Raw genomic sequence first — 72,089 nt, forward strand, 5'->3', positions numbered from 1 at the left:
TGTCTAAAATTCAAAACTCTCCAAATATTTGAAAAGTTGATGAGGGAATGATAGAGAATAACATCTTCTTGTGATTCCCCTTAATTTTTTAGATTAATAGAAGGGATTTGAATCTCCTTTCAAATGTAGTTATATCATAGATGTTGTTGTCATTGACTTTGGATAAGATCCAAAATACAAAAACCTTTTTGAGTCTTGTTGGGCCTTGAAAGGCCAGGGTGTGAAGCCTAGTGGAACTTCCTGAGCCTAGCTAAAGTTTGGTAATCTGCCTGGGACTCAGCAGACGCCTAATGGTTCTGGCCTGCTGCTTTCGCACAGGAGATGGAATTATCATTTCAATAGTCACAGTTTATTATTGGCCCTTACCTTTCCGCCATCCTAGAATCCCTGCCTTCGTTCCCAACACTATATAGGCAATTGCTTGTAGCAATAAAGCGAGGTCCTGCTTTGACAAGACTCCCAACAATATAGGCTATTGTTGTTGCTCTTGGTTGCCCACCAGAAGCAGCTGGTAAGTCCCTATTACTAAAAACACACCACACTTTGGTTGTAGGACATAGAGAGCAAACCAAGACTGAGCTAGAAGCTTCTTCTCTGCTGGTTAGCATTCATAGTGCCAGACACCTCTGTGCAGGACACTGTCAGGGAAAATTCATCAATGATCTTACACTGCTCTGGATGCTCCATACCAAAATAACCTACTGCTCATTGAAGATGTGTTCACTGGGGTGATAGTTATGAATGTTATAGGCATAAGCAATGACTTTATCAGATTTGAGATCTGCTCTGTAAACCTGGCCAAAAGTCCACTTGCTGGGGAGGTCATAGACCCTTGCACAGAACCTGCTACTGTTGTTTTGCTAAGTGGACATGGTGCTGGTTTGATTCAGGTGTTCCCCACAAACTTAGATGTTCTGAACGATAGATTCCAGCTGATGGAGATTTGAGAATTAACGCTGTGGTGGTTTGATTCAGGTGTCCCCCATAAACCTAGGTGTTCTGAATGCTAGGTTCCCAGCTGATGGATATTTGGGAATTAATGCCTCCTGGAGGGAGTGTATTGTTGGGGGCGGGCTTATGGGCTTTATAGCCAGTTTCCCCATGCCAGTGTTTGGCACACCCTCCTGTTGCTGTAGTCCACCTTATGTTGGCCAGGGGGTGATGTCCACCCTCTGCTCATGCCATCATTTTCCCCTGCCATCATGAAGCTTCCCCTCAAGCCCGTAAGCCAAAATAAATCTCTTTTTCCCAGAAGCTGCTCTTGGTTGGGGGATTTCTAACAGCAATGCGAACCGGACTGCAACAGTAAAGTGGTACCAAGGAGTGGGATTGCTGCTAGACACCTGACTATGTGGCTTCAGCCTTTTGTAGCTGATTTTCAAGAGGAAAGTGGAAGGAGTTGAAACCTTGGCCTAAGAGATGCCTTGCAGTGCTGTAAGTACAGCTTAATGGACTATTCTGGTCTGAGCTCTAAGACCTGAATGTAGTAAGAACTATGGACTGTGAGGTTTGGCTTATGAGGGTGAGAAAGAGCTGTGCCTGAACTGGGCTAGCAGTTTGTGTGAGAAGCTTGCTCTTGTGCCCATGTCCTGAGAAGTTGTTCAGGGTTGCTTAGCGTAGAAATGAACTGGTGTGAGCAGAGGGATATGGCACAGAAAGGAAAATCTTTGGGTGAACTGTTACCCGTTCAGCTGCAACTGAGAGATTACAACCTTTGAGACTGGGCTAGCTGACCTGCGCTGGGGCAACAAGAAAAATGTAGACTCTTTTGAAAGGGCCTGAGTGCTCAAGGAGTGTCCTGTTCTTCAAAGTCTGCTTTGTTCCCCCCTGGATTAACAAATTGGCACCCTACCTGGTATCGTGGAGTATAAGCAATGCTGGAAAGAGGGTCATTGAGTTTGCAACACGGTCTTTTGTTTTGGAAATGGCCATGGGCAGTGTGAAGCAGGTTTGTTGGTTGCCTGCATAGAGACCCCATGGGGCCATGAGGATGAACCGTGGCTTGCAGTGGAGACCCAGTGGAGATGCCGGGACCATGAGATGGCTGCCGAGGAGCTGCCGGCCCCGATGAAGTTTCCCAGGACTGTGAGTAGCCTAGCTGGAGGGGCGGAATTGGAATGCCAGAGACTTGTTGATCGAACTTGAAAATTTGTCACTGGCTAGAGTTGCTGGACTTGAAGCTACAGAGTTTGATATTTGCCCTGGTTGTTTTAAATCTTGTATTGGTTCAGTGTTTCTTTGCTATGCCCAATGCCATCTATTGCAGTGTGAGTATTTATTCTGTGCCATTCTGGGTTTTTTGAGGTTATATTTTGGTATTATGGCTCAGTTAAAAGATCTTGAACTATGGGGATGTATGAACATCATTGAAATTGATAAAAACTATGGGGACTTTTAAAGTCAGACTGAATGCATTGTATTTTACATCATGTATGGATATCAGTTTATGGGGGCCAGGGGCGGAATGTGGTGGTTTGATTCAGGTGTCCCCCATAAACCTAGGTGTTCTGAATGCTAGGTTCCCAGCTGATGGATATTTGGGAATTAATGCCTCCTGGAGGGAGTGTATTGTTGGGGGCGGGCTTATGGGCTTTATAGCCAGTTTCCCCATGCCAGTGTTTGGCATACCCTCCTGTTGCTGTAGTCCACCTTATGTTGGCCAGGGGGTGATGTCCACCCTCTGCTCATGCCATCGTTTTCCCCTGCCATCATGAAGCTTCCCCTCAAGCCCGTAAGCCAAAATAAATCTCTTTTTCCCAGAAGCTGCTCTTGGTTGGGGGATTTCTAACAGCAATGCGAACCGGACTGCAACAAACGCCTCTGGGGCAGTGTATTGTTGGGGGTGGGCTTATAGGTGTTATAGCCAGTTTCCCCTTGCCAGTGTTAGCACACTCTCCTGGTACTATAGTCCACCTTATGTTAGCCAGGGGATGATGTCCACCCTCTGCTCATGTTGTCATTTTCCCTGACATCATGGAGCTTCCTTCGTGAGCCTATAAACCAAAATAAACCTCTTTTTCCCCACAAGCTTCTTTTTATCAGGTGATTTCTACCAGCACTGTGAACCTGACTGCAATAGAAAAGTGTTAACGAGCAATGAATTGCTGCTAGACACCTGACTGTGTGGCTCTGGCCTGTTGGAGCTGATTTTCAAGAGGAATGTGGAAGGATTTGAAACATTGGCCTAAGAGATGACTTGCAGTGCTGTAAGTACAGTTTGATGGAATATTCTGGTCAGAATTGAAAGACCTGAATGTAGTAAGAACTGTGGACTGTGAGGTTTGGTTTATGAGGGTGAAAAAGAGCTTTGCTTGGACTGGGCTATAAGCTTGTGTGAGGCTTTTTGTTATGCCTGAGAAGTTGTGCACAGTTGCTTTGCATCAAAATCAACTGATGTGGGCTGGAGAAATGGCTTAGCAGTTAAGCGCTTGCCTGTGAAGCCTAAGGACCCCGGTTCGAGGCTCAGTTCCCCAGGTCCCATGTTAGCCAGATGCACAAGGGGGCGCACGCACCTGGAGTTCGTTTGCAGAGGCTGGAAGCCCTGGCACGCCCATTCTCGCTCTCTCCCTCTATCTGTCTTTCTCTCTGTGTCTGTTGCTCTCAAATAAATAAATAAAAAATTTTAAATTAAAAAAAAATCAACTGATGTGAGCAGATGGATATGGCACAGAAAAAAAAAGTCTTTGGGTGAACTGCTGCCCATTCAGCTGCAATTGAGAGATTACAACCTTTGAGACTGGGCCAGCTGAACTGCACTTGGGCAACAAAAGAATGTAGACTCTTCTGAAGGGTCCTGAATGCTCAGGGATTGTCCTGTTCTTCAAAGTCTACTTTATTCCCCCCTGGATTAATGAATTGTCACCATATCTGGTATTGTGGAGTATAAGCAATGCTGGAAAGAGGGTCTTTGATTTTGCAATATGGTCTTGTGTTTTGGAAATGGCCATGGGCAGTGTGAAGCACTGGATGCCTTTGCTGGATACCTGCATGGAGATCCAATGGAGCCATGAGAATGAACCGTGGGTTGCAATGGAGACCCAGTAGAGATGCTGGGATCACGAGATGGCTGCTAAGGAAAGCTGCTACCCTGATGAAGTTTTCCAGAACTGTGAGTAGCCTAGGTGGAGGGGTGGAATTGGAATGCCAGAGACTTCTTGCTGGTTAGAATTATCAGAGTTGCATATTTGTCACTGGCTAGAGTTGTTGGACTTAGAGTTACAGAGTTTGATGTTCACTCTGATTGTTTTAAATCTTGTACTTGCTAAATGTTTCTTTTCTAGACCCAATGCCATCTTCTGCAGGGTGAATGTTTATTCTGTACCGTTATGGGTGTTTTGAAGTTATGTTTTGGTATTTTATGGTTCAGTTAGTTAAAAGATCTTGGACTATGAGGATGTATGAACATCATTGGAATTGATAAAAACTATGGGCATTTTAAAAGTGAGATGAATGCATTGCATTTTACATTATGTATGGTTATCTGTTTATGGGGCCACGGGTGGAATGTGGTGGTTTGATTCAGGTGTCCTCCATAAACTTAAGTGTTCTGAATGCTGGGCTCCCAGCTGATGGAGGTTTGAGAATTAACTCTTTCTGGGGCAGTATTTTTTGGGGGGGGTGGGTGGGTGAGCTCTTATGGGTGTTATAGCCAGTTTCCCCAGTGTTTGGCACACTCTCCTGTTGCTATGTTCCACCTTATGTTGGCCAGGGTGTGATATCTACCCTCTGCTCATGCCATTGTTTTCCCCTGCCATCATGGGGTTTCCCCATCGAGCCTGTAAGCCAAAATGAACCTCTTTTTCTCAGAAGCTGCTCTTGGTTGCGTGATTTCTACCAGCAATGCTGAACCTGACTGCAACAGACATGTTTCCAAACTGCTTTCTAAATGTTTATATTAATACCCATTTATTAGTGCTGCTCCCAGCCTTGTTCAGAGATGCTTTTTCCTGTAGCCACCATATTCATGACAGGTCCAGATGTTGAGAATAAGTGACTTTTGAGTCCTCACCCTGAATGGAATATCGATATCACACCATCACAGGCTCAGAAAACATGGTAATAAAAGGGTCATAATATAAAAGCAAAAGGTTTGGGAGAAGTGTTGTCTTCTGGACATAACATATCTTCTGGCCACTATACTCATGGACTCACAGCAGCTCTGGTGTGTACAAGATTGGACCTGTCAACATTCTGTCATGAGCCTCCACTCTGTGAGAGGAACTCTTTGCTGTAAATATTTGTGGTATAAGAAGAGTCATGGCAGTAATACAGCCACTGGTACATTGTCTATGGTCTGGTAAATAACCACACTCATGCTAGGAACAATAGGAAAAGTCAGTTATGCTCTCTCTCTCTCTCTCTCTCTCTCACTCACACGCACAAACACACACACACACACACACACACACACAAAATGAAATTAAAAGGGGCACTAATTGATTGGGAAGTAAAAGGAAAAAAAGACAGGGTAATAGAGTATGGATATAAAAAAGCTAAATTTATATACATATACATGAATTTGTCAAAGAATAAATAAAATATTCTAAAAATTTTATACAGTGATATATGTTGTATTAGTGACAGTTTTTCAAAAGATTTGAATTAAAGAAAGAATTTTGTTAAGGTTTTAATTTGTCTAAATGTACACATATATGTGCACAGATATGTTTGTTTTTCATGCAAGACAAACAGAAAATTTCCTGCACAGGGCCATGACTATTGCTGTTTACTTTCCTGAAACTTACATGCTGATTTCTTTTCTCAAGGAAGATAAATTCAATCTTTTCCCATTGTTTGACATGTTATTCTTACATGAAAGGAGGCAACCTTTTCAATTACCTAGTCTAGCTTATGACATATATTTTTCAAGGAAGATAGGAATATTTCATCAAAACTGTTTCTTTGGAAATATCATAGCAAACCTAGTCATCTGTCTGAATAATTCACTTTTAGTGAAAGGAATGAATTTCATGGCATGAAGTTGATATAACGTCTAACTTTTATTCCTTCGAATTCCTTAGTATAATGTTTTGAGACCCCTCTGCTTTGATTTTCATTAGTGGTACATCTTCTCACAAATATCATCCACATGTTATTTGTTGAAAAGGAAGTATGTAGAACGAGAACTCATGACTTAATGGAATATTAGTAAAGGGTTTCAGTTATCCACAAATATTTAACATGTCCATATGGGCTTGTCAGTACAGCTTTTGAAATGTAACAAATTAATATATTTACTTCATCTTAATTTGTGGACAGATGGCATGAGGAGGACTGAGGGATGTGCTGAGCTATCCCTCAGCTTGTCAAAGCTTATTTACAGCACAGAAGTCATTCTCCCATAGCTGATTATCTGCTTCATTTAGTAAGAAGGAAATTAACCTCTGGTTCTATGCTGATGACTCAGCAGGTAGTGTACCAATAATGAAAAAGAAAAAAAAAAAACTGCAAAAAGTCCCCCAAACTGCCCTGGTCTTAAATCGAACAAGACCTATTAAGGGCTAAATTGCCTTATTGGACCCCTGAGATAAAACCAATTACCTTAGCCTACGAGTTGGAATAATAAAATATAGAAAAGGAATGGAAGGATTTATCTCTTACCATAACCAATTAAGAGATGTCACTTTAAATGTTATTTTTTCACATAATTGTATAAATATTAATACCTTATAATCTATGTGGTTTCAGACACACACACACACACACACACACACACACACGCACACACATACACACAAAAGGATTCAGTATAAGAAAGTACATATTTCAACTCCATAGATTAAATGTTCCTTCACTTAAACTTTTAAAAAATATTTTATTTGTTTATTTATTTATTCATTTATGAGAGAGAGAGAGAGAGAGAGAATGGACATATCAGGGCCTCAAAGCCACTGCAAAGGAATTCTGAACTTTGTTTGTGCATCTGGTTTACATGGGAACTGGGGAATTGAACCTGGGTCCTTCTGTTTTGCAGGCAAGTGCCTTAACTACTAGGCAATCTCTCCAGTCTCCTTCACTAAATCTTTAATTAAAAGTAACCCTCCCCAAAATACTGCCAGGTCCATGCATTACATGGAGTGAGGGAGACACAAGATAATTCTGGTGACACAAAATTCACTCGTAGTCACATATTAAGCTATTTCATAGTTCAAGTTAACTTAGCGAGTCTGTTTCTTGATTTGCCAACATGCCTTATGGCTGTCAAAGAGAAAATATTTCTATAAGTATGTCTAAGGGATTTTTCTTTTCCTTTTAAGACAGGCGGCTCTCCTGGCCTCCAACTCATGATCTTCTTGTCTTAGCTTCTTAAATTCTGCTATGAAAAATGTGTTGAAGAAATACTTTCATATTTGTGGACAAATAATGGGAACATTAGGATAATAACTAATGTGTGTGCAAGTACATGCGTGCACATGCACTTAAAGGTAAACAGTACAGGGCTGGATAAATGGCTTAGCAATTAATATGTTTTCCTGTAAAGTCAACGAACCTCGGTTTGATTTCCCAGAACTCATGTAAGCCAGATTCTTATGTGTCCCATGTGGAAGACAGAACCTCTGACATGGAAGATGAGTGAGAAGAAATTGATTGGGATGCCAAAAATTTTGCTTAGTTCAAAAAATCAAGTGAACAGTATGTGAGGGAACTGTGGGATACCCTAAAGTAACCAAACATCCATATCATGGGAATACAGGAAGGAGAGGCAATCCATGCCAGAGGCATGGAGAGCATATTCAACATGAGGGGTACATCTACATACAAGAAGACCACAGAACACAAGACAGACAGGACCAAAGAAGAAACATGCTAAGATGCATCATACTCAAAACTCTTAATTAAAACAAAGAGAAAGTGTTAAAAGCAGAAAGACAGATACAATTTATAACATACAATGGCAATCCTATCAGAATTACATCAGTTTTATCAATGAAAACCCTGAAAAATAGAAAGGCCTAGAATGGAACACTTCAAGGTCTGAAAAATTATGCCTTCAAACTCAAGCTACTCTACTTAGCAAAAGTATCCCTCATAATAGATGGTGAAAGAAACACTTTCCATGTAAAATTTCAACTGTGTGATTATATGAACACAAAGACAAGCCTACAGAAAATACTAGAGGGAATACTCCACACAGAACAGTCAAACAACCCATATCACGAACCAACAAAAAGAAGATAACAATAACAAAAATAGATGATGCTCTGAATAGTACAAAACACAAGAAAGTCATAAAACACCTCATCATGGCAGGGATTAATTCTAACCTTACAGCAGTAACCTTAAATGTTAATGGTATTAACTCACCCATCAAAACACACAGGTTATGAGAAAGGCTAAAAAAAAACTGTACCCTCCTTTCTGCTGTCTTCAAGAAACCCACCTCACCACAAAAGAGAGATAACTCCTCAGGGTGAAAGGTTGAAAGATGACATTCCAGGCAAATGGAAATAAAAAAAAAAAGGTGTTTCTCTATTTATATCTGATAAAATAGACTCTAAACCAAAAGTAATCACAAAGGACAAAGTAGGCCACTTCCTACTCATCAAGTGTATGATCCAACATGAACACATCACAATCATAAATATATAAGCACCAAACACAGGTGCACAACAGTACCATAGTTTATAAAACAAAATCTACTCAACAATAAAACAGAAATAAACACCAACATCATCACAGTCAGAGGCTTTAATACTCCACTATCATCAATAGACAGATCATCTAAGTAGAAAATCAACAAGGAAATAATAGAGCTCAACAATATCTTTGATAAACTAGACCTAATGGAAATCTAAAGAACATTCCATACCAACTCTATAGAATACACATTATTCTCAGCAACCCATAGAACCTTTTCCAAAATTGATGACATATTAGGCCATAAAGTGTTCCTTCATAAAGCCAGGAAAATTTAAGTAACTTCCTGTATCATGTCAGATTACAATGTTTTAAAACTAAAAATTAACAAGATAAACATCAAGAACTCCTTCAACTCCTGGAGACTAAACAACACACTTTTAAACAATGAATGGGTTGTGGAAGAAATTTAAAAAGACATTGTAAAATTCCTATAATTGGATGATAATGAAAACACAACATACCAATAATTATGGGACTCAATGAAGGCAGTCATAAGGGAAAAATTCATAGCAATGAGAGAAACCAATTTAATAACCTAACTGTCGACCCTAAGGCACTGGAAAAACAAGAAGAATCCAACCCAAAGAGCCCCAGGCAGAAAAAAGAAAATCAAGATTAGAGCAGAAATTAACAAATTTGTAACTAAGAAAATAATTTTTAAAAATCTATGAAACAAAAAGTTGGTTATTTGAAAAAATAAGCAAGATTGAAAAATCTCTGTCCAATTTGACCAAACAACAACAAAAAAAAAAACAAGAGAAGTCTCAAATTTACAAAATCAGAAATGAAAAAGGAGAGATCACAACAATCAATGAAATTAGGAGAATCATCAGGACACACTTCCAAAACCTCTACTCCAACAATTTGAATAATCGGGAAGAAATGGATGAATTCCTAGATACATACCACCTACCTAAACAAAACTCAGAGCATATTAGCCTCCTAAGCAAACCTACCACACCCATGGCTATTGCAAAGGTAATCAAATACCTCCCCAAAAAGAAAGCCCAGGACCACATGGCATCTCAGCTGAATTATATCAAACCTTCATTGAAAAAGTAATACCTATTTTTCTCAAACTGTCCTGCATAATAAGAGAACAGGGAATCCTCCCTGACTCCTTTTATGAAGCTAGCATCACCCTAATACCAAAACCAGACAGAGATGCAACAAGGGAACAAAACTATATGCCTATATCCCTAATGACCTTAAACAGAAAGATACTGGACAAAATCCTTCAAAAGTATTATCAACCTTGATTAAGTAGGCTTTTATCTCAGAGATGCAGGGATAGTTTAACATATGTCAATCAGTCAAAATAATATACTGCATAAATAAACTGAACCACAAGAACGACATGATCATCTCAATTGATGCAGAGAAGGTCTTTGGCAAAATACAATACCATTTCATGATGAAAACTCTGGAAAGAATAAGCATGAAGGTTTTATATTTCAATATAATAAAGGCTATATATAAAGTTCCTAAAGCCCAAGAAATTTTTTCTTTTTTTTTCTATTTTATTTATTTATTTATTTATTTGAGAGCAACAGACACAGAGATAAAGACAGATAGAAGGGGAGAGAAAATGGGCGCGCCAGGGCTTCCAGCCTCTGCAAACGAACTCCAGACGCGTGTGCCCCCTTGTGCATCTGGCTAACGTGGGACCTGGGGAACCGAGCCTCGAACCAGGGTCCTTAGGCTTCACAGGCAAGCACTTAACCGCTAAGCCATCTCTCCAACCCGCCAAGAAATTTTTGATGGGGGAAAAGTCAAAGGATTTCCCACTGAGATCAGGAACAAGACAGGGGTGCCCACTCTCACCACTGCTCTTCAACATAGTATGAGAAGTACTAGCCCAAGCAACAAGACAGGAGAGAGAAATAAATGGGATTCAAATTAGAACAGAAAAAATCAAGTTAGCTCTATTTGCAGATAACATGATGCTATATACTAGCAACCTGAAAGTCTCCATCTCAAAACTTCTAAAGGTGAGAAATTTCTTCAGCCAAGTGGAAGGAGACAAAATCAATGTACAAAAATCAGTAGCTTTTCTATATTCAAAGGACAAATGTACAGAGAAAGATATCAGTGAGGTTGTCCCATTCTCAATACCAACAAAAGTAAATAAATAAATACCTTGGAATAATACTAACCAAGGATGTGAAAGACCTATATATAAAGAAAACATTAAAATACTCAAGAAAAAAAATAGAGGAGGACTTGAGAAGATGGCACTTTCTCCCATGTTCCTAGGTAGAATTAATATTGTGAAACTGGCAAATCTACCAAAAGCAATAGACATATTTAAGGCAATACCAATAAAAATGCCAGGTTTATTCTTAACAGAGATTTACAAAATGGTCTCAGAATTCACACAGAGTGGCAGAAGACCTCAGATATTAAAGCATATCCTCAAAAGAAAAATCACCTCTGGTGGTATCACCATACCCAATCTAAAGCTATATTATAAAGCCGTAGTGACCAAAGTAGCATAGTACTGTAATAAAAACAGAAATATAGACTAATGGAATAGAATTGAACACTCAGGCCTTAGGTCAAGTCACTAGAGCTGCTTGTTTTTTGACAAAGTTGCCAAGAATGTAGACTGGAGAAAAGGCAGCATCTTCAACAAATGGTGTGGGAACAATTGGATGACCATCTGTAGAAGAAATGAAATTAAACCTACTCATACACATAATCATATGAAAAATTAAGTCCAAATGGATTAAAAACATAAAAATAAGACCTGAAACTCTTCAACTACTGGAAGAAAGAAAGGGATGCACTCTCCACAATATTGGACTAGCTAAAGACTTTGTGAATAAAACCCCAGTAGCCCAGGAAATTAAACAAACACTAAACCAATGGGATCTTATAAAACTACAAAGCTTTTGCACAGACAAATGTGACATAAGCAGAGCAAATAGATTGCCTAATGAATGGGAGAAAAATCTTTGACAGTTATACCACTGACAGAAGCCTAATATCTTCATTCTATAAAGAACTCCAAATGCTAAACAAGAAAAAATTGAACAACCCACTCCAAAAGTGGGGCAGAGAACTAAGTACTGAGTTCTCAGAGGAATAATTTCAAATGACTAACACACACTTAAGAAAATGTTCCATATCCCTAACCATTAGGGAAATGCAGATTCAAACAACTATGAGATTCCACCTTACCCCAGTAAGGATAGTAAACATTAAAAAAAAAAATCAAATGTAAACAAATGTTGGCGAGGCTGTGGAGAAATAGGAATTCTCATTCACTGATGGTTGTAATATAAGCTGGTACAACTACTATGGAAATCAATATGGAGAATCCTGGAAAGGATGAATACAGAGTTACCAACAAACCCTGTTATTCTGTTACTGGTTATTTTCCCTAAAAGCTCCATATCTCAGTTCAGAGATATTTGCTCAACCATATTTATAGCTGCTCAAATCATAATAGCTAAGAACTGGAGTCAATCCAGATGTCCATACTGGATGATTGGATAAGCCAGATGTGCTATTTCTATATGATTCAATTCTACTCAACAGTAAGAAAAAAATTACACAATGAAACTTTTAGAAAATTTGCCAAACTTGGAACAGATCATTCTAAGTGAACTTACACAATCACAGAAAGACATCCATCACATTGTCTCACTCATCTGCTGTTCCTGACCTGGATTAGCCCGCATTGCTGACATACCTGAATCTCAAGGCTTGTATAATAGGGAGAGGAAGGCATGGGTGAAGGGGAAGAGTTGGGGGGCACAACACTGAACCTAAATTGGACTAGTACCATAGAATCCTATATCCTGGAAGTTATATGAAAAGGTAGAACCTTCAAGAGGACCTTAGAGGGAGCACCTGAAGTGAAAGGCCCTGCAAAGGGTGGGATGAAGCCTAGCCTTAAATTTCTTCTGCTTCTCTTTCTTCTCTATCTTTTTATTTATTTTTTTCTTTTCCCTTGGCACTGGCCTGTAATTCCCTGTGCCAAGATGTAATTTACATCCACAATGAATTGTTGATCAGAGAGACCTAGTAGATAACCCCACCACACACACACACACACACAAAAGACAGACTTCTGTCAGAGCATTTAACCAGAGGTTAATGATAAGACACACTGCTGAAGACACCATATGCTGTCAGCTATGGAGAGACCTGATAGGAATCTAGCAGAGAAAGTCCCCAGACAATTACCCTGTCTAGGGCTGGATGGTGCTACATGAGCTACTGGAGGAAAGACCAACATCTGTCTAAACAACTCAAAGTCTTGGATTGGCTAACAGATTTTTCTCAGTGGAAAGGAAACCATATCTGGAACTGGGAAACAAATCATAATCATATCCAGATAATGATTCTGCTTTCCATTATCGTGCTCCCACTAACCTTGGGCTATAAGAGGGTCTACACCCTTTAAACTCTCTCTAAATTAACAATGGCTATTCCCATTTAACCAGTGCTGACTCCACTTTCTGTTGGAGAATCTGCTTCTCTTTTCTGGATGGGAGCTGGACCTGAGGAGATAAAAGACCCAGTGCACTCCATCCAGGCCCAGCTGAAACCACAGAGGAAATGGGGAAATGAGCAAGAGTCCTGCTCTCTTAGTGAATCTGATATCAGCACAGGGTGAAGGATTAGACACTGAGGACACTCAACACCTACCAAACCAGAGATCCAGAGGCTCCTAAGTGCCCATCACTGAAAGTAGACTTACAATGCTCCCAGTATGACTCAGAGAATTTTGCAGAAGAGGGAGTGGAAAGATTGTTAGAGCCACAAGTTGGGACATTTTGCTCAGAGACACTGCCTCCCCCAATAACTCACTGCTGCCCCCATAATGTATGGCCTACAATCCCCATGAAGTTGACCTGCACCCCAAAGAATAAGGCCTCTTCAAGAAAGGGGCAGCGAGGATGGTAGGATGGTACCCACATGTGTTGTTTACATACTAACTATGTCCATACCTAATGTTTTAAAAGCTGCGTGACAGCAGGGGAGATGGATGGCTGAGGGGTTAAGTGCACTTGGTTACAAAGCAGCAGGTCCGGGCTTGATTCCCCAGGACTCAAAGTGACATGTACATCTGTATGGAGTTCGTTTGCATTGTCCAGTAGCAGATTATCTGCTTCATTTCATAGGAAGGAAATTAACCTCTCATTTCTATGCTGATGACTCAGCAGGTAGTATACCAATAATTTAAAAAAAAAAAAAAGTTCCCTAAACTGCTTTGGTCTTAAATCTAACAAGACCTATTAAGAGCTAAATTGCTTTATTGGACCCCTGAGATAAAACCAATTATTTTATCCTACTAATTGGAATAATAAAATGTGGAAAAGTAATGAAAAGATTTATCTCTTACCTTAACCAGTTAAAAGGGACCAGAACAAGAGGTCCTGGCCAAGGCAAAGGGCACTGGAATGCATTCTCTCATCCCTCTCAAGTAAATAAGCAAATGGATAAAATATTTTTTTAAAAAAAAGCTGCATGATTAGTGCCATATTGAAGGTTTCAAAGTATATTCGTTCTTGCAAAAGTAAAACTATAGAGGTAGTGATTTGTTTGCAGGTTTCCAGAGCCATAGATATTCAAGACAGTACAGAGTTATTGAGTTATGCGTCTTCAGTAATGCAAGTTGTTATTAATTTGAGACACATTGGGAGAAGAGTAGAAAGTACGGGAGCTCTCTGCTCATTTTTTTTCCTGTAAATGTAAAGTGATGTAAATAAAAACATAATTTTAAGTGGAAAAATTAGATCTAATGGTTTTTGGTCCAGAAGGATGTATGATTAATATTAAAACTGTTTTAAGTCATGATTAATAAGAATTCTCTCACAATTTCAACTAAAAAAAAAAAACAACAACAAGGTAGGGAAACCATGTTCAACAAAATCTACTAAATCCCACATAATACTTCAGTTAAGAGTCAGCAGACATATATTTTTCAGTTACATATGCTTATTTAGGGACACTAAACATTGTAACATACTGTATGAATTTTTCCAATTCTTCAGACAAATAAATAAAGGAAATGAAATGCAGTCTTCCCTTGCTACAGGACACAAGACAGACTTATGAGCCATATATTAGTGATGGGTGGGACAAAAAATAGCCACATATTCTGTTCTTGTCCTATAGAAACTCAGTGATGATGAAGATGTTCAGTACATCCATTTCAGCACATCAGATTCAATCCACTCACAGTCCTTGAGCCCTTCAAATGTGCCCAATAGGACTGAGGAACTGATGACACTGATTCACTAGGTAGTTTCAGGGTGGCCTTGAACTCATGGCGATCCTCCTACCTTTGCCTCCTGATTTCTGGGATTAAAGGTGTGCACGACCACGCCTGGCTAAAATTGTATCTTAATGACACAAATATACTCCTACCTGTATCCATGCTCACATATACCTGTGTTCACCGTGCTTATTCAAAAAATATGTAATTCTTAATACCAGTTAAAATGGTATATTTTCTTAGAATTTGTATGCAATTAACTTAAGAATGCCCTTGTGGGCTGGAGAGATGGCGTAGCGGTTAAGCGCTTGCCTGTGAAGCCTAAGGACCCCGGTTCGAGGCTCGGTTCCCCAGGTCCCACGTTAGCCAGATGCACAAGGGGGTGCACGCGTCTGGAGTTCGTTTGCAGAGGCTGGAAGCCCTGGCGCGCCCATTCTCTCTCTTTCCCTCTATCTGTCTTTCTCTCTGTGTCTGTCACTCTCAAATAAATAAATAAAAAATTAATAAAAAAAAAGAATGCCCTTGTATCTAAATTGTTTAAATAAGGTCATGCTATTCATTTGTAAATTTATATTATTTGGATCATATGCATCAGTCTAGAGCACTGTTACATTATTTTCTGCACCAAATTACCTGTCTTTTTGTGAATTTAATCAGAGTTATCGCTCACATTTTTAATTGTCAAGTAAACAAAGAAGGAGGAAGAATAAAGAAAAACTTGAAGACATTTAAGGCAGGAATAAAAGAGGAAATATTCAAGTCCTTAGAGTTCAAGATGGATTTTAGAATTCCTACGGGTTGAAACGCTTGAAAGAGTAATGGGAAAGACCTAAACCTAAATGAATATATAATTATGTATGTATTTTAAGGATTTTATCTAACCCGAAGCTAGTGGGACGCTGGTTGACTCTGTGGAAGAGTCTGAACGCTGCACAGCCTGAGTGAAGGAGGAGCCCACAGGGGAGCTTTCGCACAGGCTCCAAGCAGCTAGCTAAGAATCGGGAAGCATCACACAAGAGCAAGGACAGTGTTTGTGGGGGACTCCTAGAGAAGTTCCAGAAGTGACCCCAGCACCTGAGATTCCACCCTCGGAGCATCACTTGTGGAAAGGACTACATCCACATTCAGTCTCTCAGCAGAAGAATTTGCTGCAGGAACCAAACTTGCCTATGAAGCCTAAGGACCCAGGTTGATGCTCCAGTACCCATAAAAGCCAGTTGCACAAGGTGGTACATGTATCTGGATTTTGTTGGCAATGGCTGAAAGCCCTAGTGTGCCCATTATATCTGCCTCTTTCTGCCTCTATCAGATAAATGACTAAAATATTTAAAAAGAAGACATTATAATTCTAGGTGTACCAAATCATATAAAACAACTACTTCTAGGTAAAGCCACAGATTAACTATAGTACAGTCATAATGGGTAACTTCTATACCCCACTCTCACAAATACACAGGGGTTTTTTCAGCCAAATATGAATAGAAAAGTCTGAGGTTAATGGCATCATAAACTAAACAGACGAAACAGATATGTACAGAACAGTCCATCAAAGCACTGCAGAGTACACATTCTTCTTAGTAACCAATGGCATTTGTCTAAAATAGATCAAATACAGGACACAAAGAAAGTCAACAAATATAGGAAAATTGGAAGAACTTTTTGTTGTCTATCTGATCATAATAGAATACAGCTAACACTCAGTATCAAGAGAAAAGATAGAAAATATACAAACTCATGGAGTTTAAAACAACACACTATTAAATGATGGATGTCACAGAAGAAATCAAAAAGGAAAAAAGTCATATCAGTAAATGAAAATGAAAGCACAACAAATTAAAACCAATGAGACACAAGGAAAACAGTCTAAAGAGGGAAGTTTGTAACTGTAATGCCTATGTAAAAAAAATATAAATATATAAAATCAGACAGAAGCTGGAAAGATGGCTTAGTGGGTAAGTGTTCTTCCTATGGAATCATGAATGTCTCAGGAGGTACTGAACCCCGATCTCCAGAAAACACATAAACAGCTAACATGACCATGAACACCTGTAATCCCAGTACTGAGGTAGCAGAGATTTGGCATGCTCCAGAATCACTAAAAGATTTTGTCACAGGAAAAGCTCATAGGTGAGTTGTTGAGAACAGCCGCCCTTCTTCTCTGGCCATGTATGCAAGCCCATGGGGCACCACAAGTTAGCACACAGGGTGTCACATGAGTATATGCATCACACCATGAAGTCAAGGACAGAAATTAAATGATTGTCCCAACACATACAGAAAAAGCTTTTGACAAGATCCACGAGGGCTGCATGAGCTAAATCTTGAAGAGACTTTGGATAGAAAGAACATACACAAAATACTAATCAAGCCACTATGGAAGGAAGTATAGAGTTTTGCCAGAAACCTAAAAATAGATCTTCCATTTGAATAGGAATACATAGTATGAAAGTAGACCTTATACTGTCTATGGTTTCAAAGAGGACAAAAGGGAGGTAGGTGGTATAAAAGTAGGTATGTTCAACATAACAATTTTTATATTATTTTATGTATCTATATAAAATTTAAGAAGCACAAATTAGAGAAAAGATATTTGTCTAAGATGGGCTAATATACTTAGTATCAATATCACCAATATGATCTGCAAAATGGAAAAAATGTTTGATGTTGCCCAAAATTAATTTGAACTTTTCCAACCCTAAAAATTATTGTTTGTTCTTGCAAAAACACATATGTTTGTTTAACTTATATCTTACATGAGATGGGAACCCAAAGGAGAGATATAATGTATATAGACCTTGCTATATTTCAATAAAATAGAACCTTGAAGGTTTTATTTTAGGATAAATGGTTAAAGCATATGATCCCTTGGGTTGGAGAAATGGCTAGGCATTTATGATGCTTGTCTGCAAAGCCTAACAACCAGAGTTCAACTTCTCAGTACCCATATAAAGCCAGATGCACAAAGCAGTACACCCAGAAGCATTTGGAGGCCAAGTACTTATTAATTAAACAGTAGGAAAGGAGCCTGGATGAGCCAAATACAAACATTCTACTATGAAATGGGAAGGGAATGCAGAAAACAGCTCTCACCCACCAGTGTGGATCTAGAAACAAACAGGTAAGGCTTCACTAAAATTAGGGAGGAGCAGACAGATAAGGTTTGAATTCAAGCAGCTAGAAAATCAGAATATCAACATTTGAAGCATGAGGAGAAATAATGACATCAGTTACACTTACTGTATAATTCTAATACTGTTGAGTGGGAAGAGCCAAAGAAAAGTATTATATTCATCTTAGAGTATTAGATCAAAAACACTGAGAAATGGAGACTTTGGGTCAGAAAAAAAAATGTCATTAGGTCAAAAACAAAAATCTATCACCCAACAGAGGCAAGAAGTATCAGAAAACAGTAGACAATTTGTCAATTTCAGATATTTATTCATAGGCACCTTACCTATTTTTTATTAATTTATATTTTATTAACTTATTTTCTTAATAACACCTTCCATGATTGTAAACAATATCCCATGGTACTGCCCTCCCTCCTCCCACTTCCCCCTTTAAAAAAATTTTTTTTGGTTTATTTTTATTTATTTATTTGAGAGTGACAGAGAAAGAGGCACAGAGAGAGAGAGAGAGAGAATGGGTGCGCCAGGGCTTCTAGCCACTGCAGAGGATTTCCAGATGCATGTGCCCCCTTGTGCATCTGGCTAACATGGGTCCTGGGGAATCAAGCCTCGAACCGGGGTCCTTAGGCTTCACAGGCAAGCGCTTAACCACTAAGCCATCTCTCCAGCCCCACTTTCTCCTTTTAAACTCGAATCTCTATCATATCCCCTCCGTCTCAATCAATCTCTCTTTTATTTTGATGTCTGATGTTTATTCATAGGAAACTTACCTATATTTTTAAAAAATAATCCATAGGGAACTTATATCCAAAACTTTGAAATCACCTCCAGAGATAGTCTCAGTACGTATAGAAAGAGCCTAGAGTGTCTCCATGCAGTACACACACTCTAAGCTAAACCAAACATACATGCAGCGAATTCAGCAGTTTTAGCTTACTCCTTCACTGAAATACAAGCACACAGAGTAGACTGTAATGAATTAAGTCTTGACAGTGTTATCCTCTCACTCATTTCTACATGTGTAAAGCAAAGTAGATTTTCTCGTACCAAGAAAAATAAATAAATAATGCTATTTTCTACTTTTGTTTTGAATGTGTGTGCGTGTGTATGTGTAATGTGGGAGAGGTGGTGTGTACACTTGTATGTGTGGTTATTCAGACCTTAAGGCATATGCATGTGGGTGTCCTTTTTCTTCTTATCCATGTGTTTTCTTGAGATGAAGTCTCTCACTGAACCTCGAGTTGCTGTCTTTGGTAAGATAGGTTGATCAGTGAATGTCAAAAACTCTACAGTTTCTGTCCTTGGTAGGACTGAGATTACAAGAGTGTGTTGCTACCCATGCCCACCTATTTACATGGATGTTGAAGAATACATCTCAGGATTAATCAGGTCCTTTCAAGCCCCATGCTTGAGTGGCAAGTGTTCTTACTTGCTGAGATATTCTTTAGCCCATATTTTCTAATTTTGTTATAAGCTAAATCTCATCATTTTACATTCTGTAGATGTATTTCCATATTAAAACCAATTTATAAGTAAAATCAAAGAATTACACTTATACTCTTATGGTAGAAGAAATACTTTAAAAGTCCTATTTACAACCTATATATAATGTTTTATCTGAGAAATGGATATAATTCAGTACATCAAGTTAATCAATGGCATCTCAAGAGACTTATTAGATATATACAATTTTGCCTATTACAATTATAGATCTGTTATAGGCATCATTCATTTTAGGAAATGTATCATAATATGCAGTGAGAAAATACCTTTCATGAGGAAAATAATCTATTATTACCTGATGGGTTTCAGAGAGACTGTTCTCTCACCTACAATAATATATCATAGATAAGGTAACAGCATCCTAGCTCAAAAGCTTCAAAGAAAACATTGTTATGGACCTGCCTTTGAGATCATAGGCCCTTATTTCAGTGGGTGTGCACACAAGAGCTGTCCTTCATTTGTATAGCAATAACATTCCTATTTTTTTCTATTAATATTAACTCATTTTGTGATTCATCTAAAGTGTATTTTAAAATCTTTTTATTGATCTATTTTGTTTTCATTCTAAGAATAAAATGTATAGAATATTTTGTGTCAAAAGAAATTTACACAAGAAGAAAATGGAAAAAAAAATGTTGCATAGCAGCAGCATGTGTGAAAATAAAAGAAGAAAAAATAACCTTTGGGATTTTAAACAACAAAAAATCTCAGGTATTAGGCATGGCAATGTATTACCTGAACCAGCTAATATGCTTTGTGGTCTACTAAGAGCATTATCATGTTTAAATACAGAGGTGATAGATCCAGGCATTCTATTTGCTTTATGCTCATATGTGAACAATTTAAATGCATGCCCATTTACCTTAGCAAAGCAGGAGATAAATGCACTCTTTATTCTGATAGCATGGCCTTTTGATCACATTCTAGAAATAGCCTCCTGAAATAGCTGAATTTGCTGCTCAATTTCATCCAGGAAAACAATTAAATTGTTAATTGATGGGCACAAAAGTATGCATTTATATTTGTGGGCTTGAATAACCTAATACAGACTAATGCATAATATATAATAAGTAAATATTTATTGAAAAATATTTAATTCATTGAAAATATGAAAGAATGAATTTTAATTAAAGTCCAAAATATCATACTCACATCCATGCTTTGAATCTTATTTAACAAGTTCCCTCATTGAAGGCATTTGCATTTCACCTTAAAGATGTGTTTCACTGGATTCACTATTAGGAAGTGATTCTCAGAATTAAATATTATGAGTGAAAATTGAGTAACTATAGAAAGGTGGGGACATCCTATAAGCAATCCCATGTCCAGGATTAGATAGAGTAAAAGGACAAGATACTTGAGTTCATCTTAACATATTGTATGAACAATGTCAGTTAATAACTTGTATCATTTCTTGAGAGATAAACATAGTCTTGACAATTTTAATAGATAAATAAATTTAAAGGCAACAGATCACACATACACTTATACACCTAGTATGAGGGAGGGGGAAAACTATAGAATACTGTGTAACTGACATGCTTTTCCAGAGTCTTCTAGATATTCCATGAGAAAGGATAAACACCAAATATGTATTTTTCACCTTACTTATAGGGTAAAGCAAAGAGATAGACAAGATTTCTCCTAGCCCCTCTCCTCTCTAAGGATTTTTGCCATTATTATCACTGATAGGAGAGAAAATTCTTGATATCCAATGACTTCCTATCACACTTCTTCATTAAATCCAAAGCATTAATCTTTTCATTATCTTTATCTTAATTCATGTAAGATAAATTTCAAAGTTAGGAGGCAAATTTTCATGTATCTTGTCATTAACATTTTAATTACTAAGACTCTATCCTGTAACTACCCTCATCTTTTACTTCTGTCCAACTGATGCCCTAATTTACTGCTCATCATCTACAAGATCCCCTACATCTACAGCCTCATCATGAAATTAGGTTTTATCTTCCTGACCTCATACTGGTTGTCTATGAAGACATAACTCCACAAAAGTCCTTTCAGATTCAGATGATGACTGTCAATTTTCGCACATCCTGTTACAGAAGATGGAGAGTGCTCTTGTACTTTACAGCTTAGTCCCCATTTTTCTCCCTAAACACTTTTTTGGAGGGTGGTACTGTATATGTATATCTGCATACATGTGTTGCACACATGTGCGGAGGCCATAGGAAGATATCAAGTGTCCTCTTCCATCATTCTTCTGAAGTATCTCCCTGAAACAAACTATCTCACTAACCTGTGGCTCGCCAATATTTGGGTAACTGGCTAATGATTCTTCTATTTTCAAACCCCTTAAAGTTATGCCTGGCGTGATAGGTATACTGGGTGCTGGAGCTCAAACAGGGTTCTTTATACTTGTGTAGCATGTGCTTTTTACCACTGAGTCAGTGCCCCAGTCCCTTTTTTGAAGCACTCTAAAATGTCTACTATTGAAACAATAGGTTTAATATGAATTCTGAATCATTTATACTGGCTTTAAATCTCCAAAAGAAATAATTCTTGAAAATTCAATGAACACTAAAGATATTTTCATTGTTTTTACTTCTGATTAATATGTTCTTTTCAAAATAATTTTTCCATCAGTTTATCTCTTCCATTCAGCCAATGAGCAGACTTAGATAGTGTAATTAAAAAGAAACTCTTTACAATTTTCCTTTGATTCAAAAATACACTGATAACATTGATAACTTCCATCGTGATTTATCAAGTACACTTGTTCTCATCCCTCTTTCGATTGCAATTGTAGAACTGCACACTTTGCCAACTCACATGTGCCTTCTCCACTTCATATCCCCTTTGTAATAGTTTTTGTCACAGCGGTACAGTCTTTATATTTGCTGATTGATTCTTATATATTTGAGAATCTCAATATTCCTTAAAATGATACATTTATTTAATTCTTGTACCTTTTAATTGAATGTGGCTGAGGAAATATATATGCTTACTGACTAGACTCACTTTAAACTTATGACACAAAGCTTCCAGACACAAATATTTTGTCATGTGGTTTACCTGTCTTCATTTTCAGAATACTATTTCATTGTTTATTTTAATTTGAACACCATGGCTTTCAACTGAATATGTCATGTCTCATAATGCACTTCTAATTAAAACCCAAAATGTGGCAATCTGTTTTAACTACAAGCTCTCTCACTTAACAGTATGTCTTTATACATAATCTACCTTTATACTAAATACTATATGTGGTATTTAGTATACCACTTCATTTGCAATGCCATAATTTCTCCATTTTTGGATTGAGAATATTTACTCTGCCACTATATGGTTGAAGTATTTAGCTTATTTTGACATTATAGGAACTTATAGTTAAGAGACTCTGCTCATTACATTTTTGAACAAAGTTGCAAATGTTGTCTTTCAGATCATTGGCTTATGGGGACAAGTGTTAGGAGGGGTTATAACTAAAACATGTTATGTATGGCTGGGCATGGTACTACATAGCTTTAATCCCAGCACTTGGCAGGATCACTGTGAGTTCAAGGCCAGCCTGAGAGTACATAGTGAATTCAAAGTCAGCCTGGGATAGAGCAAGAGCTTGCCTTTAAAAAAAAAAAAAAAAAAAAGGAGTGTTATGTTAAATGTCAAGTTGACATGCAGTGGACTTTTTTTTATATTAGTTATGGACATACTCAGTATGTAAATATCACATGGTGGCACCATCCTTTCCCTTATTCCTGGTCCCCTTCTGAAGGGATCCTCCTCATTAGGGATGTAGGTTATTCTCCCGGAGATTGGGGGTTGAGATGGAAAGACTCACCTAATATGTGGTCAGTGTCATTCCATGGACTGAGGTTGTGCACTGCATAATGAGAAGAAGGAGATGAGCACCCACATCACGATCTACTTCCTGACTGCACACACAGCATGGCCAGCACCTTCTTGTTCCTGCTACCATGTCTTCCCTGCCAAGACCGATTATACCCCATCAAACTATAACCCGAAATAACTCTTCCTTTGGTTGCTTTGGTGAGGCACTTGTCACATCAATGAGAAATGTAACTAATATACTACATAAGAAGTAATCATGCTATTTTAATTTCTTTTATTACTTACTTGAGACAGGTAGACAAATCAACACAAAGAAAGAGATAGAGAGAGAGAGAGAGAGAGAGATTGGGAGAGAGAGGGAGAAAGAGAAAGAAAGTTTGGCATGCCAGGGACTACTGCCATTGCAAGCAAAATCCAGACACATGTGTCACCTTGTGCATCTGGCTTTACATGTGCTCTGGGGAATAGAACCCAAGCCATCAGGCTTCACAAGCAAGTGCCTTTAACCACTGAGCAATCTCTAGAGCCCCTAATAAAGTAATTTTTTGAAGGCACATCCTTCTACAGGTATGCTAAACCCTCTATACTCAGGCTGACCCTTCAGTTTCAATATGCATATGTTTCCTCCAAAGAAGCTTCTAAAAGATGTGACTTCTAATTTATTGTCTCCTCTCCCCTGACAATAAATGTCTTCTTCATAAGATTCACACATCCATTTATCTCTGTTAAAATTCAGCTTTCCTAATGAGGTTTACTTAGACACATTTTTCAATTTTGAAACCTGTTTCTTTTATCGAGTATCTTCACAATTATAACTTATTTACACTAACTTCATGACTACATTAACTTAATAAAATGCATGTTTGCTAAGAATATTTCATATAAAGAATATTTCAACTATAGTAAGAAGGCAAGGATAGTTTTCATAATTTAAAAATATTTCATTTTTGTTGGCAGCTGGTATATATAAACAAATATGGACATGATTTTTCAACATAATTAAAATAAAGTAACTTTCCACCTAAAACCAATCTTTCCTCCAGAATGCTCATTGTAGAATGCAGCTTCAGAACAGAAGCCATTGTAAGGTACGAATAACCTGCTAAATTACAGAGATAGTAACCATCACTTATAAACGGTGGCATAACTGTGATTTAAGAGTTAAAGGACCAGAGGTAAATGAGCTATAAAGAAAAGGAAAAACACTTTACTTTTACAAAGGATAATCGTTAAATATTCTTGGTTTCTAACCTGTATATTAGGCAAATTTTACTGAGATCAAAAAATATTGATTACTATGAAAAGTCCTATAGTAAATAAAAAAAATAAAAATACTAAATTGAAGGAGCATTTTGGAATATGGATGTGAAATTCATAGGAAATCCTACCAAGTCTTCATAAATGACTAAATTAATCATAGGGTAGAAGAAACAATAAAATAATGTCTTCTAAAGAATAGTTCAATTTAGAAGTAGTTTAGCTATTTGTAGAAGTTCAACTCATATACCTGCTTAAAACCAAGCAGAATCAGATAAAGAAGATAATGTAAACTGTCTTGCTTTGAGTAAAATTGCAAGATATGTGAAGGAAAAAAATCATACTTGATCAAGAACAAAAAAGCCAATCAATATTCTGTTTAAATATATTGAAAATGAAAACTACAAATTATTTATTGGAAAAGATACTTAAAAATTTATGAAATATTGAAAAACCTTAAAAGAACATAATGACAAAGAGATAAAGCTATATTTACAAATAATAAATTTGAACTTATAAATCAGATAAAATATAAGATGAAAATAAGGACCAAACCAGTGTTAGATTTGACATTTCACAGGGCATATTAGCAAATTAAGAGTTATACTAATAAAGTCTTCAAAATAACATTTAAATAACATTGATTTAACCTGGATGATACGTAAATCTATACTAGCAAATATAATATATGTAAATTTGAGTACAAAAAAGACATTAGTGATATCTAGGAGAATTTTTTTATAGCCATAGTCAATCAAACTATGCCTTGAATAAATCAAAATGATAACTAAATTGAATTTAGTAATCAAGTTATTGTAAAAGCATAATTAAGAGAAAATTCTCAAATAGTGAAAAATAAATACTAAAAGGGCTGGGGAGATGGCTCAGCAACTAAAGCATTTGCCTACAAAGCCTGATGATCTGAATTCAATTCCCTAGTACTCACATAAAGCTAGATGCACAAAGCGGACCATGTGTCTCAAGTTTCAGTTAAGTTTCTTCAGCTAGAGGACCTAGAAAGCCCATTCTTCCTCTCTCTCTCTCTCTCTCTCTCTCTCTCCTCGGTATGGTTGTACACACCTTTAATCCCAGCACTAGGGCAGCTTAGGTAGGAGGATTGCTGTGAGCTCAAGGCCAGTCTGAGGCTGTGAATTCCAGGTCAGCCTAGGCTACAGCAAGATCCTACCTCAAACAAACAAACAAGCAAAAAAAAGTACAAAAAAAATAACTATAAGGATATCAGCTGACTTTTGTGATAGATAATGGAAGTCAGAAGACAATAGAATTATTTCATTAAAAGAGCTGATATAAAATCATGTATTTCAGAAGATAGTCATTTGTTAATGTATATTTTATTTATTTATTTGAAAGCAGAGGGAGATAAGCAGAGAGAGAATGTGCATGCCAGGGCATCCAGCTACTGCAAATGAACTCCTGATGCATGTGTCACTTTGTGCATCTGGCTTTACATGGGTACTGGAGAATCAAGCCCAGATCATTAGACTTTGCTGGCAAGCACATTGACCACTGAGAAATCTTTTCAGCCATGTGTTTGATTACATAAGGAAATGTTCAGGGAAGAACTGAGAAAATTCATTGCCATAATGCTGTAGGAGTATAAATAATAAAAGAAAATTATTGACAATGAAGGACAATAATAACATATGGAAAATGAGAATAAATAACAATAAAATGATAAATATATATGAAAAGAGGTTTTCTTGATCTGTCATTTCAAGTCTGCCATCACATCAATAGGTAAAGAATATCCTGTGAGATTTGCAAAAATATGTGAAATATATCACAAAATTTTGATCAAAGAAGAGAAGGGGAAACGAAGGTTCCTATCACATGAAATAATTCCTAGTCATTTGCTTTGTCAGTTTGTTAAGAGGTGAACACACTATTTGGATGTCCTTATGTCCATACCAAAAATATGCAACTAAGATAATGTAACAAGATTAAAGTATTATTGCAGAGAAGATAGACAGATGGAAAACAGAAGCAAATATTAAGGTAGTACACTTTGGGGCGTGTAGATGTGGCCCACTGATATTAATTAGCATTACTTTCATAAGAAGTTAGTTGTCAGGAAGTGGTTCCTTGGAAAGATGATATGAAGAGGGTCAAGAGAAGGTAATGAGAAGGAATTATGATCAAAATACATTTGATATATATAAGAAAAATTTTCAGTTATATGAATTATGAAAATATAGTTACTTGAATGGGATTTTATTAAAAATAATATTTGATGCTCAGTAGCTGTCCACTGACATAATGACTTCATAACGCCTTCAGTTACTTTTAAAATGTAATATTCAAGTATATTTTGTCTACTAAAAACAGTTTGAATTTTTTCAAATTTTAAATTAAAAACTAAATTATTCTGCAGAAGTCATCTTTAAGATATAAAAATTTCAAGCCAAACTGGCAAATAGTATGACCAACATATTATCTGACAGAAGAACTGCTGGAATTCTGTATTTTAAGACTTTCAAGCTGTCTGTAATTTGATCACTCTAGAGGTGTAATTCAGAGACTGGGTTACTCAAAAATCCCTCTATTTTTTGTAAGGTTTCTCTCTTTCTCTCTCTCTCTCTCTCTCTCTCTGGTGATAAGAAAAAAATATATATTAATTATACACTGCTGGCTTCTAGTATATATTTAATGAATTTAAGTGCATTTTACTTGTACTTTCAGCTTATATTGGAAGCAGAAACACACACAATCAAATTTAATATTACTAAGCCTTTTAATGACTTCCAATCATGTAACACTACTCTGAATTTAGTTTCTACAACTTGAAAGCTATTTAACTATTACCTATGACTTTTAACATATCTGTATCTTTAAGTATCATATTTCCTGAAATTAAAAAAGTCAACTATACTGTCACACATCTGCAATTCCAGTTCTTGGAAAGCTGAGAGTATTGCCATGAACTTGGAACCAGCTTGAGCTGGAAGAACCTCCCCTAGAAAAAAAGGGGATAGAGGGAGAAAATAAGAAAGGGAGGGAGGGATGGGGAAAGGAAGATGGAAGGAAGCAGAAAGAAGAAGGAAGGAAGGAAGGAAGGAAGGAAGGAAGGAAGGAAGGAAGGAAGGAAGGAAGGAAGAAGGAAAGAAGGAAGAAAAAAGAGAATGAAGGAAGGAGGAAAAAAGGGAAGAAGGGAAGGAAGAAAGGAAGGAGGGGAGAAAAAAGGGAAAGAGGGGAGGGAGGAAGGAAGAAAAAGGGAAGGAGGGAAGGAAGAAAGAGAAAGAAAGAAAGAGAAAGAAAAAGAAAGAAAGCTGGCAAAGTTTTGTGCTATACTACTTCCAAATCTAGGTTCAGAATTTAAATCCCATTAGCTGTATCACCACAAGACCAGGTGGACTTCAGCTCTGGACCCCTAACTTAATATTCAGCATGTTAATTAGCATTACTGAGCCTCAAATTCTCACTCACACAATGAAAGCAGTAATACTTCTTTAGCTTCTGAATTCTTGCAAGGGCTGAGTGACTTCACAAATAGTAGAATAATGATGTCTGACATAATATACTGAAAATTGTGAAATTTGTTGATTAAATTTAGTAATATTTTTATTCAAATAGAAATCATTTTGTAATACTAAGTCTCCAAAAATCTCAAAATTTTAGTTGTTGTTGTGCATGGCACTGTTCAACTCTGAGTTCAATGATGTGTCAGCCGCAGCTGATAGCTAGCTGGCCACAGTGAGCATATATATATCTTGAAAATTGATAGATGAAACAAATGAGATATTTTTTTTTTACAAAGTAAAAGAAATACCTAGAAAAAGAGAGCTTACAAACACAGATTAAGTTGAAAAACAAGTGCAAGTTAAATTTAGGCACCCAAATGTGTAAATATATCAGTCAATGATATCCAGCATAACAATTCATGATGCTAAAATAAGAATGCATCTAAAACCCCCATAATGCCATTATAGTTATAGTGATTCTTGGGAAATGTCTCACTGTCTGTTATAGTTCATCAAGCTGAAGGCATTGATAACGTAGTAGTAGGAAAACATAATATTTTCTAAGCAAATAATGACAAGGGAGAATTTTTATTCTCATATTAGTATGAAAATTTAATTTTGCACTGTCTTACTCCAGTGCCTATACACTGCTGAGCAAATCATATATGCATTTGTATAAGAGTACAAATTAAATGGGGAAAGTGAAGTCTCTCTGACCTCATCTGCCTCCCAACTCTACTATTTACTCTGCATGAGTTAAGAAAGTTTCTTTCTTTCTTTAAGTACTTAATTTCTTTTGTTTGACAGAAATGACATGATAGTATCTCAGCAGGAGAAACAAATGGCTTTCCTGTGAGTATCTCGGGACTACACACGTAGGTCTACTTCAATTCCTTTGCCCATCTTCCCCATTCTGACTTTGGAGTAGCTTACTCAGCTTCTCACAGCGAAGATTCCCAAGGGTGAAACTGACAGAGCACGGCACAGTGTGACTCTCAGCCAAGGGGAAGGACAGTCAGTGGCTTAATGCCTCAGTCTCCATTTCTTCTGGATTAGAATTGACCATAAACTACAGAATTTTGTCACATGAACATGCATATTTTTGGTTAAGTATTTAGTATATACTTATTTACAATTCAAGTTTAACTAGCCATTCTCAATTCTTTTCCTTCATATTTTCTATAATCTGTAACATAGTCAATGGAGTGACATCTCATTTTTGTTTCATTTACTCTAGGAGAAAGTTTGCAGATCATCTCACAGTTCTGTTACTTTTCTTATCTAATATCCACTGTGTTCTCTGTGTAACATGGATCAGTTTATTTCTCCTGGCTTCTGTTTCTACCAGTAAGCTTAGCAATTGCACAATAATTTCTCTTGGAAATTTCCAGCTTTAGCATCCTAATATTCTGCAAGGGGGACTGAACTTAAATTATTAATGTAATCATAATTAATTATTTTGATAAGTTTTCAAAAATTTGCAATCGGATTCAAGAAGTGATAGAAGAAGGAACATAAATAAAGACATCAAAACAAGCATTAAAATGAATTTGAGATACCCATTTCTGACTTATCATCTGTCATTCAACTGCTATGGTATTGAAAGCATAATATGGGTCATTAATGTATTCATAGAATTATAATCACTATGGAAATTTAGAAATTTGAGATGTTTGACATGTCAGGTAGTAAAACTGACAAAACTCTAAAAGTTGAGGTATTTATTAGTGGGCTTTCATTTAAAATGATGAGTTTTTATTGCTATGTAATCTGTCATATTATAAAATTGCTTTTCCAGGCTAATAAAATGGTTTATAAAACCTGACATGAAATATATTTGTAGTAGTATATTAATATTAGAAAGATGCAAGAATATATAAAATATAGATGTAGAAAACTTCTCTAGATAAGTTCAGCCATTGTGTTAGCAAAAAGTTCTTTAGTAAATTCTAAACAGCAGCAACTCCCCAGGGAAGGAAATAAGATGAGATTTCATGAGATACTAGAGTTTTCTCTTTCATTACAAGCCCACTTAGCATGTCCCCCACTTCATTTGAAATGGCAGAAGTGGCTGAAAGCAATTTGCCTGGAAACTAGACAATGTAAATTTTCTTTGTGAATGGTGTTCCATTTAAGTGTTTGTCAGATAGCTTCTGAAAGCCTTTAATGGCATTAATTAATTCAAGACAAAGCAGGAAATGGGTGGCACTTGGAAAAATTTATATAAATAATCCTGGTCTGACAGAGCTTATTAAGTCTGGATAGTTTGATGGCCAAAAGGAAAGTAAAAATGTTTCAGCAATATGAGGGAAACTGCAGTGGCGATCAGCTGTGAAGTCTTTGAAGGACTTAAATGGTGCCCTGGAAGCTAGCTGTGTTTCAGGCAAAAGACTAATCCTTTCCGGTTGGATAAGAGCTGCTCAAAAGATCTTGAGCCACTTGAAATCATTGTCCTGTTTACAGAGAAATGATAAGGAGGGTTGAAGGAGTGTTCATAAAGCTGATACAGGTTGCTATGTAAATAGGCATGATGATGAACTTCCTTATTCATGCTCCACCAGTCCGATTCTCCTCGGCGATTTGCTGCCTGGCTTGCTGTTTGACTGCCAAATGTACTGGTCTTGCTGCCAGATGTGCTGGATTACAGTGAGGTGGAAAGCTAAAAATGCTTTGCAAATATTCAGCTGTACATAGAAGGCAGGCAGCTCGCAAATGTCAGATACACAGTGCTGCACTCAGACTTTCAAAAGTCACTCCAGTATCAGTCACTTCAATGAGTGATATATTTCAGGAATGTGTGTGCTTTTGCTTACGGCTATCTGATCTCTACAGTTTTCTTTGATAAAAAGAAAGCTAATTGAATAAGTTTATCCCCAATATTAGTTGAACTGATAAAAAGATATTTTAAGAAAAAATAGCACCATTTTGAAAATTAAATAGTGCAAAATTGATTCAGAGAGAAGGACAGACATTTAGAAATTTTTATTTATTTTATTTTATACATATATTATAACAGGTTAGAGTCTAACCCCTTGCCCCTGCTCCCATCTCCTTTATATTTACAATAACAGTAGTTAAGTAAAAGTTTGATTTTAAATATGGGATCTTTCAGCATTTGTATCCCCTTGATAGATTTAAATGACCTCCTCTAAACATTGGCTTCTATGTTCAATAATACTAAACAAGCAATATTAACTAATATCCAATGAGCAATATCTCTTTTATCATCTGTACTTTTATCCATGGCTTTTATCATGCTTACCTGTGAAATAGAATTTGGGTATGAATTTTGTCTGTTTTATCCACTCCTCAAAGAGATATATGCCCGAGGAAAGTTGTTTCTTTCTGCCTTGCGATCACAAGGATGTGAATATTATTTAATACATAGTAAACAATTTTCAAAGTCTAAAGTGCTACTTCATAGTATGTGATCATATTTCTATTCATTAAAAATGTTCTTTTTCGGTCTGGAGAGATGGCTTAGCGGTGAAGCGCTTGCCTGTGAAGCCTTAGGACCCCTGTTCAAGGCTCGGTTCCCCAGGTACCACGTTAGCCAGATGCACAAGGGGGCGCACGCATCTGGAGTTCGTTTGCAGTGGCTGGAAGCCCTGGCGCGCCCATTCTATCTCTCTCCCTCTATCTGTCTTTCTCCCCGTGTCTGTCGCTCTCAAATAAATAAATAAAAAATGAACAAAAAAAAAAATTTTAAAAAAATGTTCTCTTTCACAGGCACTTCTAGGAGAAAAATGAAATGTTATGTATCATACCAAGCTAATAGCACTTGGTTAATGTAGATTTTTTCACTGTAAGAATATCTATTCATCTACCTCCTTGTCAGGTTATGAGTTCTGAGGCAGCACATACCCACTTTCTTTCTACATACTCATCAAAAGGCTTGTCAGGGTGCTGGCAGAGGGCTTGTGATAGGGTAGGAATCAATATCTATTGAGTGAATTAATGAGTGTCTGTGCATGTTTCCAGAGAGGATTAGTATGTAGGAAAGTAACGAGGTGGGAAAGGTGGGCCAAATGTGTCCCCGACTAAAAAGAAAAATCTGAGGATAAATCAACATGCATCTGTCCACCTTCACTATTTCTGTGCAAGAGCATCTTTCACTGCTCTGTTCTCTACTCAGCGTCCTGAGCCAACCTAGAATCAGTGTTAGGAGTATCACGTGCTTCAATGTCAAGTCTCTGTCTCAGGTGTGCAACTAGATCTTGTTGGTTTACCCAGCCCTAATTGTGTGAGTGAATCTAATAAAGCCTGTTTGTGTTTGAGTGTTGATTCTGTTCTTCTAGAGAAGCCTAAAGAAGTGGTGTTTTATTTCTTTTCAAAACTAATTACTTTATTTTGTATGTGTGTGTCTGTGGATAGGTGCACAAAGGTCTCTGGCTGCTGAGAACTAACACCCATCCATTTTTATATGGATGACTGGGGAATTGAACCCAGGCCATTAGGCTTTGCAAGCAAGCAACTTAAATTTCTGAGCTCTCTCCTTACCATCATCAAGTTATATTTCCTCACATGAAAATGATTAAGAAGTACGTGTGGGGGCTAGAGAGATGGCTTAGCCTGCGAAGTCTGAAGACCTAGGTTTGGTTCCCCAGACACCTCATAAGCCAGACACACAAGGTGACACATTTGCACAAGGTCACACATGAGCACAAAATGGCACATGCATGTGGACTTCCATTGCAGTGGCTAGAGACCCTGGTGTGCCAGTTATCTCTTTATCTCTCTTCCTCTCTCTCTTTTTGTCTCTCTCACACACATTCGTAAATAAAAATGAAAATTTTAAAGTATGTGTGGTATACATTTTTTTTTTTTTTTTTTTTTTTTTTTTTTTTTTTTTTTTTTTTTTGCTGTGCAGAAACTTTTTAATTTTCTGTAGTCCCATTGGTTGATTCTTGGGAGCTATTTTCTGTGCTATTGGAGTCCTGTTCAGAAAGTTTTTGCCTATGCCTAAATCTTTTTTTTTTTTTTTTTTTTTTTTAATTTTTATTAAAATTTTCAATGATTATAAAATATATCCCATGGTAATTCCCTCCCTCCCCACCCCCACACTTTCCCGTTTGAAATTCCATTCTCAATCATATTACCTCCCCATTACAATCATTGTAATTACATATATACAATATCAACCTATTAAGTATCCTCCTCCCTTCCTTTCTCCACCCTTTATGTCTCCTTTTCAACTTACTGGCCTCTGCTACTAAGTATTTTCATTCTCACACAGAAGCCCAGTCATCTGTAGCTAGGATCCCCATATGAGGGAGAACATGTGGCGCTTGGCTTTCTGGGCCTGGGTTACCTGACTTAGTATAATACTTTCCAGGTCCATCCATTTTTCTGCAAATTTCATAACTTCATTTTTCTTTACCGCTGAGTACAACTCCATTGTATAAATGTACCACATCTTCATTATCCACTCATCTGTTGAGGGACATCTAGGCTGGTTCCATTTCCCAGCTATTATAAATTGAGCAGCAATAAACATGGTTGAGCATGTACTTCTAAGGAAATGAGATGAATCCTTTGGATATATGCCTAGGAGTGCTATAGCTGGGTCATATGGTAGATCAATCTCTAGCTGCTTTAGGAACCTCCACACTGTTTTCCACAATGGCTGGACCAGATTGCATTCCCACCAGCAGTGCAGAAGGGTTCCTTTTTTTCCACATCCCCGCCAACATTTATGATCATTTGTTTTCATGATGGTGGCCAATCTGACAGGAGTGAGATGGAATCTCAATGTAGTTTTAATCTGCATTTCCCTGATGACTAGTGACGTAGAACATTTTTTTAGGTGCTTATATGCCATTCGTATTTCTTCCTTTGAGAACTCTCTATTTAGCTCCTTAGCCCATTTTTTGATTGGCCTGTTTGATTCCTTATTAGATATCTTTTTGAGTTCTTTGTATATCCTAGATATTAATCCTTTATCAGATATATAGCTGGCGAAGATTTTTTCCCATTCTGTAGGTTGCCTCTTTGCTTTTTTCACTGTGTCCTTTGCGGTGCAAAATCTTTGTAATTTCATTAGGTCCCAGTGGTTAATCTGTGGTTTTATTGCCTGAGCAATTGGGGTTGTATTTAGAAAGTCTTTGCCAAGACCAATATGTTGGAGGGTTTCCCCAACTTTTTCCTCTAGCAGTTTCAAAGTTTCCGGTCTGATGTTAAGGTCTTTAATCCATTTGGACTTAATTCTTGTGCATGGCGAGAGAGAAGAATCTATTTTCATCCTTCTGCAGATATTTATCCAGTTTTCAAAACACCATTTGCTGAAGAGGCTGTCTCTTCTCCAATGAGTATTTTTGGCATTTTTATCGAATATCAGGTGGCTATAGCTACTTGGGCTTACATCTGGGTCCTCTATTCTGTTCCACTGATCTACATGTCTGTTTTTGTGCCAGTACCATGCTGTTTTTGTTACTATGGCTCTGTAGTATAGGTTAAAATCAGGTATGGTGATACCACCAGCCTCTTTTTTGTTGCTCAGTATTATTTTAGATATTCGAGGTTTTTTATGATTCCAAATGAATTTTTGGATTGTTTTTTCTATTTCCATGAAGAAAGCCTTTGGAATTTTGATAGGGATTGCATTAAATGTGTAGATTGCTTTAGGTAAGATTGCCATTTTCACTATATTGATTCTTCCAAGCCAGGAACAAGGGATGTTTCTCCACTTTCTAGTGTCTTCTGCAATTTCTCGCTTGAGTGTCTTAAAGTTCTCATTGTATAGATTCTTTACTTCCTTAGTTAGGTTTATTCCAAGGTATTTTATTTTTTTTGATGCAATTGTGAATGGGAGTGATTCTCTGATTTCATCCTCTGTGTGTTTGTTGTTAGCATATATGAAGGCTACTGATTTCTGTGTATTTATTTTGTATCCTGCTACATTGCTGTAGGTTTTGATTAGCTCTAACAGCTTGCTAGTAGAGTCTTTAGGGTCCTTTATGTATAGAATCATGTCATCTGCAAATAATGATAGCTTGATTTCTTCCTTTCCAATTTGTATCCCTTTTATGTGTGTCTCTTGCCTTATTGCTATGGCTAAGACTTCCAAAACTATATTAAATAGAAGTGGAGACAGTGGACACCCTTGTCTTGTTCCTGATTTTAGTGGAAAAGCTTCCAGTTTTTCCCCATTTAGTAATATGTTGGCTGTAGGCTTGTCATAAATAGCCTTTATTATATTGAGATATGTTCCTTCTATTCCCAGTCTCTGTAGGACTTTTATCATGAAGGGATGTTGGATTTTGTCAAATGCTTTCTCTGCATCTAATGAGATGATCATGTGATTTTTGTCCTTCAACCCATTTATGTAATGTATTACATTTATAGATTTGCGTATGTTGAACCATCCCTGCATCTCTGGGATAAAGCCTACTTGGTCAGGGTGAATGATCTTTTTGATATACTCTTGTATTCTGTTTGCCAAGATTTTGTTGAGAATTTTTGCATCTATGTTCATGAGGGAGATTGGTCTGTAATTTTCTTTTTTTGTTCTATCTTTGCCTGGTTTTGGTATCAGGGTGATGCTGGCCTCATAGAAGGAGTTTGGTAGGATTCCTTCTTTTTCTATTTCCTGGAAAAGCTTAAGAAGCAATGGTGTTAGCTCTTCCTTAAAAGTCTGGTAAAATTCAGCAGTGAATCCATCCGGGCCTGGGCTTTTTTTAGTTGGGAGATTATTGATAACTGCTCGGATCTCCATGTTTGTTATAGGTCTATTTAAGTGATTAATCTCATTTTGATTTAATTTAGGTAGGTCATATAGATCAAGGAAATCATCCATTTCTTTCAGATTTTCATACTTGGTGGAGTATATGCTTTTATAGTATGTCCCTATAATTTTTTGAATTTCTCTGGAATCTGTTGTGATGTTACCTTGTTCATCTCTGATTTTATTAATTTGTGTCTCTTCTCTCTTTCTTTTGGTCAGATTTGCTAAGGGTTTATCAATCTTGTTTATCCTTTCAAAGAACCAACTCTTTGTTTCATTAATTCTTTGGATTGTTCTTTTTGTTTCTATTTCATTAATTTCTGCCCTAATCTTTATTATTTCTTCCCGTCTACTACTTTTTGGTTTGCCTTGTTCTTCTTTTTCCAAGGCTTTAAGACGAAGCATTAGGTCGTTTACTTGCGACCTTTCTAATTTCTTAATATAGGCACTTAAGGCTATAAATTTACCTCTTAGAACTGCCTTCATTGTGTCCCAGAGATTTTGGTATGTTGTGTTCTCATTATCATTTGACTCTATAAATTTTTTGATTTCCTTTTTGATTTCTTCATTGACCCACTCATCATTTAGTAGTGTATTGTTTAGCTTCCATGATTTTGTGTATGCTCTATAGCCTTTCTTGCTACTGATTTGTAGTTTAATTCCATTGTGGTCAGATAGAATGCAAGGAATTATTTCAATTTTCCTGAATTTGTTAAGATTTGCTTTGTGTCCTAATATATGGTCTATTTTAGAGAATGTTCCATGTGCTGCTGAAAAGAATGTATATTCTGCAGCCTTTGGATGAAATGTCCTGTATATATCTGTTAGGTCCATATCTTCTATGACCTCATTTAGTCCAGATGCCTCTCTGTTTATTCTTTCCCTGGATGACCTGTCAATTGATGAGAGTGGGGTGTTAAAGTCACCCACCACCACCGTGTTTGGTGTTATCTGTGACCTTAGTTCTAATAGTGTTTGTTTGACGAATTTGGGAGCCCCCATGTTAGGTGCATATATGTTTAGGATTGTAATGTCCTCCTGTTGGAGTGTGCCCTTAATCAATATAAAGTGACCTTCCTTATCTTTTTTGACTAACTTCGGACTAAAGTCCACCCTGTCTGATATTAGGATAGCAACCCCTGCTTGTTTTCTAGGCCCATTTGCTTGAAACACCGTCTTCCAACCTTTCACCCTAAGATAATGTCTATCCTTTGTAGAAAGGTGAGTTTCTTGAAGACAACAAATTGTAGGATCCTGCTTTTTAACCCAGTCTGCAAATCTATGTCTTTTCGTTGGGGCATTGAGACCGTTGATATTAAGAGATATTATTGAAATGTGTGTATTTATGTTTGCCATTTTTGTGTGTGTGTGTGTGTGTTACTTGTTCTACCTGTGCTCTCTTCTGTTAACTGGTATTTGAGTATGGCTGGTTTTTTCTAGGTTCCTTATATGTGTGCTTTTCCTTTTGTTCAGCATGGAGGATTCTATCAAGTATTTTCTGTAGAGCTGGTTTTGTCTTCAGATATTCCTTTAACCTGCTTTTGTCATGGAATGTCTTTATTTCTCCATCTATTTGGATGGATAACTTTGCAGGATAAAGTAACCTTGGTTGACAGTTGTTATCTTTCAGAACTTGGAATATATCACTCCAGGCCCTTCTGGCTTTAAAAGTTTGTGTTGAATAATCTGCTGTAATCCTGATGGGCTTGCTTTTGTAGGTAACTTGATTTTTCTCTCTAACTGCTTTCAATATTTTTTCTTTGGTTTGTGTGTTTGGAAGTTTGAGTATAATGTGGCGAGGAGAGTTTCTTTCTGGGTTTTGTCTGGCTGGGGTTCTAAAGGCTTCCTGTATCTGTATTGGCACCTCTTTCCCAATTTGGGGAAAATTTTCCTCTATGATTTTGTTGAAGATGCCTACTATGCCTCTGGAGTGGAATTCTTCTCCTTCTACTATGCCCTGAATTCTTATATTGGATCTTTTCATAGTGTCCCGAATATCTTGAAATTCCCACTCATACTTTTCTATAAGTTTGTTTTTCTCTTTGTTGGACTGCATTAGGTCTGCCACCTGATCTTCTAGCTTAGATATTCTGTCCTCTCCCTCATCCATCCTACTGGTGAGATTTTCTACAGAGTTTTTTATTTCATTAACTGTGTTCTTCATTGCTAGTAATTCTGACTGGTTTTTCTTTATTATTTCTATTTCTCTATTTATGTCTTGTATTGCCTTCTTTATTTCATTAAATTGGTGTCCTGCCTCTTCTTTGATTCCTTTGATTTCCTCTTTGATTTCCTCTTTGATTTCTTCTTTGATTGTTTTCATGTGTTCTTTGACCTCTTTGAACATATTTATAATTATTCTTTTGAACTCTTTCTCAGGCATTTCCTCTAACTCTTTCTCACTGGAGGACATTTCTGATGCATTAATACTTTTAGGTAGATTTATATCGTCTTGCTTTTTAGTGTTTCTTGTGTTATAATGTATATATTTTTGCATCTTGGATTAAGTTAATGCTTGGATTTTCTAGCTAGCTGTGTATTCTTAGCTGTATCAATTGATTTGGTGTAAAATATTTTCAGGGTAGGACCTTAAGGTATTAGGTGTGGCTCTTAAGACTCTCAGAGTATCTACAAAGATGTTCTTAGGGGTTGAGTTTCCCTGCTATAGGAGTATTCAAGCAGGCTGAGTGGAATAATATACTGGTAGATTCTAAAATTTAGCTAAACACTGTACCCATTCCATCAAAAACAGCCCCGAGTATGTATGCAAGAGTAGTTATTATAATGACCAGATCCTCTATCAACAAAGAGGTTTAGATTTCTGGTCTGTTGAGGTATCCAAGTCAGCTTGTGACCAGGTGAGACCCTTCCCTGGTGCAATCCCAGTTACCTTGGGTGATTGTGGTCTCAGTCAAGTTGCTGCCTGGGTCGTCGGGTTGCTGTTCTGATTTCTGGAGCTGGGCACTTGCTTTTCCTACGGGGCAAACTGAGTCGCTGCCGCCGCCTCTGCAGCTGTTGTAGATGTCACCGCCGGAGCCCCCACCACTGCTGAAGCTGCCGTTGTCGTGTCCACCGCTGCTGCTCACCCCGAAGCCGCTGCTCTCCTGGGTCCGCTGCTGCTGGGGCCACTGGTACCGGTGCTGGAGCCGCTGAAGTTGCTGCCAAATTCTGCTCCTGCTTGGGTCCCGCCGTCAGCCCAAGTTGGCGTGGCCGGGTCCCGGGCCGCTGCTGTGTTCGCTGGAGCTGGGTTCAGGCGGCAGGGGAGGGGAGGGAGCCGCGGCTGTTCTGGTTGTATCGTGTGCTTTTACCTCGCGGTCTGCTCCTCCCTCCGTTGCTCACTGCCGCTCTCCCCTCACGTTTCCCGAGTTGCGGAGAGTGCGGTGTGAGGGGAAATTCCCGCACCTGGCTTGTCCTGCGGCTCGAGCCAAGAGTCCGGCGGTTTTCTGCCGCTCCGCGGTTGCGGCGGGTAGCTGAGCCGCCCCGGGCCGCTGTTCCCGCCTGTGCAGGCTCCGGATGCTCTATAACTCTTCCACTTCTCCGCTGCCGCCTCAACTTCCTATACACCTCACTTTTTAGTAAAAGTGTGTATTTTGCTGAGTTTTTTTTGGTCTTCCCCCCCCAGGCTATTTTGGCGTGGTACCTACGCCGCCATCTTAACCGGAAGTCCATGGTATACATTTTTAATCCCAACACTGAGGAGGCAGGAATATCTTTGAAGTTTAAGACCAGTCTGGGATACATACATATCTCTAAAAATATTATAAATTATCCTTTCTATCTGGTGACCTGCTCTTAATTTTTTGTGGCAGTAATCAAAATAGGGTGGGGAGCTATGTATGATTTAGTAAATGTGCATGTGTTAATCATTGTTTGACCTGAGTTAAATTCTTTATACCCCAAAATCAAAATAGGATGGCTCAATATTATTTTATGAATTGCCAAGATTTATCCACTTATAGCAAAGTTTAAATATGACAGGAGAACACCGAGGAAGCAGAAATCTAATTTGGATGGACTTCAGGGTAAAGAAGTTGCATGGTATATTAGACAGGTAAATTGGAAATACAATGGCATGATCCCAATTGTACAAGGACTAGGATGTAACTGCTTTCTAATAAAGGGAAAGAATTATGAAAATGAAGCCAATCCCTGTTGTCAGGACAGAAACTCCAACTCAATTAACAGGAGTGACCAAACTGATTTCCACTTTTGTGATTATGCAGTTATGACCTTAATCCTTAGAAAAATTTGAAATAAGGATAAATAATCACAGCTTCAGAACAGACTTACCAGCATTCCTCAAATGTGAGGTCTGTAAGCTTAAGAGTTATATGTAATTTTATGTGCATTAGAAGTGATCATAGAACTGGACCTAAGTTCCCAAGAAATACCTGCACAAAAGTTTTGTTGCATTAACTTAGATATTTTAACAACATATACAAGGTGACTAACCTTTATTCTCAATGCTTATGATCAGACATGTTTGAGAAACTATGCTTTTTCAGATTTTGGAATTATTTGCTTATACATAATAAGGTGTTTGGGGATCAGTGCCAAAGTCAAAGCAGGAAATTTGATTGTTTCGTATGCACATCCTACAAACAACATTTTCAAGACTCTTGTGCATGAAACAAAGTTTATGTATATTGAACCATCAGAAAACAAAGGTGTCATTATCAACTACCCATGTGAATTGTCTGTGGTTACTAAGCTACATTTCTGAATCTGAAACTTTAGGCTACCAAAAAACAAAACAAAACAAAACAAAAAAAAAAAATTATGCTCATTCCCACACAAGTTCTTAATAGGAGAAAACATGCATACATTACCATAGTAAGAACCATCAATGTGTTTCAGGAAAGTGAGCATCACAATGGCTACTTCAGGCTATGTCCATAGTTCTCCATGGCAACAACAAACCACATAGATGTCAGTGATGAGGAAGCAAGGCTTTTCCCACCACAGCAAGGCTTCTTTATGCATGGCTGCTGAGTTAGCACATCCCAGCATGATTATTCTGTCCTTGGCATGCTTGGTGCCTACAGGGCTGTCTCATCAGCTATACTCAGTGTCTTTTGGGGGTAGTAATACCGAACAGTGATATTGTATCAGATTCCAGGCTTGTTCTCACATCATAATAACTATGGCATCTGCTTTGTGTTAAGCAGATGTTTTATCACTACAGATCTACAAAAATTTAATTCTGTGTAGCTTCTTAAATTTCTGCACCCAGCCTGTTGAATATTCACAGTTCTGTTCAATTCCAGTCTATAGTGATAGATCTTTGCCTGTTCCAAGGACAGCATACCATTAAGTGGCATGTGTTCACTGAAATGATGATAGATCTATTCTTTTAGCACATGCTAGAGAACTTCATTTTTACTTATATGCACTGTTTTCTATTTCTATTACTTCTGCTAATCTATTTTACATAGATCTGCTATACATTAATTCTGTATCTTCAGGTCACACATACTGACCATTCCAAGACCATGTTTTTTGTGATGTTTCTCATAGTATGGTCCATTTTCTTAAACATTTTAACCTTTTGTACTATAAATATAAATGGTTTCTCTTTCACTTATTACATAGGGATATCCAGAGGCTTTATAAATTTTTAAATATTTTTATTTATTTATTTGACAGAGAAAGAGAGAGAGAGAGAAAGAGAGAGAGAGAGAGAGAGAGAGAGAGAGAGAGAGAGAGAGAGAGAATGGGTGTGCTAGGGCCTCCAGCCACTGCAAATGAACTCCAGACGTGTGTGCCCACTTGTGCATCTGGCTAATGTGGGTCCTGGGGAATTGAATCAGGGTTTTTTGGCTTTGCAGACAAACACCTTAACCACTAACCTATCCTTCCAACCTCCAGAGGCCTTTTTAAGAGCACTGGTAACATAATTTGTAAACACATAGCAGAAAAAAGTTGCAGACCCTATGAAAAAAAGTTACAGACCCTATGAACCTCCTCTTCATGTGGGCCATTGTGTGTCTTCTACCATTACTTCATCTGGCCAGAACTCACTCCCATGTTAATGTTCTCTTAGGGAGGAGCCTGGTGTGTACAAAAAGTACTTATTTCTGTAACAGAGAACAGAGAGGATGTTCTCACTTGAAGATACTATGGGGAATTGAACCCAGGCCATTAGGCCTTGCAAGCTCTATGTTGACAGCCTACTTAGGAGTGAGCCATCACATGAAATAAATTTTGGATTTTGGAACATTTTGATTTCAGATTTATGTTAGAGATGTGTCACATTCAAATCCAAGATGCTGGGACAAACTTCTCAGGAGGTACAGTTTTGGCAGGAATGAGTTTATTTCAAGCTTGCAGGTCCAGAAGAAGTTCCATCAATGGTGTAAGATGCTGCTTCCATACATCCAGACAGAGAGAAACAACCAACCATCCAGCAAAAACAAATAGCAGCAACCCAACCCAGAGCTCAAACTCTCTCTCATACCCTTGGGCTGGAATCAGACCAACTCAGTAACAAGACCCCAGTGACACCTCCTCCAGCCAGCTGCTGGAGACTTAAACATGAATGGAATTCTACTCAGCAGTAAGGAAAAATGAAATAATAAAATTTGCAGGAAAGTGTGTGGATTTGGAAAAGATCATCTTAAATGAAGTTGCACAGTCTAAGAAATACAAAGGCCACAGGTTATCTCTCATATGTGGCTCCCAAAATAGACCAACTGAAGAGGAGGGCAATGGCAGTTAACATTAAGACTATGGGTGTATAACTACAATGAGACCAGGATAAAATGAAAACAAAGAGGGAGGAGAGGAGGGGTTCCAGAAAACCTGGTTAAGGGAAAGAATATTGGTGGAAGAGTTGGAGTAAGAGAGGGTGGAAAGGGAAATATGCAAAACAAAACACTATAATTCTTAGTACATTAGGAACCTACCTCTTAGATAGCACTTTCCAAGAGTATCCAATTGAGGTGGCCAGACCAGACCAGTATACCCAGAAGAAGGTGTAAAAAGCTTAATCCTAAAATCCCTTGCTCTGGCTGGTGACTCTCAGCACCAAAACTGAGTTGTCCCCCACAGTGAGTAGTTGACTAGGGAGACCCATGAGTTATCCAAAACAATATCAGCTATTGCCAAGCACTTAGTTTACCGACAGATGTAAAAGGTAAGACCCTATTGCTGAAGACAAAGGCTGCTGACTCAGAACACCAAGAAACCATGTGGGAACAGAGAGGCAAACCTTCATGTTCCTAGAAAGTGCTACACAACTGCAAACTATACAACCTACCAGACAGACAAGAAATATACCTTTATTCTCTTGGCACACAGCCTCTGTGGGTAACCAACTGCCCTCTAGTTGGACATAAGGCCCACTCAGTTGGAGAGAATACATAACTGGTACTAAAAATGAAGCCAGCATCCCATGGGCAAGAAGGTCACAACCATCAGAGAGAAGCCCCCTTATTCTCTAGAAAAGTTGAGTATGTCTTCTCATTAACATGTCTCTCAACATTATATGAATATTCATATTAATCACAGCTTCTCCTACCATTGGTTGGAGATCTGCTTTATATTACAGATGACAGAAAATACTGGGAGATCGAAAAGCCACCAATTCAATAAGAAAAGACAGCTGCCTTCCCATCAGAAGATGTTTCACCTCTACCACATTCACTAGTGTCCAGAAGAATTGACATAGTAAGCAGTGAATGACAAGTATTGCTCCTAAAGTTAGCCTGACAGTTACCTCCATTGAAATAGCAACAACCACAGTGGAGAACTGAAACACATCAAAGCAGAAATAGTCTACATAAAACTCAACACCAAAAACAAACTGATAACCCCTGCAAAGGCTTAGGGACTATTAAGGAAGAGGGGTCAAAAATTGTAAAAGCCACAGAGACACAGTGGATAAAAATATCCTGAGGCATAGCTCCATACTCCTGTGTATAACAGAGGCAATAATTATCCCATAGTGAACAACAAGGACCCTACTGAGGATGACCCTCTGGGAAATGGAGACTGAGGGTGGAGAGAAAAAAAAGACTATATTCTATGTAAAATATATACATTTATATAAATTGTAAAAAGCATAATAAACAAAAATTCCTGGGTCTACAGGACCATACATTCAAACTGCCACAAGATGATTGTGGTTTGGTAGGTATTGAGCGTTCAGTGTCTATCCCCTTTGCCCTTGTGCTGATATCAGATTCACTAAGAAAGCAGTACTCTTTCTCATTTCCCCAACTTCTCTGTGGTTTCAGCTGGGGCCGGGGTGAACTGTGCTGGGTCATTAATCTCCTTAGGACCATCTCCCTTCTGAAAAAGATAAGGAGGCTCTCCAACAGAGAATGAAGTCAGCACTGGTTAAATGGGATAAACATTATTAATTTAGAGTAAATTTAAATGTTATAGACCCTCTTATAATCCAAGATTAATGGGAACTTGACAATAGAAAGTAGAATCATTATCTGGATATAATTCTGACTTGTTTCCCATTTCCAGATATGGTTTCCATTCCACTGAGCAGATCTGTTAGCCAATCCAAGAGCAGTTTGTTACCCACCATGGCCGTGTGCCACTATTGCACTTGTGTGAGCATCACATCAGGTTCTTTGTTTCTGAGTCATTTATACTTCGAGTTGTTTGGACAGATGTTGGCCACTTTCCCCCAGTAGCTCATGTAGTGCCTTCCAGCACTAGATGAGCCAAGTGTCTGGGAACTGGTTCTCTTCCAGATTCCAATCAGGTCTCTCCAAGGTCCATGCCAACAGCGTATAATGTCTTCAGTAGTATGGTCTTACAGTTAACCCCTGATGGGTAATCAAGTGCTCTGACACAAGTGTGTCTTGTTTGTTTGGGGTATATAATAGGTTTCTCTAATCAACAACTCATTGTGGATGTAAACCACATTCAGGTACAGGGAATTACAGGCCAGCACCAAGGTGGGGGAGGGAAAACAGAGAAGAAAGTCAAACAGAAGAAATTTAAGGTTAGGCTTCATCTCGCCATCTCTAGGGCCCTTCAATACAGGTGCCCCCTCAGTTTCTCTTGAGGGTTCCACTTTTTAGTCCAAATTCCAGGATATAGGATTCTGTGTTACCAGTTTAATTTGGGTTCAGTTTTGTGTTACCCCCATCATTCCTCTTCCCCCAAACCCTATCATCCCTATTGTCGAAGCTCAAGATGCCATTCAGTTATGTCAGCAACTCAGGCTGATCCAGGTTAGGAACTGCAGATGAGTGAGACCACATGACAATTGTCTTCCTGTGATTGTGTGAGTTTGCTTAGTATGATCTGTTCCAAGTTCAACCATTTTTCTACAAATTTTATTGTGTCATTTAGTTTTAATTACTGCAGAGTAGAATTCCATCATGTAGCTATACCACATCTTGGTTATACATTCATATAATAGTGGGTACGTGGGCTGATTCCAATCCTTAGTTATTATGAATTGAGCAGCTATAAACATGGTTGAGCAAATATCTCTGAACTGGAATTTGTAGCTTTTAGGGTTAATGTCCAATAAGGGAATAACAAGGTCTGTTGGCAACTCTAAATTCATCCTATTAGGGAGTCTCCATACTGATATCCATAGTAGCTATACCAGCTTATGTTCCCTCCAGCAGTGAATACTGTTCCCATTTCTCCACATCCTGGCCAACATTTTTTTACATTTAATGTTTTAGTGTTTGCTGTCCTTACTAAGGTAAGGTGGAATCTTATACTTATTTTAATTTGCATTTCCCTAATTGTTAGTGATATTGAACATTTTCTTAAGTGCATGTTAGCCATTTGTAATTCTTCCTCTGAGAACTCCCTATTCAGTTCTCTGTCTCACTTTTTTAGTAGGCTGTATGATTTTTTATTGTTTAATTTTTTGGGTTTTTGTACATTCTAACCCTAATGGCTTCTGTCAGTGGTATAACTGGAAAAGATTTATCCAATTCAGTGGATAATCTATTGGTTTTTTTATGCTTGTTTAATTTCTTGGGCTACTGGCATTTTGTTCAGGAAGTATTTCTCAGTCCTATGGCATGGAGACTGCCTCCTATTTTTTCTTCCTGTAGTTGAAGAGTTTCAGGTCTTATATTGAGGTCTTTAATTCATTTGGACTTGGATTTGGTATATGGCAAAATGAGTTGGACTAATTTCATTTTTCTTCATATGGTCATCCAATTTGTCTAACACCACTTGTTGAAGATGCTGTCTTCTCTCCAGTCTACATTGTTTGCACTTTTGTGAAAGAGCAACCAGCTGTAATTACTTGACCTAAGGTCTGGGTGTTCAATTCTGTTCCATTGGTCTATGTTTCTGTTTTTATTCCAGTACCATGCTATTTTTGTCACTATGGCTTTGTAATATAGCCTTAGATTAGGTATAGTGATACCACCAAAGGTGTTTTTTTTTTTTTTAATTTATTTTCTGATGAGATGTTTGTTGCCTCGGCCAGTGGGGAGTTGAATAAGGACCCCAGGAGAAGTTAACCTGAGAGGAAAAAGGCAAACATACACAAGAAGGAGACCATGCTAGGTGGTTGTCAAGGCCTCAAGATTTTATTTTTTCCATGTAGATTTATATAGGGTTGTAGGGTGAAGGGGACGTGGTCAGGGCAAGGAGTTATAGGGGGAAGAGGATGTGGTTAGGGCAAAGATCACAGAGTTACTGGTTAAACCGTAATGCCTTTGGTTCTTCATCAGCTACTAGCAGGATGGGGGAGTGTTTGGCCAGGTGTACAATCCCATTGTTTCTGGTAGTTGAATATTAGGTGAGGAAGTAGAAACTGAACTTGCTATATGGTGGTTTCTGTTAACATGGCTGAAGTTTGGTTCATAGCTCCCAACAGTTTGTATATCTGAGACCTCCTGGCATTCCATGTGAATTTTGAGAACATTATTTCAATCTCTGTGAAGAATAAAACTGGTGTTTTTATTGGTATTTCATTAACTCTTTTCAATGCTTTTCATATAATTGCAATTTTCACAAAATTAATTCTATCTATCCAAGTGCATGGGAGGTCTTTCCATCTTCTCAAGTTGTCTTTGACTTCTTTCTTGAGGTTTTTTTTTTTATGTTTTCATTATACGGTTCTTTCACATCCTTAGTTAGTGTTAGTATTTTTTTTTTCATGCTATTGAAATGGAACAGCCTCAGTGATTTCATTTTCTGCATATTTGTCCTTTACATATGGGAAAATCTACTAATTTTCGTGCATTGACTTTGTATCCAGCCACTTCACTGAGGAAATTTATCACCTTTAGAAGTTTTGAGATGGAGATTTTTGATTCACTTATATATAGGATCATGTCATCTGTAAATAGGGCTAACTTGACTTCTTCCTGTCCAGTTTGAATCCCTTTTATCTCTTTCTCCTGTATTAGTGCTTGGGCTAGGACTTCCAGTACTCTGTTAAAGAGCTGTGGTGAGAATAAGGACCCTTATCTTGTGACAAATTCTAGTGGGATGTCCTTGAGTTTTCCACACTTAAGTGTTATTTGGGCTTTAGGAGCTGTATGTATAGCCTTTCTTAGGTTGAGATATAAACCTTACATGCCTATATTTTCCAGTGTTTTGATCATGAAGTGGTTTTTATTATGTCAAAGGCCTTCTATGCATCATTTGAGATGATCATGTGATTCTTATGGTTACATTTCTGTGGTGTATGACATTGTCTGATTTCTGCATGTTAAGCCTTCTCTGCATCCTTGGGATGAACCTACTTGATCAAGGTGGATAATGCTTTTGGTGTATTGTTGAATTTTGTTTTCAAGGATTTTCTTTAAGATCTTTGCATCTAATTCATTGGGGATATAGGAGTATAATTTTCTTTCCTTGTTGCATCTCTGTCTGGTTTTGGTATTAGGATACTTGCTTCAAAACGAGTCAGGTAGGAGTCCCTGGTCTCTGATTATGTGAAACATTTTTAGGAAAATTGGTTTCACTTCTTTAATAAAGGTTTGATAGAATTCATCTGAGAAGCCATCCACTCCTGAACTTCTCTTTCTGGGGAGGTTTTTGATTACCTTTACAACCTCCATGGATGTGATAGGTATATTTAGGAGATTAATCTGTACTGAGTTTTGGTAGGTGGTATGTGTCTAGGAATTCATTCATTTCTTACAAATTATTCAATTTTGTATATTAGGTCGTTGGAAGTATGCTGTTATTTTTTGCAATTTCATTGATGTGTCTTGTGATCTCTCCTTTTTTATTTCTGATCTTGTTGAGACTTTTTCTTTTTCTTTTTTTCTTTTTTATTTATTTATTTATTTTTTTTTTGCCTTACAATTTGGCTGGGAGTTTGCTGATCTTGTTTATTTTTTCAAAGAACTAGCTCTTTGTTTCATCATTAAAAAAAATTGTTTTCATAGATTCCAATTCATTAATTTCTGCTCTGATCTTGATTATTTCTTTCCCTTGGAGCTCTTTGGGTTGGATTCTTCTCATTTTTCCAGTGCCTTTAAGTGGACAGTCAGGTGATTGATTTGAGATCTCTCTTTCTTTGTAATTATGGTATGTAGGGCATGAATTTTCCCCCTATGACTGCATTAATTGTGTCCCATAAATTTTTATAGGTTGTGTTTTCATTATCATTCAATTCTATAAATTTTATAGTTTCTTTTTTTTTTTATTTTTAGTTCTTCCATGATCCAATCATTGTTTAAAAGTGTGTTGTTTCGTCTCCAGTTGCTGATGGAGTTCTTGTTGTGTCTCTTGTTAAGTTCTAGTTTAAAGCATTGTGATGTGACATGATTCAGGAAGCTGCTTCAGTTTTGCTCACTCTATGAAGGCATGCTTTATGGCCTTATATATGGTTAATTTTGGAGAATGTTCTGTGGGCTGCTGAGAAGAATGTGTATTCTGCAGAGTCAAGGTGAGAAATTCTATAGATATTTGTTAGGTCTAGTTGATCTATGATGTTGTTGAGCTCTATTATTTCCCTATTGATATTTTGTTTGGATGATCCATCAATGATTATGGAGTATTGGAGTCTCCAACTATGATGGTATTGGTGTTTATTTCTGTTTTATTTTCAAGTAGACTTTGTTTTATAAACTGTGGTGGTGCTCCTGTGTTTGGCACATATATATTTATGATTGTGAAGTGCTCATGCTGTTTCATTCCACTGATGAGTAAGAAGTGGACTTCTTTGTCCTTTTTTATTACTTTTGGATTGAAGTTATTTTAGAAGATATTAATGTAGCAATACCTGCTTGTTTTTTTTTTTTATTTCCATTTGTTTGGCATATCATTTTCCAACCTTTCCCCCTGAGGAGGTGTCTATCTTTAGTGGTGAGGTGGGTTTCTTGAAGACAACAGATAGAAGGGTCTAGTTTTGATCCATTCTGATAACCTGTGTCTTTTGATGGGAGAGTTAAGACTAGTAATATCTAAGGTTATTATTGTGAGGTTCTTACTAATCCCTGCCATGATGAGATGTTTTATGGGGTTTGGGGCTTTCTTGCATTTTGTATTATTTTGAGCCTGTTCTATTTCTGTTATTGTGATCTTCTTTTTCTTGATTCTTGAGATTGGTTATTTGACTGTTCTGTATGGAGTATTCCCTCAAGTATTCTCTGTAGGTTTGGCTTTGTGTTCATATAACCATAGAGTTGACTTTTTTTTAATTATTTATTTATTTGAGAGCAACAGACACAGAGAGAAAGACAGATGGAGAGAGAGAATGGGCGTGCCGGGGCTCCCAGCCTCTGCAAACGAACTCCAGACGTGTGCGCCACCTTGTGCATCTGGCTAACGTGGGACCTGGGGAACCGAGCCTCGAACCGGGGTCCTTAGGCTTCACAGGCAAGCGCTTAACCGCTAAGCCATCTCTCCAGCCTGGGAGTTGACTTTTTTATGGAAAGTTTTTCTTTCACCATCTATTATAAGTGGTACTTATGCTGGGTAGAGTAGATTGGGATTGAAGCCATAATTTTTTAGACTTTGAAGTGTTTCATTCCAGACCTTTATGGATTTCTGAGTTTCCATTGCGAAATCTGACATAAATCTAATGGGATTGCTATTATATGCTGTGAATTGTTTCTCTCTTGCTGCCTTTAATACTCTCTCTTTGTTCTCATTGTTTAGCATTTTAAGAATGATGTGTCTTGGAGAGTTTATTCATTGGTCCTGTCTATGGACTTATTGTAGCTGGATGGGCCTCTGTTTCTTCAGTAAAGGTTCTTCAGTAATTTTGTTGAATATAGACTCTATTCCTCTGTCCTGGATTTATTCTTCTTCTGGCACACTCATGATCTGGATATTTGGTCATTTTAGGGTATTCCACACTTCTTTCACATTGTGTTCACTTGATCTTTTGAACTTAGCAAAGCTTTTGGCTTCTTGATCAATTTCTTCTTTCTTGTCTTCCACAAGTGTAACTGTTAGAGAGATTTCAATAATTTCTATTGGATTTTTGTTTTCTGTTATGTTATTCTACATTGTGTACATCTCTTTTTTGAGGTATGATTTCCATTTGAGTTCTGATTTTCTTGATGCTTCCTGGAATTCATTCTTGCATTTGAACAAATGTTCATTAAGTTTAATCAACCAGTTGTTGAGGTCTTCCATTTCTTGAGTTACCTTCAATTTATTCATCTCTCTTTTTAATGTTTTCTTCCATCAAGTTAATCCTACTGTCAAAGTTGAACTCTCTAGAGATGATTCTGTTCAATTTTGTTGATACAATTGTTTGTTCTTTGATGGTTTGCTTTCAGTTCAGCAATTTTTTTGATCAGGGTCACATTGGTTGTTGTTTTCATTTTGGGATTGAATTTCTGTTGCTTTCTCTATGATTTCATTGGAGGTTTTCATTATAGGATTAGGCATCCTTGAAGGAGATCTCTCAGTTTTCTGACTTTTGTTGGCGTTTTTGCATTTTTGTCTACCCATTTTATGGAGACTCTTTATTTTATTAAGGAAGAAGCAAGTTTTTGTCCTTTGGCCCATGCACCTTCTGAATCAGGTGAACACCGATGTTGGTACCCAGTGGCCAGTCAGGATACCAGAGCAAAAGTCCCGATTTCATAGCTCACACAGGGACCAGGCTTCCCCAAGGTAGGCACAATGGAACCTACCAGGACCAGGGGACTAGGAGGTGCCAGGGAATGGGGATCTGGCCTACTTACTCTGCATCATGTCTGCCTGCTCACAGTAGAGCCCAGGGAACTTGGAGCAGGGAGCTGGGAAGAGCCATAAAACAGGGATCTGGCCTACTCACTGCATAGCACAGTGCCAGCCCCCACACTGCCTGCACAGGGAACTCGAAGCCACTTTGCTGGGAGAGCTAGGAATCCGGTGTCTGTCCTACTCACTCCACACTGCCACCACACACCTCCCTGTGGGAGACCCACTCTAATTTTCTAGTAGTCTCTTTATGATTTCAGTTTTATTCTATAGCTATTTGTTGCATTTTCTTTATGTAGTGCATTTTTCTGGTCACTCACTTCTAATAATAGATCATTTCATTATAAAAAGTATAAGTCTGCTTTAGTTGGAGCCACTTAACTTTTGTTTCATTAACTGATTTCCATCATTATGCATCTAAACATTAGAAATATATGCATACATATTCCTAAACATTAAACATGTTTAAATCCCATAGCTCACATTATTGTTTCCCATGCCATCTAATACTTCCATGTTCATTCTAATGTACTTTTCTTATATTTAATCTCCTTTCTTTGAAAATCAGAAAAGTAATTATCATTACTCATCAGTCATATAATTACATTTAAAAGTAGTTCCAGTGAAATATAGCATGGTAGGACACACCTGTATTTCCAGAACTTGGAAGGTATACACAGGCAGATCAGGATTATACAGCCAATTTTGCTACATAGCAAATTCAAGGTCAGCTTGGGTTACTTGAGACCCTGTTTCAAGAAGCAAAATACAGAAATCCAAATGATAATACATAATAAAATAAAAGTCTCTAAGGAATATAAACAACTTCAAATCTTCCTCTTTTTCCTACTTCTTTATCCCTGTTAACATCCGAAGTGCTCCTTGAAGCTGATACTCCATGCTTTGCCTTAGTAACTGCACACTCTATTCCCACTCTCCAAGATGCCTATCTGCCTCAATAAATAAAACAAAAAAAGTTTTATTGGCAATTCTCATACATACAACGTGGATTTTAGCACCATATCATTCAATGATTTACTTTGAACGAATGCTTAAGATATTAAGAAATTAAGCTCACCTTTGTAAATATTTCTATCAAAATTGTTCTTGTACTATCCAAAATTCAGAGTTCATGGAAAATACTAGCTGGCTTTTTAAAAGTTGTTTATTTCTTTAAGCTATTTTCATAAATGAGAAATATTTCTTCTTGAAATAAATATAGACTTATTATTTTACATTGATTAATATGTTGTCTTTCTTTTCAACTACTAAACATGTAAGAACTAAGCAAACTATATCTTCTAGGTTTCTATTCCTAGTTTTACTTCTTAGAAACTGTCATTTCATCCTATCAGAAACATCTTCATCATTATCTGCTGATGACTTATAAAATGAAGAATATTCTTTTAACCTTATTTTACTTAGGATTTATGAAAAGTGACCAAATTATAAATAAGCATTGGCATTTTTCAAGCTCATATTTATTTAAGAAAGGAGAAATTATACTGATTTAACTTATTGTTTAACTTGTGCAAGTACAGCAAAACTCTTCCTTCAACTTTGAGCAATGCTGTACCCTCAAGCTTTTAGAATCACCACACGTTGAGATAGTTTCACTAAAAACAATTAAAGGTCCACAAACAGAAAAGCACATTCAAACACATAAATACTCACTGGATATATACTCAAAGTAATATCAATTGTATTAAAATTTTATAAGAAAAGATGATTATAAAAATGTTTTGTAAGTAGTTTCATAGGATGAAAATAATGAAAACTGTTATGACATGCATTGCTTTATGTCATCTATTTGAGGATATCTTGTCATAATGAATGGAATGCCATATCAATTCAGTTGGAATTTCATCAATAACATGTGGCCTCCTACATATATTTTAACAGACTGCAAGTGCCTTGACATATGTCTGAGAGTTAAAAAACACTTGGCTTTTTCAAGAGTCTAGGTCTAGCAGACATTCCAGCTATCAAAGTGGAGTTGCAAAGGGAATCACTATGGTTTATTGCCTATAGTTATGGAAGTTGTCAATAAATAAATGAATAAATAAGTAAAAATCAAGGCCAAAAAATGCTTCAAACTCTTAGAACTATATTCTCAAATAGTAATCAAACCACAAGCTGGTTCTAAAGTAAGAAAAATAGGTAGGAACAGTTTTATGTATCGATTTAAAAAATAATGTATTCTTCAACAATATTAAGTTAATATATAATAATCACATAAATTCTGGACTTAAATCACTATCAACCTAAAGAATAATCCTATTGTCATTTCAGTATTTTGAAAAATATAATGGAGGTAGGCTCAGAGATTCAAAGGGTTATGAACTTCAAATTACTGAAGCAAACTTCGTAAAACACTGTGGAGTGGTAAGAATAAGAAAAGACTTGATTCTAAATTCTTCAATGTAATTTTATTTAGAAGATGGTTTTACCTTTAGATTAACACAAGATATACAGGAACACATACATATGAAATTTTTTTTCTGTATTATCCCCTTAGGGACATGGTTACTAAATAATAAAGTTTTCACTTTTGCATTGGTAATTAAAACCCTAAAACATGCAGAAGACTGAATTATACTTTGTAATTAAGCAGAGAGTGACATGAGATAAAACACATAACATCTGTCATTGCAGACTGAACAGCAGAGAAAAAGCATCACTTTGAGGACAAGAAGTATCTGTAATTAGAATTATGTTTACCAAGTTAGGAACTATCAGACTGTAATGATAAAAATCAGCAGATTATATAAAAGAAAAAAAAACAGTTATTTTAAGTCAAGATATTGATTCAAAGGAAGAAAATTTTTCACTCAGATTTAGCAGCTTCAATCCATGGTTGACTCCACTGCTTTGAGCCCATGGCAAGCAGAAATATCAGGAGTGTGCTTCAGAAGCCACCTGCTTCGGGATGGGCAGTTACCAGTGAGAATTCAGCACAGATGTGCTTCTTCCTTCTTTCCCTTGTATTCTCTCTTGGCTCCAGCTTATTAGATGGGATCATTCACATCGAGAGCAGGTGTTACCCTCATTAGTTAGTCATTTCTGGGAATGCCTCTACAGATAGAAGTATCTTTAACTGACCTCCCACACATGTTTAAATCAAACCTAGTAGAACATCAAGAGTAATATCATAGGTATTGATAAATTATTGAGAGAACTACACCAGGAAATTTCATATTGTTTCTGGTTAGTAATTATATTATTGAATTCGCATAACAGACTTTAAGAATAATATGACAAAGGCCACTATTTTAAAACTTTTCTTAAGCAAAATGGAGCATGAAAAAATTCATTGATAAAATAACTAACAAAAATAAAATACATTTTATATAATTGCACATATATAAACTCATATTATAAAGAAGAGCATCCTAATATTTATATGAACTACAATGGCTCATAGTTTTCATTCGCAAAAAAATATTCACTAGGCATGGTGGCAATGGTCTGTAGGCTCAGGAAGTGGGATTGCATTCTAAATCACAAGCATTATGAGTTCATGGCAAACCTATGTTACATACTAATACTCGATCTCAGAGGATAAAGGAAAATAAGAAAGAGAATTACAAATAATTACATTTTGTGATTGTCAGAGTAGAAAGAGTTTCACTGGTAATCTAGGGTCTAGGATTCAGTACTCTCTCTAAGAAGAAAGTAAACTTTTCAAATGTGTCTTCCAATGAAACCAGTTTTGTTTCTAGCATCCTAAATACAGAGTACTTAACATGTTGAATGAGTACCTATTGTCTCTATAAACTCAATTACCATATCTACTAAGTAATTTTAGCTTCATTACAGGTAATTTTAGAAACTGGTCCTGCAACTCAGTCAAGATAGTGAACTAGTCTAATATAGGAACATTCAGTCTGGTGTAAACTACAAAAAAATGTTCATCACACTTAAATTTAAAAAATGATATATATGTAATTAGGGTTAATAGTGAAATATTAATAATGAAGATGAGATTAAAAATTGGTATGCAGTCAATGATAAAAGTAGTTATACTGAAATCAGTGCATTATACTATATGATAGGTAGTTGGCTAACCAGAATTTAACTATCTACATAAAGATAAAAGTCAAAACCAATTGTGATGGTTCATATCTGGAATCTCAGCAACTGGAAGGCTGAGGCAGGTGGCATTTAAGTCCATCATATAGTGACCCATCTAAAACATTCACTGAACAGCAACAGTAATACAGACTACAGTGATGAATGAGTATAACATTAGCAAAATCTAACCTTCCATCCACCTTCTAGAATGCAAGAATGTTTGGTATCTTTAATGACTTTTTATAAAAGTTATTATTCTTAATAAATGCCATTCACACATATAGGGATCTTCCAGCTGTGATACTAAACTATCCTCTAGAACATTTTTTCTAAGATCCAGAGGACAAAGGGCCACAGTGAAATAAATGGCAGCAGGGAAAAAACCTCAGAATCATAAATGAAAACCCTGGCAAAGAAGTGAACAATCACAGAATATGAAGGATAAAAATAATGCATCTTAGGCTGGAGAAATGGCTTAGCTGTTAAGGCACTTGCCTGTAAAGCCTAAAGTCCCATGTTTTTTTTTTTAATTTTTATTAACATTTTCCATGATTATAAAATATATCCCATGGTAATTCCCTCCCTCCCCACCCCCACACTTTCCCGTTTGAAATTCCATTCTCAATCATATTACCTCCCCATTACAATCATTGTAATTACATATATACAATATCAACCTATTAAGTATCCTCCTCCCTTCCTTTCTCCACCCTTTATGTCTCCTTTTTAACTTACTGGCCTCTGCTACTAAGTATTTTCATTCTCACACAGAAGCCCAGTCATCTGTAGCTAGGATCCCCATATGAGAGAGAACATGTGGCGCTTGGCTTTCTGGGCCTGGGTTACCTGACTTAGTATAATACTTTCCAGGTCCATCCATTTTTCTGCAAATTTCATAACTTCATTCTTCTTTACCGCTGAGTAGAACTCCATTGTATAAATGTACCACATCTTCATTATCCACTCATCTGTTGAGGGACATCTAGGCTGGTTCCATTTCCCAGCTATTATAAATTGAGCAGCAATAAACATGGTTGAGCATGTACTTCTAAGGAAATGAGATGAGTCCTTTGGATATATGCCTAGGAGTGCTATAGCTGGGTCATATGGTAGATCAATCTCTAGCTGCTTTAGGAACCTCCACACTGTTTTCCACAATGGCTGGACCAGATTGCATTCCCACCAGCAGTGCAGAAGGGTTCCTTTTTTTCCACATCCCCGCCAACATTTATGATCATTTGTTTTCATGATGGTGGCCAATCTGACAGGAGTGAGATGGAATCTCAATGTAGTTTTAATCTGCATTTCCCTGATGACTAGTGACGTAGAACATTTTTTTAGGTGCTTATATGCCATTCGTATTTCTTCCTTTGAGAACTCTCTATTTAGCTCCTTAGCCCATTTTTTGATTGGCCTGTTTGATTCCTTATTAGTTAACTTTTTGAGTTCTTTGTATATCCTAGATATTAATCCTTTATCAGATATATAGCTGGCGAAGATTTTTTCCCATTCTGTAGGTTGCCTCTTTGCTTTTTTCACTGTGTCCTTTGCGGTGCAAAATCTTTGTAATTTCATTAGGTCCCAGTGGTTAATCTGTGGTTTTATTGCCTGAGCAATTGGGGGTTGTATTCAGAAAGTCTTTGCCAAGACCAATATGTTGATGGTTTTCCCCTACTTTTTCCTCTAGCAGTTTCAAAGTTTCCGGTCTGATGTTAAGGTCTTTAATCCATTTGGACTTAATTCTTGTGCATGGCGAGAGAGAAGAATCTATTTTCATCCTTCTGCAGATATTTATCCAGTTTTCAAAACACCATTTGCTGAAGAGGCTGTCTCTTCTCCAATGAGTATTTTTGGCATTTTTATCGAATATCAGGTGGCTATAGCTACTTGGGCTTACATCTGGGTCCTCTATTCTGTTCCACTGATCTACATGTCTGTTTTTGTGCCAGTACCATGCTGTTTTTGTTACTATGGCTCTGTAGTATAGGATAAAATCAGGTATGGTGATACCACCACCCTCTTTTTTGTTGCTCAGTATTATTTTAGATATTCGAGGTTTTTTGTGATTCCAAATGAATTTTTGGATTGTTTTTTTTATTTCCATGAAGAAAGCCTTTGGAATTTTGATAGGGATTGCATTAAATGTGTAGATTGCTTTAGGTAAGATTGCCATTTTCACGATATTGATTCTTCCAAGCCAGGAACAAGGGATGTTTCTCCACTTTCTAGTGTCTTCTGCAATTTCTCGCTTGAGTGTTTTAAAGTGCTCATTGTATAGATTCTTTACTTCCTTGGTTAGGTTTATTCCAAGGTATTTTATTTTTTTTGATGCAATTGTGAATGGGAGTGATTCTCTGATTTCATCCTCTGTGTGTTTGTTGGTAGCATATATGAAGGCTACTGATTTCTGTGTATTTATTTTGTATCCTGCTACATTGCTGTAGGTTTTGATCAGCTCTAACAGCTTGCTAGTAGACTCTTTAGGGTCCTTTATGTATAGAATCATGTCATCTGCAAATAATGATAACTTGATTTCTTCCTTTCCAATTTGTATCCCTTTTATGTGTGTCTCTTGCCTTATTGCTATGGCTAAGACTTCCAAAACTATATTAAATAGAAGTGGGGACAGTGGACACCCTTGTCTTGATCCTGATTTTAGTGGAAAAGCTTCCAGTTTTTCCCCATTTAGTAATATGTTGGCTGTAGGCTTCTCATAAATAGCCTTTATTATATTGAGATATGTTCCTTCTATTCCCAGTCTCTGTAGGACTTTTATCATGAAGGTATGTTGGATTTTGTCAAATGCTTTCTCTGCATCTAATGAGATGATCATGTGATTTTTGTCCTTCAACCCATTTATGTAATGTATTACATTTATAGATTTGCGTATGTTGAGCCATCCCTGCATCTCTGGGATAAAGCCTACTTGGTCCGGGTGAATGATCTTTTTGATATACTCTTGTATTCTGTTTGCCAATATTTTGTTGAGAATTTTTGCATCTATGTTCATGAGGGAGATTGGTCTGTAATTTTCTTTTTTTGTTCTATCTTTGCCTGGTTTTGGTATCAGGGTGATGCTGGCCTCATAGAAGGAGTTTGGTAGGATTCCTTCTTTTTCTATTTCCTGGAAAAGCTTAAGAAGCAATGGTGTTAGCTCTTCCTTAAAAGTCTGATAAAATTCAGCAGTGAATCCATCCGGGCCTGGGCTTTTTTTAGTTGGGAGATTATTGATAACTGCTCGAATCCCCATGTTTGTTATAGGTCTATTTAAGTGATTAATCTCATTTTGATTTAATTTAGGTAGGTCATATAGATCAAGGAAATCATCCATTTCTTTCAGATTTTCATACTTTGTGGAGTATATGCTTTTATAGTATGTCCCTATAATTTTTTGAATTTCTCTGTAATCTGTTGTGATGTTACATTGTTCATCTCTGATTTTATTAATTTGTGTCTCTTCTCTCTTTCTTTTGGTCAGATTTGCTAAGGGTTTATCAATCTTGTTTATCCTTTCAAAGAACCAACTCTTTGTTTCATTAATTCTTTGGATTGTTTCTTTTTGTTTCTATTTCATTAATTTCTGCCCCAATCTTTATTATTTCTTCCCGTCTACTACTTTTTGGTTTGCCTTGTTGTTCTTTTTCCAAGACTTTAAGGCGAAGCATTAGGTCGTTTACTTGCGACCTTTCTAATTTCTTAATATAGGCACTTAAGGCTATAAATTTACCTCTTAGAACTGCCTTCATTGTGTCCCAGAGATTTTGGTATGTTGTGTTCTCATTATCATTTGACTCTATAAATTTTTTGATTTCCTTTTTGATTTCTTCATTGACCCACTCATCATTTAGTAGTGTATTGTTTAGTTTCCATGATTTTGTGTATGCTCTATAGCCTTTCTTGCTACTGATTTGTAGTTTAATTCCATTGTGGTCAGATAGAATGCAAGGAATTATTTCAATTTTCCTGAATTTGTTAAGATTTGCTTTGTGTCCTAATATATGGTCTATTTTAGAGAATGTTCCATGTGCTGCTGAAAAGAATGTATATTCTGCAGCCTTTGGATGAAATGTCCTGTATATATCTGTTAGGTCCATTCCTTCTATGACCTCATTTAGTCCAGATGCCTCTCTGTTTATTCTTTCCCTGGATGACCTGTCAATTGATGAGAGTGGGGTGTTAAAGTCACCCACCACCACTGTGTTTGGTGTTATCTGTGACCTTAGTTCTAATAGTGTTTGTTTGACGAATTTGGGAGCCCCCATGTTAGGTGCATATATGTTTAGGATTGTAAAGTCCTCCTGTTGGAGTGTGCCCTTAATCAATATAAAGTGACCTTCCTTATCTTTTTTGACTAACGTCGGACTAAAGTCTACCCTGTCTGATATTAGGATAGCAACCCCTGCTTGTTTTCTAGGCCCATTTGCTTGAAACACCGTCTTCCAACCTTTCACCCTAAGATAATGTCTATCCTTTGTAGAAAGGTGAGTTTCTTGGAGACAACAAATTGTAGGATCCTGCTTTTTAACCCAGTCTGCAAATCTATGTCTTTTCGTTGGGGCATTGAGACCGTTGATATTAAGAGATATTATTGATAGGTGTGTATTTATGTTTGCCATTTGTGTGTGTGTGTGTGTGTGTGTGTGTGTGTGTGTTACTTGTTCTACCTGTGCTCACTTCTGTTAACTGGTATTTGAGTATAGCTGGTTTTTTCTAGGTTCCTTATATGTGTGCTTTTCCTTTTGTTCAGCATGGAGGATTCTATCAAGTATTTTCTGTAGAGCTGGTTTTGTCTTCAGATACTCCTTTAACCTGCTTTTGTCATGGAATGTCTTTATTTCTCCATCTATTTGGATGGATAACTTTGCAGGATAAAGTAACCTTGGTTGACAGTTGTTATCTTTCAGAACTTGGAATATATCACTCCAAGCCCTTCTGGCTTTAAAAGTTTGTGTTGAATAATCTGCTGTAATCCTGATGGGCTTGCTTTTGTAGGTAACTTGATTTTTCTCTCTAACTGCTTTCAATATTTTTTCTTTGGTTTGTGTGTTTGGAAGTTTGAGTATAATGTGGCGAGGAGATTTTCTTTCTGGGTTTTGTCTGGCTGGGGTTCTAAAGGCTTCCTGTATCTGTATTGGCACCTCTTTCCCAATTTGGGGAAAATTTTCCTCTATGATTTTGTTGAAGATGCCTACTATGCCTCTGGAGTGGAGTTCTTCTCCTTCTACTATGCCCTGAATTCTTATATTGGATCTTTTCATAGTGTCCCGAATATCTTGAAATTCCCACTCATACTTTTCTATAAGTTTGTCTTTCTCTTTGTTGGACTGCATTAGGTCTGCCACCTGATCTTCTAGCTTAGATATTCTGTCCTCTCCCTCATCCATCCTACTGGTGAGATTTTCTACAGAGTTTTTTATTTCGTTAACTGTGTTCTTCATTGCTAGTAATTCTGACTGGTTTTTCTTTATTATTTCTATTTCCCTATTTATGTCTTGTATTGCCTTCTTTATTTCATTAAATTGGTGTCTTCTTTGATTCCTTTGATTTCCTCTTTGATTTCCTCTTTGATTTCTTCTTTGATTGTTTTCATGTGTTCTTTGACCTCTTTGAACATATTTATAATTATTCTTTTGAACTCTTTCTCAGGCATTTCCTCTAACTCTTTCTCACTGGAGGACATTTCTGATGCATTAATACTTTTAGGTAGATTTATATCGTCTTGCTTTTTAGTGTTTCTTGTGTTATAATGTATATATTTTTGCATCTTGGATTAAGTTAATACTTGGATTTTCTAGCTAGCTGTGTATTCTTAGCTGTATCAATTGATTTGATGTAATATATTTTCAGGGTAGGACCTTAAGGTATTAGGTGTGGCTCTTAAGACTCTCAGAGTATCTACAAAGATGTTCTTATGGGTTGAGTTTCCCTGCTATAGGAGTATTCAAGCAGGCTGAGTGGAATAAAATACTGGTAGATTCTAAAATTTAACTAAACACTGTACACATTCAATCAAAAACAGCCCCGAGTATGTATGCAAGAGTAGTTATTATAATGACCAGATCCTCTATCAACAAAGAGGTTTAGATTTCTGGTCTGTTGAGGTATCCAAGTCAGCTTGTGACCAAGTGAGACCCTTCCCTGGTTCAATCCCAGTTACCTTGGGTGATTGTGGTCTCAGTCAAGTTGCTGCCTGGGTCGTCGGGCTGCTGTTCTGATTTCTGGAGCTGGGCACTTGCTTTTCCTACGGGGAAACTGAGCCGCTGCTGCTGCCTCTGCTGCTGTCGTAGCTGCCACCACCGGAGCCACCACCGCTGCTGAAGCTGCCGCTGCCGTGTGCACCGCCGCTGTTCACCCCGAAGCCGCTGCTGCGGGATCTGCCGCCGCTGCCGCTCCTGGGTCTGCTGCTGCTGGGGCCGCTGGTACCGGTGCTGGAGCCGCTGAAGTTGCTGCCGAACTCTGCTCCTGCTTGGGTCCTGCTGTCAGCCCAAGTTGGCGTGGCCGGTCCCGGGCCGCTGCTGTGTTCGCTGGAGCTGGGTTCAGGTGGTGGGGGAGGGGAGGGAGCCGCGGCTGCTCTGGTTGTATCGCTGTTCCACGTGTGCTTCTACCTCGCGGTCTGCTCTTCCCTCCGTTGCTCGCTGCCGCTCTCCCCTCACGTTTCCCGAGTTGCGGAGAGCGCGGTGTGAGGGGAAAATCCCGCACCTGGCTTGTCCTGTGGCTTGAGCCGAGAGTCCGGTGGCTTTCTGCCGCGCCGCGGCTGCGGCGGGTGGCCGAGCCGCCCTGGAGCCGCTGTTCCCGCCTGTGCAGGCTCTGGATGCTCTGGAACTCTTCTACTTCTCCGCTGCCGCCTCAATTTCCTATACACCTCACTTTTTAGTAAAAGTGTGTATTTTGCTGAGTTTTTTTGGTCTTTTTCCCCCCTAGGCTGCTTTGGCATGGTACCTACGCCGCCATCTTAACCGGAAGTTTTCTAAAGTCCCATGTTTTATTTCCCAGTACCCAAATAAACCAGATGCACATGGTAGTGAGTGTGTCCAGAGATTATTTGCAGTGGGTAGAGGCCCTGCCATGCCCATTCTCTCTGTCTTTCTCTCTCTCTCTCTCTCAAATTAATAAGTAAATAAAATATTTTTTAAATGTTTAAAAACATAAAAAGTACAGCTTGATTCTGTATGTGTTTGAAAAATATCTACCTGAGGGACTTCAGGGTTTGGGATAGCTGAATATTAATAGGTTATTATATTAATATTAATAGGTTCTTATATTTTTAGATAAACTCAGATTAAATTCTTTTGATATCAACTTAAGGCATTCTTTGAAGTTGGGCCACTCAGTAGGACACAAGACATAGTTGATATAATTAAGATTTTAAGATTGAGGAAGCCTAGGTTCATATTAAGTCAACTGTGCATTAGCTGTATGTCTAAGCAAAAAAGATTTTTGCGTATGCTGTTTCCTTCAGGTGTAAAATTCAAACAACCTAAAGTGGTTGTGAAGACTAGCTATAGTACATTTAGAATAATGACTGACACATCAACACACATCACCTGAGCTATTATTGCTGCTATGTCATTAGTATAATTACTTACACAGACACCACACAAAACTTAAGAGAATAGCCAGGATGAATGCATAGAATTCTCTTAAGTGTTTCACCTGCAATGTATGATGGCCATTATAGACAGGTAATACCAGTGTTACTATATCTTCCTCACACCCCTTTTCATGAGAATTTTTAAACATTTTTGTATTATCTCCAAACTCTTAAGTTTCATATTCCCTGGAGATCTCCCAAAGCCTGTCCTCCTGGGGTTTACAAATAGTCCATCACATTAAGTAATAGCATTTCCATGCTTCTTGAATAAAGATCCACAAAAATGGGGTGAAAAGTTGTTATTTATATGCATGTCTCAAATTTGTAGCTATACATAAAATTTGAATCACAAATGATATCTAAAATTGTGTTCACATATTATATTAATTTGCTTGTTTTTAAACTACCCACCTGGAATCATCTTTCTATGAAGAAGTAACTTGCACTTGCCCATTTCCAAACTAGACAATTGCAAAATCCCTTCTTTGGAGACCCTGAGTCTCATAAAGGTGATATTACTTTAAATGCTATAATTTAAGTGAAATTATCTGTGTCTAAAATGAGATATATTAACTAAATGCACACAGCCTATATGTCACATGCAACATACAATTAAACCAAACTTTTTGTCATGTCACTTTTTATATTTTTATATTTGTAGTTCAAAGTACATCATTTCTTCTGCATTTGACTTGATTTTTGTATAATAAGTGATATAAATTGTAATGACTAATGGTTCCATGAAAATTTCATTATTTAAATATTTACTTGTAAGGCATAGATTTTAAATTTTATTCTAAGTGATGCTTTCTTTGTTCTTTCTTTCAGATCAGACTCATCGTGCTGTCCAGAGAATACAGCAGAATATGTGGCAAATATGCAAAAAAAATTAAATTTGTGCCTTCATAAGGGAAGTGAAGATTCTCTCCTTTAAGCATTGCCTATCTGTAGATGCTTACACATGATAATCAAGAGATGCATTGTGCAAAAGATTCTGATATGGCATTATTTAAATGAACTGACAGATTATGCATGACTTTAATCAATTGAAATAGGACACATGGCGATTTAACATTTTTTCAGGTGCATCACTTGTGCCTCTAAAAAAAAGCACAGTTTTGTTATATAAGTGCAATGTTCATCAACATTTTATACTTTTTCAATATGTGGACTATATAAATTTTATAATACTTTAAAGTTAAATCAAACAAAGAAAAGAGATTTAGAATAAAGTTTAAGTAGTTATATGCAAAGTACTGTGAGACTGGGACGTTCAAACACTGATGTCTCCCTGAGCTCTGGGAGTGGTAAAGGACCACTGCATTGAGGCAGGTGAGAAAATCACAGATTCATGCACCCTTCATCTTCCTCCTTCCTTCTCTATCAGTTGATTCTGCAGTTTTAAAAGAGTGCTATCATTGAGCTGGAGAGATGGCTTAGCAGTTAAGCGCTTGCCTGTGAAGCCTAAGGACCCCGGTTCGAGGCTCGGTTCCCCAGGTTCCATGTTAGCCAGATGCACAAGGGGGCGCATGCAACTGGAGTTTGGTTGCAGTGCCTGGAGGCCCTGGTGTGCCCATTCTCTCTCTCCCTCTCTCCCTCTCTCTCTCTCTCTCTGTCTCTGCATTTCTCACTCTGTCTGTTGCTCTCAAATAAATAAAAAATGAACAACAAAAAAAAGAGTGGGATCCCAAGCTTCTGCATTATTTAAATAGCTATGCCTTCTTTCTCGGTCTGTCTTGATCTTGCCCCTATTTCTCCCTCATCAGCACACATCTTTTTTAAAAATACTTATTTTATTATTATTTATTTGGGAGACAGACAGACAGAGAGAGGGAGAATGAGTGCCCCAGGGCCTACAGCCACTGCAAAAGAACTCCAGATGCATGCACTACCTTGTGCATCTGGCTTACGTGGGTCCTGGTGAATTGAACCAAGGTCCTTTGGCTTTGCAGGCAAATGCCTTAACCACTAAGCCATCCCTCTAACCCCCACCCACTTTTTATTCAGTTCCTTAATCTCTATAGTCACATTTTAGGCACATAGTAGTCACAGTTAACATAACTACTGCCATACCCATCAGTTTTACAACTTTAGAAAGTTCTAAGAAATTGCACAGGTTTTCAAATATGTTATATATAATATTTTATTTATTTATTTGGCAGAGAAAGAGGGAGAGAGAAAGAGACAATGGTGCTCCAGGGCTTCCATCCATGTAAAGGACCTCCAGATGGGTGTTCCCCCTTATGCATCTGGCTAACATGGGAACTGGAGACTTGAACCTGGGTCCTTTGTCTTTGTAGGCAAACACCTGATATGCTAAGCCATTCCCCCAGCCTGTAATATATTTCCTTTTAATTTCAGATAAGAATGTTTAAACAAAAAATGAAACTAAGCAGGCCATATACCATCTATCTTTTATCTGTCTCTCTTTTTCTTTCTATCTAATTTATCCAATTTAAATGTGTGAAACACTGTGTTGACATATACATCTTTTTAGGGAAAAAACTTCTCTATCAGTCATATGGTCCCTGTGCCACATTTGTATAGTGCATGGCTGTCCAATGCATGACATTCATCATTGTAGGTGCATAGTCTGATTTGACATGCTCCAATATACCATTTAGGTCATACTCCTAAACATCAACTTCAACTTTTAAAATAGTTATAATATTTTATAAAGTTATGCCAAGAGAGATACTAAGAAGTTAGTGTTCCTTTATTTTATTTTATTTCAACATACACTAGGTCAGCTGCCAACTATCTCATAAGTAAGTAGCAGAACAAAGAACTAAACCAAGGTGTAGTGATCTGGAGTCTTATATTTTAACCACCACAAAATAAACGTCATCTAGGAATTATGTTACTGTATAATACATTCAGAGAAGAACACTTCCTACATATTTGCACTGAAGCAAAGCATACTTGCCATATTTATGATGGGGTAGATATTGGAGTCATCCTGTAGCAGACTCCACTCTTCAGCATGGTAGGGAAGGAAATTGATAGAATAGCTCAATAAATCAATAATGCTGTCACTATTTTATGCAGAGCAGAGCTCTCTATCTTCCTCACAACCTCATAAAATTGATGGATGAAGGGTAAGAATCCTGATTAGCTAAAAATTTTGTATAATTACCTGTAAATTAAAAGTTTCTACATAGAAGAAAGTTAAACAATCTCTGAATGTATTTCAGAAAATCAGTGTATATATAAATTGGGAAAAGTTTGTCCAAAGATTTTAAGGTGGAAATAAAGTTATGAATGTGGGTAAAAATTTCAAAGCACAGATATTGGGTTAGCTTATGCTGTTATTGTATGAAATTATACCAATGACAAGAAAATGAGAAAACAAAGCAATTTGTTAACATTCTTATACATGGCGTGCTATGGCCTTAGGGGAGCTAATTTCTATTTTTGATTAAAATGTCATTTAGATAGTATTATTTAAAAATAAAACGTTCTTACTGTTTCTTCAATATTAAATTTAACCAGGGCATGTTTATTTTTTACTTAAATACCAATCTTACTCTCTGTCAGGACCTAATCTATAGAAAATTATTAGGGAAATATAAAAAAAAATCACAAAACTTTCAATTAGATCAAATTGTTTTTGAAATGCCTAGATAAATACTTTAAAACTTTCATTAATTGGTTTTAGTCTTAAATTCTAGTTTTAATAAACTTTTTTTGCGGAATAATATGGGTCTATTAGCAACACAAGCCCTATAGATTTTCAAATGTTGAAATAAATTCATTTTCTTAAAATGTACTTATAGATAGATGATTATAAATTAAACACTTAAATAATAAAGGATTAAAAGAAAACTACAAAATAATGTGTAAATTGTGCTGATAGAATCCTATAACATTATTAAAAACATGCAAAAGTGATATAAAAGGTATAAGGTGTAAATGCAGTAAGAATTAGAGGTCCTGTAGACAAGATGATTATACATACATATATATGTATATAATCTCTCTATATATAATCTAATGATATATATATATATATATATATATATATATATATATATATTCTATTATTAGGGAAGATTTTCCCTAAAAATAAATTCTATCATATATATATATGATATTTTTATATATATATATATATATATATGTGTGTGTATATATATATACATATACATATACATATATATATATATATATATATATATATATATATATATATTCTAAAATACATAAATGTCAAGGGCAACACAAAAATAATATTCCCCAGGAGACACAAATTTTATAGCCATTGTTTATGTATTAGAAAATACAAATCCACAACATACAACTTTATTGAGATATCTAGTGGTCAATTTGGTAGGTGCATACTTAGAAAGAAAGCTAATAATGAATGGGTGTGTTTGGCATAGAGTCAAGGCATTTTCTATACCCCAACAAGTAGGCAAATAAACAATGTACAATTTAAAAATAACTCTTTTAAAAAGAGAGGGATAAAATGCTAAAATAATTTAGGTAAACTATTAGTAATTGAGGATATAGATCCAACATTTCCTCCAGGCATAGAGAGCTGCCTTAGCAGTTAATGTACTTGCCTGCACAGCCAAAGGACACAGGTTAAGTTCCCCAGTACCCACATAAAGCCAGATGCACAACATGGGTGACATGTCTAGTGTTCATTTGCAGTGGCATGCCCATTCTCTCTCTTCTCTCCACCCCACCCCTCTAAAATATATAAATAAAAGAAAAAACATTATTAAAAAAGTTTCTTCCAGAAAGAGAAAACACTCATTTTTCAACATCTGTGAACAAAAGTGTAGGGTTAATGGTGCAGGAAATAATTTTCTCTATGCACACACATGCACTAACTGCTGCCTTCAGTGTGATTACAGTCATAATTCATATTTCAAACACTTCTGTATTTAGAAGGCAAGCAATCACTTTCCAAATGCTTCCTTTACTTTATAAACAATTAACATGTTCAAATAATAGAGTATTGTTAGTTTAAAGTAAGAAGTTTGTGAAAGTATAAAAATACATAGAGGGACATTCAAATGTGAAATAATATTCCCCTTATATTTAAATATATGAAAATATTCAAATGAGTGTTTTCAATATTTTATTCATTTATTTGCAAACAGAAATATACAGACAGAAAATGAGAGAGTGGAAGAGAGGGAGGGAGACATAGAGACACAGTATTGGTATGCCAAGACCTCTAGGCACTGCAAATGAAGTCTAGAAGCATGTGCCACTTCATGCATCTGGTTTAAGTGGATACTTGGGAACCAAACCCAGGTTACTAGGCTTTGCAAGCAAGTTCCTTAACCTCTGAGCTGACTCTCCAGCCCCCAAATATGATTTTTGTTTATTTTTATTTATTTATTTGAGAGCAACAGACAGAAAAAGAGGCAGATAGAGAGAGAGAATGAGCAATCCAGGGCCTCCAGCAACTACAAATGAACTCCAGATTCATGTGCCCCCTTGTGCATCTGGCTAATGTGGGTCCTGGGGAATTGAGCCTTGAATTGGGGTCCTTAGGCTTCACAGGCAAGTGCTTAACAGCTAAGCCATCTCTCCAGCCCATGATTTTTTAATAGATGTTCAGAAAAGAGAATACAACAGCAGCAATTTCATTAATTTTAACACCCACTGGCTCACACTTAAAAAACTCATTTTTTTTCTCTTCTGCTGTTCTTGTGAATTTGGCAAACTTGCTGATTCCTGCCCATAAAATCACATTATTTTTGTCTGACAGTCAATGAACAAAAATGCCTCAGCAGCAAACACCAACATTAAGACATCTAACACTTAATCCGGAACCCTATGTTCCTGACTATATTGCTAATGGATCTTGATCTCACAGTTAAGGTATTCCTAAAGCCAAAATTCTACTAACGTCTTTTGAATAACAGTATGTTTGCTTTCTATGTTGAATCAATTGGAAATACTCCCCTAATATGTGTCCCTTTTTCTTTATGTACTTTCATCTCTCCCAGAACACTTACTCCCTCGCTCTGTGCGTGTGTGTATGTGTGTGAGTGTTTATGTGTTGTGTTTTCTGTGTGTATTTCTTATCAGTGGGTGGAAAATAATATTGCAAGCAAACACAAATAAGAAACAAGCAGGGGTTGCTAAAGTAACATTGGATAAAATTAATTTTAAGCCAAAAAGTAACAATAAAAAAGCCACTTCTTGCCAGGCATGGTGGCGCATGCCTTTAATCCCAGTACTAGGGAGGCAGAGGGAGGAGGTTCGCCATGAGTTTGAGGCCACCCTGAGACTCCATAGTGAATTCATGGTCAGGCTGAGCTAGAGTGAAACCCTACCCCCCAAAAGAAAAGGAAGCCACTTCTTACTCATCAAGGGAATGATTCAACAAGAGGATATCACAATCATCACTTCTATGCACAAAACACAGGTATACCACAATTTATTAAAAAAAAAAAAACCTACTTTACAACAAAAAGAAATAAATGCCAGCACTATCCTAGTTGAGGAATTCAGTGCTCTACTATCAGCAATAGATAGATCATTCAAACATCAAATCAAGAGGGAAGGAAGAGAGCTCAACAACTCCAAAAATGAACTAGACCTAAATGATAGCTACAGAAAATTCCACCACAAACCTACAGAATACACATTTTTTTTTTTTTTCTCAGCAGCTCATGAAACCTTCTCCAAAATAGATCATATACTGGGCCATAAAACCTCCCTCCATATATTAGGAAAATCAGTGCCAGGAGACTGCACATCACACTTTTAAACAATAACTAGGTAGTGGATGAAATAAAAAATGAAATTGCAAAATTTCTAGAATTGAATGACAATGAGAACACCTTGTACCAAAACTTATGGGACACAATGAAGGTGGTCATCAGGGGAAAATTCATAGTACTCAATGCCTTCACAACAAAGACAGAGAGATCCCAAATCAATAACCTAATTATCAATCTAAAGGCATTTGAAAACCAATAAGAATCCAACCCAAAAAGCTCCAAATAAAAAGAAATAATCAAGATCAGAGCAGAAATTAATGAATTGGAAACTAAGAAAGCAATTAAGAAAATTGATGAAACAAAGATCTGGTTCTTTGAAAAAATAAACTAGATTGACACACTCCTGGCCAACTTGATCAAGGAAAACAAAAACTTAAAGAGATGCTTCAAAATAACAAAATTATAAATGCAAAAGGAGCAATCACAATAGACATAGGTGAAATTGGAAGAATCATCAGAAATTACTTCCAAAGCCTTTACTCCACAAACTGGATAATCTGGAAGAAATGGATCAGTTCCTGGACATATACCACCTACCTAAACAAAACTCAGAGCAGACTAATCTAAACAACCTATCCCACCCATTGAGATTGAAAAGTTAATAACAAACCTGCCCCAAAAGAAGAGTCCAGGAATAGATGGCGTCTCAGCAAAACTCTATCAAACCTTCATGGAACAACTAAAACCATTTTTTTTTTCAAACCACTCCACATAATCAGAGAACAGGAAAAGCTCCCCAACTCCTTTTATGAAACTAGTATCACCCTCATACCAAAACCAGACAGAGATACAACAAGAAAGGCAAACTATAGGCCTATATTCCTGATGAACTTAGACACAAAGACCCTGAGTAAACTCATTGCAAACCGAATTCAACAACACATTAAAAGCATTATACACCTCAAAAGCCTGAACAATAATAAAGAAAAAAAAAAATCAAACAACCTACTCACATAGTAGTGCAGAGAACTGCACAGGGAGTTCTCAAGGAAGAAATACAAATGACAAACACATGAAGAAAATGTTGGGCTAAAGGGATGGTTTAGCGATTAAGGCATTTGCCTACAATGACAAAGGTTCAATTCCCCAGGACCCACATTAGCCAGATGCACAAGGGGTTGCACAACTCTGGAGTTCATCTACAGTGGCTAGAGGCCTGGCACACCCATTCTCTCTCTCTCACTTCAGAGATTTTGCTCAACCATGTTTATAGCTGCTTAATTCATAATAGCTAAAAACTGGAATCAACCCAGATGTCCATCACTGGACGAATGGATAACCAAGATGCGGTATGTCCACATGACAGAATTCTACTCAGCAGTTAGAAAAAAAATGACACAATATATATTTTTTTTTTTTTTAGAAAAATGGTCAAACTTGGAACACATCCTACTTAGTGAACTCACCCAATCACAGAAAGACAATCATCGCATGGTCTCACTCATCTACATTTCCTAGCCTGGATCAGCCCAAGATGCTAACGCCTAATAAGCATCTTGAGGACTGGACATTAGGGAAGGTAGAGCTTGAGGGAAGGATAAGAGTGGTGGGGAGAAACACAAAACTGAACCCAAAAGGAAATGGTACCCTAAATTCCTATGTTCTAGAAAACAGACTAAAAACTTGAACCATCACTAGGACCTTAGAGGGAACATCTGAATAGAAGGGCCCAGGAGAGGATAGAAACAGGATCTGAGGAGAGAAATGGCCCATCACACTTCACCAGAGCTCCAGCTAAAACCATAGAGGAATTGGGAAAATAAGAATTTTCAGTGAACCTGGTACCAGCATAAGGGTGAAAGAGATAGACACTGAGTACATTCAACTCCTACCAAACCAGAGATCCAGAGATCCAGAGGCTACTAAGAGCCCATCACTTAATTAGACCTAAAATGAACCCAACATGGTTAAGGGAATTTTGCAGAAGAGGGCATGGAAAGATTTTTAGAGCCACAAGTTGAAACATTATGCACAGAGACATGGCCTCTTCCCCATGACTGAAGGCTACCCTCATAATGCATGACCAACCACCCTCATGGGGATAACCTGAATGTCCAATGAGGAGGGTCCCATTGGAGGGGTTCAGAGATTACAGTGAGGATGGTACAAATATCTGCTGTTTAAATACTGAGTGTGTTCATGATTAAGAAAATGTATATATATAATGTATAAATATATGGTTTATGATATTTGTTTGACACACAATAAAATTATCATATTCAAGTATGAGACTATGTTTATCTCTTTAGTAATTATTAGTTTTCAGAAAAAAATACCAAGAAAGTTAAATTGGATTTAAACTAAGAAAAGAAATCACATGTGTTAGTTGTTAATTATGAATTCATAATATTATACAGAATTCAGGGTTCTAGGGCTCAGGTGAATCAAGCACTCTGCAGCTGACACCTTGCCACCACATACCCCAGACAATGAATAGGAATGGTATTAGTCTTGCTTTAGTCCAGTATTTCTTTGATTTCCTTATTTTAATGTTTAGAGAGACTTTATTAGATCAATAGAAGCAAAGATAAGAAAGTGAAGAGAGCATGTTTCATGTTGAGAGCAGGACGGGGGAGAACTGCTTTTCTTTTATTCTTCACTTTTGGAATTGGAATAGAGCTGTTTGCTTTATGCCTTTGCAAGTTGTATGTAACTCACTCGATTTCACAGGCGCTCTGTATTAGTCTGGGTTCTCTAGAGGAACAGAACTGCTAGAATGAATTTTTTTAAAAAGGGAATTTATTGGATTAGTTTATGGTCGTCCAATAGCAGTTGCAGGCCCGAGAATCAGAGAACCTGGT

Source organism: Jaculus jaculus, unplaced genomic scaffold, assembly GCF_020740685.1.
Source record: "Jaculus jaculus isolate mJacJac1 unplaced genomic scaffold, mJacJac1.mat.Y.cur mat_scaffold_69_1_319139_arrow_ctg1, whole genome shotgun sequence".
NCBI classification, from domain to species: domain Eukaryota; kingdom Metazoa; phylum Chordata; class Mammalia; order Rodentia; family Dipodidae; genus Jaculus; species Jaculus jaculus.